The 70,484-nt window shown below is 49.3% G+C and overlaps 1 protein-coding gene across 3 annotated transcripts; it reads left to right on the forward strand.

Annotated features, from left to right (window-relative positions):
* The first annotated feature begins 22,496 nt into the window (after positions 1-22,496).
* Positions 22,497-44,850, forward strand: TRIM29 (tripartite motif containing 29). 3 transcript variants are annotated; one of them, XM_058857047.1, is made up of 9 exons: positions 22,497-23,351; positions 30,412-30,507; positions 31,678-31,911; positions 32,254-32,452; positions 33,584-33,586; positions 35,414-35,608; positions 38,352-38,442; positions 40,383-40,461; positions 42,840-44,850. In XM_058857047.1, exons 1-9 carry the CDS (start codon positions 22,497-22,499, stop codon positions 42,900-42,902), a joined length of 1,815 nt encoding a protein of 604 aa, XP_058713030.1. In that variant the 3' UTR covers positions 42,903-44,850. The 3 variants fall into 3 exon arrangements, with proteins under 3 accessions (XP_058713030.1, XP_058713029.1, XP_058713031.1); XM_058857046.1 differs by lacking the exon at positions 33,584-33,586 and adding an exon at positions 39,373-39,474 and having other exon boundaries at positions 35,414-35,497; positions 38,352-38,411; positions 40,382-40,461; XM_058857048.1 differs by lacking the exons at positions 33,584-33,586; positions 38,352-38,442 and adding an exon at positions 39,373-39,474 and having other exon boundaries at positions 35,414-35,497; positions 40,382-40,461.
* Positions 44,851-70,484: the final 25,634 nt, after the last annotated feature.

Raw genomic sequence — 70,484 nt, forward strand, 5'->3', positions numbered from 1 at the left:
CTCAGAACACACCAGGAGCGCCCACAAACCTGGGAAGCATCAAAATCCTGGCCCTGCTGGAGCTGGGAAGCAGGATGGAGATGAATGGAAGGGTTTTGCCTGTGGATCACCACGGTTTTGTGTCCCCTGCCCTGGCCCCAGCAGGTTTATTTCCCTGCCCGCACTGAGGAGAGCTCAATTGCAGCACTCTGGGACCTGCTTGCACAGATGGAGCTCAGGGCAGGAATGTGAAGCCAAGGTGGAGAAAACCCAGACTTTTGGTTGTGCTCAGCCGTTGTCCAGAACAGCCTGAAAGATCCAAAGTCTCCCAAATGAAAATCCACCAAGGACAAGCTTGTACTGCCTGCTCAGTGCCCCAATTTCCCTTTTTGTTTACTCTGGTGCTAATCCCAACTCAAGTTGCTGTAACTGAGGTCAGGGGTCAGACCCAAACGTTCTGCCTCGAGCTCTTTAATCTCCCACCCTTCATTTTTGGTGCCAAGCCACTTTTAAAGCTACATGAAAGAACCATCAGTGCTTTCTGAAGGATTCAATCAGGGCAAGTATTTTGGGGAGCTGAACACACAAAACCCAGCTATTTGCTATTGTTCCCAGCACTACAGAACTAAAAGAGCTCAGGGAGAGTTAATTGGATTTTTTTTTCACTCTCCTGGTCCCCCAACTTGTAGACTAAATCCCAGCTATTATCAGGAATATTACTAGCAAGGACCTATGGCTTGATCTGAAGCCCTGGGAAAGGATTTGTGTTGTGGTTTTCGGTGGAGATCTTACTGTAGCAGAAAGGAATCAGGCTGCGAGTCACTCCTCATTAATTAAAAGCGATTCCGCATCCCTTCGGAGTGCTCCCTGCTGCCCCTCCTCAATGCCCTCCTTTCCTTGGCAATTACATAAACCAAGCTTCTGAATGGGGGTGAAAAACAGCTTTAGTGGCTTAGAACAATGCCCAGCATCTTCTGGCTCTGACCTGGTTACCACCCTATTCTCTGTCCTGGGCAATTAAGGGGTTGAGCGGTGCAGCAGCCTGGTGTAATTAAACGAGCAGGCCCCGGTGGCAGAGCACTGGGAAGTTGATTGAGGGCTTTAAAGCTGCTGCAGATGCTTGTCCAGAGATGCTGTCCTGATTAGACACACGTTAATTGGGATTCCACCCTCAGTGATGCAGCTGTGGGGAGGGTGGGAAGGGCAGGAGGGGATGGGCAGCAGTGGGGGAAGTTCTTGGGGTGAACAGGAGGAGTTCTGCCCCTTTTCTCCTGGATCAAGGAATGAGAAGGGGCTCAAGAGCACAAGCCTGGTATTACCTGGTTCAGGTGGAAGAGGGAAGTGCCACAAAGTAATAATTCTGAAGCCACACCACACAGTGCAGGTGAGGATCCCTCACAGGGCTCCCAGAGCCCCAAGAGAGAAATCTGAACTGCTGCCTTTTCTTAGGAAGGCCATGGGAGCTGGAAGGATCATGTGGAAGGGTCTGCCAGGAGACACTTCAGAATTCCCACTGATGGTGTGGATTTGGGAAGTACAAGGAAATGATTGGAAAAATCTCCCTCATGGTCAGCACTCCTCCTTACACGAGTAAAAGCTCCCCTGTGGATGCACTGGAGATTTGGGCAGGTGCCCCTTTTGCTCCCCTGTCCTCTGCTGAGGGCAGAATTTGTACCTGAAGAGCTGAATTCCCATTCCCTTTGTGTTTTATTTTCCTGCTCCCGCCCTTTTCTGTCCTGCTCACACAGCCCTGCTCCGTCCCTTAACATCTGGATCCAACTTCCAGCAGCAGGATCTCTGCAGCACATTCCTCCCCTCCCTCCTGCCTCTGTCCTGTTCACAGAGGGAGGAAACACAAAGAGGGGGAGGTCAGAGAGAGAAAAAGGAGGACAGGGCATGATGAAGACGTTGGGAGATGAAATAATTTTTTCTTTTCCTTTCCTGGGCTCGGCTCTTGGCCTGTGTGGCTCTCAAATGCTGCAGAAATACAGGAATGCCATTCAAACCCACTGAAAAAAGTCTTTCTGAAACTGCCCCCATCCCTGGAAGTGTTCAAAGCCAGGGTTTGGAGCAGCCTGATTTAGTGGAAATGTTCCTGCTCATGGGACAAAATGAGTTTTCATGTCCCTTGCAACCCAAACCGTTCTGGGATCCTACGAGAGCTGCGCTCAGGGGGCAGAGGGAAATCCTTCCAGCCATTTCCAGGGATGGAAAGGGTTTGGAATGCTCTGCAGGTGTCTCCCATAGCTCAGCCCCACAGCTGGGTGAGTGGAAACCCCTGGGCACACACAGAAAGCTCCGTGCTGTACTTTGGGAATGAAGCAATCAGGGAGGTCAGCGCTAATTAAAGTCCATCAGCTCGTGCCCTCAGCGTGTTTGGAGATAAAAACGAGCGAGGTCTGGGAGCAGCAGCTGCTCTGAGCCCTGGATCACATATTCCCATGAAAGGAACCAAATATCCTGCTGGGAACATCTGAAATAACAGCCCCCAGGGACAGGGGAAGGAGCTTTCGTGTCTCTTCCAACCCAAACCATTCCAGGAATAAAAGTGGTGCCTCTCCAAGTGTCCCTCCACTCCTGAGGAATCCAGGCTGGGAGATGCTCTCCAGCACATCCCTGCTGCTGCTGGCCTGGGAGAGGTTAATTTAAACCAGAATGATTCCTGTGGGAATTAAAAGGGGGAAAAAAAAAATCTCCAAGTGGTGAATTTTTAATTGGGAGGCTGACCAAAGAGCAGATAAAGTGATGCCAGTGTGGAGTTAATATCCTTTAAAACAAAAAGGATGTGAATTTTCTGTGCAAGGCAAGCCTGGTGTGAGAGATATTATAAATCTCAGTGAAGCCCTCAAATTCTAAAAGGATATAAATCTAATTAAAGTGATATAAATCTAACAGGAGAAATACACTGTAAATCCAGCCAAAATGATATCCATCTAAGGAAAGCAATGCAAATGCACCAGAAACACCATAAATAAAATCAAAGCAATATAGAAGATGTAACGGAAGCAATCTGAACCCTAAATCAAGTGCTATAAATACAGCAGGATGATCTAAAACTAATTAAAGTGATTTATAAAATGGACATTTGGAGAAGAATCACGGCCCACAGAAGAGGAGAGGAGCAGGAGAGGGGGATCAGGAGAGGTTTATGAGCAATAAAAACACAAAGAATCAACCAAGGTTAATGAGGTGCTGTGCTCCAGCTGCAGGAAGGGGCAGGGAAACTCCTCTTCCCCAAAACTCTGAATCCCATTTTATTGTGACCCACATTTCCCAGGACAAGGCAGCGAAATGGGGATGGTTTTGTGGGGTAAATGGTGAAAATAATGCCAGGGGAGCCACAGGATCTTCCAGCCCAAGGTCCTGGGAGCTTTGGGGGATCCTCAGCCAAGCAGGATTTTGTGGGAGCTCAGGAGAGCCCAGCCAGCACAGCCCTGACATTTCCCACCCAACCCATTCCCAAATTTTCTTGTCTGCAGTGAAACAAGAAAAAGAAAATGAAGGATTTGGGGATTTTCTCCACCTCCCTGTTTTTAAGGGCAGAACTGTTCCAAATCTGCTGTCAGAGACAGACAGACACAGTGGGGACTATTTTTGCCTTAAACTGGAAAAATCTCATTTGTAGTTTCCATTTTCCTCCACTCGTACATAAAATAAGTTCCTGAAGGTCTTTTCTTTTTCACGTAAGTGATGCAATAATTGACCCAATCCATCCACAATCCACATAATCATAATCAATAATGTTGTTTGTCTTTGAGGGGGAAAAAAAAATCAATTCCAGAAAATAACCAGGTTTGCTTAAAATTCTGGCTGCCTTTAGCGAAAAGAAAGTATTTTCATTCTGAATAATAAAACACCCCTCAGCTTTACAATTGTGCTTTTCCCTTCCCATCTTCCTCCGAAGTGCCATATGTTTTATTCTTGCAATTCCAACATTTTCTGGTGCTTGAAAATCATTTGGCATTTGAGCATCTGCAGTGGCCTGAATTTCAGGAAAAGATCTATTTTGTGGAAACTCACTGGGAAGCAGCAACCCCCTTCCCAAACCCCCATCCCCAATAATTTATGTTCGAAAATCAGCCTGGAGGAAAATGCAAATATTTTTCTGGCAGATTTAGCTGGAAATATTTCCCGTGCTTTCCTGAAACATTAAGGCAGGATTCAGCAGCCACTGAGTCAAACAGCTTTATTAAATAAAAACCAATTTTTTTTATTTAAAAAATAAAAAGAAAACAAACACAAGTTAACTAAAATGTCAATTTAGTTTCTTTATGAACAGATGGGCGCCTGGGGACAGCATTTGTGTCAATGAGGTCTTAAAACTTACTGGAAACAATTTTGTAAATTATATATTTGATTTTATTTTATATTTTATATTTTATATTTTATATTTTATATTTTATATTTTATATTTTATATTTTATATTTTATATTTTATATTTTATATTTTATATTTTATATTTTATATTTTATATTTTATTCTCATCAAATCATTGGGATCAGCTTGAAACAAAGAGCTGGAGATGACCAGGACAGAATCTCCACTTTTTCCATCCCATCTCTGATTTAAAGTTCCTCCAGCCAAACCTCCCAGAACCCATTTCCTGGAATCGAGGACATGGGCAGAGCATCAGCATCCCCTAAATCCCAGCCTGATTCAAGCTGGAAGGAATGAGATGGGAGCCTTGGAATGAATGAGTGAGCTGGAAATTGGGAAATAGCTGGAAATTGGGAAATAGCTGGGAATTGGGAAATAGCTGGGAATTGGGAAGTAGGTGACTGGGAGCTGTTACACACCAGACCCAGACTGCCACAGTGGCACAGCAGAGCCTCTGATTTAATGGAATAAATGGAATAAATTCTCCTGGATTGTCCTTCTGGGGCAGATTTTACACCAAAGGAGGGTTTGACGTCTGCAGCCCTGGAAGCAGATATGGGGAGATGTCCCTGTGGGCACAGGGGACGGGATGTGGCTCTGGCCATCCACACTGGGATCAGCCCGAGCAGGGATTCCCAGCCAGGCTGTGAGCACCCTGCAGACAGACAGACAGACAGACAGACAGACAGACAGCTGGACAGACGGACAGAGCCTGAGCTAACCGTGCTCTGCAGCAGGAGCCTGGGGCCCTGCTCGGCACTGTCACCTCGTTGGTGGCTGCATAAACATAAATCTAATATCTAAAATCTTAATCTAAATATAAATATAAAACACAGAGCCAGGGCAGGCGCAGCTTCTCCCAGGAACAGCTCCAACCCTCCATGGAAATCTTTGCTGGGTGATGCCAGGAGGCCATCACATTGAGATGAATAAAATCCCTCCTGTGCCCGTTCCTGAAGTGCCCTCTTCAGCTCCCAAACCCTGCTGTAAATCCCAAATCCTGCTGTAATTCCCAAACCCTGCTGTAATTCTCAAATCCTGCTACAGTTCCCAAACCCTTCTGCACCTTACAAACTCTGATCCTTCTCCCAAACTCTGCTGCTGCTCCCAAACCCCACTGTAATTCCCAAAACCTTCTGCAGCTTCCAAACCCTGCTGTAATCCCAAACCCTGCTCCCATTCCCAAATTCCCCCTGCAGCTCCCAGTGACGTTATCCCGACTCGTGGCTCCTGGAATCAGCCCAGAGTCCCTCATCTCTCCCCAGCTCAAGGCTGATGTCCCCACAGGCAGCGAGATGGAGGCAGGCCAAGGGACAATCTGTTCCTCATTGAGGTCATCCTGCAGTTTGCTGCTGATGTGGCGTTTGGGGGATGGAGCACAGCAGAATCAAATAAATAATCCCTTCCTCGCCTGGCCTCAGCTCCTCAGATAAAGCAGGAGAAGCACGAGGCCAGCAAAGGAAACACCAAACTCTTCCAGGTGACCCTTTACCCTGCTCCCACAGCACTGGGGGAAAAGCACAGCAGCTCCAGCTGGGCACAGTATCAGACTTTGCAGGAATATTTCTCGTATCTCCAGCCCGTCTTTCCAAAGATTTGTTTGTTGGATTTTTTGTCTCTCTTTCGGAGCAGGGGCTTCCCCCAGCCCTGCTCTCCAAGCTCTCCCTGCTCCCCTGCAGCCCTGCAGAGCTGCTGTGTCATTTTAATGAGCCACCTCAAAGCACAGCTGCCAAACTCAGGCATTTTGTCGGGTTCTGGTGAAAAATCACAGCTGTCTGAGAGTTTCCTGCTCCCCTCACTCGGCCTCCCCCCTTTAAGGAGGTGGGGAAAGCAGGAATGCAAAAGCTGAGAAGCCTCCAGAGCTGGGAATAGTTTTCTTCCTTCCAGCCCAGTTCTGCCTTCCCTTTCTGTGGCAGGTGAGAGAAATCAGCAGCACCTTTTGAGGAGCCACCCCAAAAAACAGAGACTCAAATCCCAGAGCTTCCAACCCTCCCTCGTGAAAGGCCTAAACTCGGAATGTCAAATATTCCAGAGGCTGGAGAGGTTTGGCTCGAGCCATGACTCTGGAGTTTTGGATGTGTCTCTCTGCAGAATAAAACCAGTGGGCTCCACCATCAGCTGGTGACTCAGGGAAGCAGAAAAAGCATGAAAGGAGACAGCAAAGAGGCTCAAGAGCTGGAATCAGACAGAGCTGCCAGTGGGAAACCTCCTTTGTTTGCCCAAAGCTCCGTGGCAGGAGCTCAGGGATTGATTAAGGACAAAACAGGATGCTCCTGCTCGTGGCTGCCCTGCCAAGCACTTCCAGGCCAGGCAGACTTGGAGCTGAAAGTGCCAGGCTGGAGAGAATCCCTCCTGCTGCTGGAGGGTGAGGAATTTCCTCTTAGCTCTGAGGAATTCTGCAGCCCAGGATTAATTGAGCGGCGCCTTGCGCTGCAGGAGAAATCACATCGAATTCCCTTCACAGCTCAGGGCCAGGAGCGCCAGAGAACACAAATTCCTGGCTGGGATGGAGCCAGGGAAGGGTCAGGGCAGTGCTGTCAAGGGAAGAGAGACCTTTTGCTGGAGATAAGAGGCATTAAACACAGCGGGGAGGCAGAGCCCGGGGCACTGGGCTTTGCTTGCTCAGAGCAGAGGCAGGAGGGAAAATGCTCCCCTTCCCTCCTTCCCAGGGACACTCCTGAATCTGCTTTTGGGTCCATCTGGGATTCCCTGGCCCTGCCCAAAAGCTGCTCCCCCCAAGCCCAGCGCTCCCAGGAGCTGAGGAAGGAATGGCCCCATTGTCCAGCTCTGGGACATCACCCCACAGTCCCTGAGCCAGGATTTTGGGAGCGTGGGGGCTGCTCCGTGCCTGCTGCGCCCATCACAGCAAGGATGGGGCTGGGGGAGGTGGGAAGGGGATGGATTCCCATTCCCTGGCACCGAGGGCTCCAGCCAGGCTCTGATTCCCTCAGCTCAGCCCTGGAACCACGTGTAGGACGGGAACCACTCCATCCCTTCTCCTCTCCCCTAACCTCAGCCAGAGCCAGAGCCCTTCCCCAGCACCACGTGGAGAACGTGGCTCTGTTTCAAGGGACAAAGTGCAGGAGTTTTTCATTAACAGGGAATGAAAAGTGCCTGCTGCGATCCAGCTGCGCCTTGGAGGAGGGAGGGAAAGCGCCCAGGGGGAAGAAAGAGGTGGAAAAGGAAATCAAAGCAGCAAAACTGCCTCGAACTCAGAGCTCTGAGCCTCGTGGTGCTGTCCCTGCACTCCTTTCCCTGTGGCCCCTGCTGGACCCACACTGACCCCAGCGTGTCCTGCTCCCCACATCTTTTGGGGGATCACAGCTTGACCTCAGTGTAACCCCCAGCAAAACTGCCCATGGAACAGAGCGCTCCCAGGATGCTGGCAGTGGGGAGCAGGAAGGGCACAGGGTGTTTAGGAGCAGAGAAGAGGATGAAGAGGAGCAGCCCTGAGCTGTTTACATCACCTCCAAAAACAAGAAGCCGAGCTGCGATTCCCCCAGGCAGCTCCCAAAGAATTTACCCGACATTCCAAGAAAAAGGCCTCTTTTTTTTCTTTTTTTCTTTTTTTTTTTTTTTTCCCCACCTACGGAGTTGGCTGCAAAAGCAGCCTCTCGCTGCACAAGAGGGAAAAAAACCCATATTGTTGAGGAGAGCCCACTCCTGCCAAACAGCCACGTGGGCCAGGGCTGGAGCAGGAGTGGGACAGGGAGGGAATAAAGTGGCTCTTTATGTGGTGGCCAGGCTGGACGGGGCTGGGGGTGATGCACAGGCAGCAGAACTGGAAAGATCAAGTCCAAAGAGGGGGATCTTCCTTCTGGGGGAGCTAGAGGGGGAGCAAGGAGGAGAATCTGAGCAGCAAACAGGCAGATGGTCCCCGGGAGCACGGGAGGATCTCCTTGGGAAGCAGCACATTTCCGAGCCCCAGAGGTGAAGGAGCAGAGATGGGGATGGCTGTGGGAGAGATCAGGGGAAAGAAGGGGGAAAGCTGAGTTTGGACAGAGCAGCAGCAGCTTTCCTTCCAGCGCACCAGAGAAACCCAGCCCCAGGAAAACTGTCTGGCATTCTTCATGGGAGAGGGAAACGCGCTTTGCTTCCAGCCCAGCGCACATCCAGCACTGCAGCTCCTGTGAGCTCAGCAGAGATCCCCCTGCCTCCTCTGCTCCCCCTGGGGAAGCTCCAGGCCCAGAACCACCCCTGCCTTGCCCTGTGCTCTCCCCCAGCAGGGGCTGGTGCTGCTGGCCAGGGTGCCCTGCCCATCCCTGCCCACCTCCCGTGCCCAGGGTGAAGGGCAGGTTGCGAAGAGACAAAGCCCTGATCCCATTGCCATGGAGATGTTAATTCAAGCCGAGTTCAAAGGAAATTGTTCCAGCTAAAGCTAACAAGCCTGGCAGGAAAGCCCTGCTGTCAGTTGAAAGGGGCCAGCTCCTCGTAAAAGGGGGAAAGGAGAGGGGCCCCTGCTCCAAACATGAGCTGCGAGGAGCCCCGAGCTGTTCCCTTGGAGCAGAACCTCCCCAGCAGCACAGGATGCCAGGGAACGCTCCCAGCACAGCTCTGCAATGCTGCCATGGGGCAGGACAGGGAAGGGCAGCACAGAGCAAGGCAGCACAGCCCTCCCCTGGCACTGCAGCCACCCGGGGGTTCGTGGAAATGTCGCATTTTGGTGTAATGATTAATCCTGGCCGGCCAGGCGCCTTGGCTGCTGGAAAAGGTTGGGTTCTGCTGTGCTGTTCGGGGACTGCTTCGTCTCTGAGCTGGGGAGGAGGTTCCCAGCCCCTCCGAGGATGGGTGGCACTGCCCTGGGCTCATCTGGCAGTGCTGGAGGGTGGGAAGGTCCACATGGAGCACCTGGAGGGAAGGCACAGAACCCCCTGAGTCTGGAGGGGTGCAGGGAGGTCTGGGGTGGACAGGAGAGAGTGCAGAAAACAGCTCTGAAAGGGATGGTGAAGCAAGCAGCTGCCAACCCCCTCCCCTGCCCTGCAGGAGCACTTTGAACACCTCCCCTGAGCCAGAGCAGGAGCAGACCTGCTCCGTGCAGGATCCGGGGGTTACGAGCAGCACAGCTTAGCGCTGGAGACGTGAACTGTGGTTTTAAATAAAAGAAGGAACAAAAACCCCAGAGTCAGGACAGGCTCTTCCAACTGAGCTAGGAGATCTTCCCATCTGCTCCTGCAGTGCCAAGAGGAGAATTGGTGCTGGAGTGGAGCTGCTGCCTGCCAGCCAGGGGCACTGAGAGGAGCTTTTATCTGGAGCAGAAAGTCCTGGCTGGCAAAGACTGACCCTGAGGGAGTCCTGGGCAGTCTCTGGCCACTGCTGGACACTGAGGTGCCTCTGGGCAGCACAGCTCCCCTTTCCCTCCTTTCCATCCCTATCCCTGCCTCCCTGCAGCCCCTTCCCGCTGTGCAGGCTCAGATGTGCTGCCAGGGCAGTGCTGGGGAGCAGCAGAAAGTGCTGACAGCCAAGGCACTGCTGCAGCTCCCACATCCCACATCCCGCTGCCTGAGCAAGGCTTGGGCCCTCTCCCACCTCTTCCTTTGCTTTCATCCTCCCCAGTTCCAGGCTGTAGCTCCGAGGCTGCAGCTGCTGCCGGAAAAAGGAGATTTTTGCTAAACAACGGGGAGATTTCGCACAAATTGGAGTAAAAAATGTTTTCTCTGTCCTTAACTTTTTTGCTCCCCTTCTTTCCCCTTTTCCTGCCACCTCTCCCAGAGTCATTCCCTTGCCAGCTGGCTCCTCTCCCCCTGTGTCACTTCAGGGGCTCCCTCCTGGAGCAGCCCTGACTTTTGGCCTCCTCAGGGACGTGTCTGAGCAGGAGGAGAGGAAAATAAGGAGAAGGGGAAGGCCAGGCCCAGGTTTCTGGCTGATTTGTGCAGGGAAGCAGAGCAGACCTGGATCTGCTGGGTTTGGGAATAAGAGCAGGACACTGGAATCTCTCTGTAATCTCAGAGCTGGAGTCACAGCTCACTCATGGCCACGTGGAAGGAGGACACAAAACCAGGGCTCGGATCTGCTGGAGTAATCTCAGGTTAAATCATATCACAGCTGTCTTCCTCAAAATAAAGAGGTTTTTCCTTCCCCCCACAAGGCTCTATCTACAAGCTGAATTCTTTTAGAAAACAAAAACAACCAGTCAGAAAAACAACCTAGGCGGCCACAGTTAAATTTGTTTTTCCATTTTTCTGTAAACTTGGCTCTATTCCCCTGAAAAATTTGCTCTGATTGTGAGGATGGGGAGGCCCAGGCACAGAGGAGCTCTGGCTGCCTCATCCCTGGAAGTGTCCAAGGCCAGGTTGGAGCAACCTGGGATAGTGGAAGGTGTTCCTGCCCATGGCAGGTGTGGAATGAGATGGTTTTGAAGGTCCCTTCCAACCCAAACCACTCCAGGATTCTGTGACATCCTGCTGAGGAGCGAAGCAGCATTTCTGTATAGATCTGCAATAATTTCTCCCAGCTCCATCCCCTTTTCAGTTGCAGATCCTGAATTAGGTGCCCCGACCCTGTGATATCCTGAGCTGCTGAAAACCCTGCTGAAGGAGCCCTGGTTTCCCCACTCCTTCAGGACCAGAGGGAAGGAGATTTTTTCCCTGAATCCTCCTCCCCAGAGAGCTCTGAGTTTTGCCTCTACCGGGAACTTGGCGATTTCCCTTCGGGACCTCTGCCTGCACTTGCCCCGCACTCAGCCCTTTTCCCACTGATGATTAAACTCTTTTGAGGCAATCCTGAGACTCATCCCTACCCCTTTCCAATTGCAAAACATCACCCATTCTCCCCTCCTCGTTGCCCTTTTTGTTCTGCATGCAAAGAACCCGGGGCCGGTTATTTTTGCGCCTCTTTCAAGGTTACTCAGCCTGGCCTTTGACAGCTGATTCCTGCACACACCGACCTCTGCTCTCCCTGCTGATCTGGCCTGTTTCTCCATCCCTTGCAGGCATTCCGATGACTCTTAGCATCCTTTTGAGGTGGTTATTCATCCAGCTGGAACTGGAAAACTCCTTTGGAAGGTGTCCTCTCAAACATTTTGAACTCTGCTTGGTTTTTTTGTTTTTTTGTTTTTTTTAAAGGAAGAAAAAAAAAGGTGGTTTTTGTTTTTTTTTTTAATAAGAAAAATTGCAATCGCTTCTCTGAGCTCCCGAGTCCAATTTTCATTCCTGTGGATTTCTCCCCACCAACGAGGATTTGCCTATTTGAAATGGAGGATCTCGTTTGCAGGCTTTGTTTGCCTTTCCATTTCATTTTCATTGAATCAGCAGTTAATCTCTGAATCAGAGGTTGCTTTCTTAGCGTGCTGCCCTCATTGCTGATCAAACCCCAGGACAGGGCAATGCTTTTCCTCACTGGTTGAGTGAACACTGCTGAGGAAATTCATCTCTATTCCATGCCAGAATACATTCCCTGCTGTTATCAATGTCATTGATTTTCAGGATAAGTAAGAGAAAATCTTCCAAAGAAGACATTTTCTCAGGCTGTGTCAGGTGAATAATTTTGCAGAATTCTCTTTCCACGTCCCAGTTTGACCCTGGGAATTCACAGAACACCCCCTAACAATGCCAGGACCAGCCCAGATTTCTTTCCCCACTGATCTTAAGCCTTATAGATTCTTTTTCCAGCATGTCAGGACTTGGAGGATTCTCACTCTAAAGCTCTGTATTGCCCCTTTTACTGTACATCCCTTTGGGGAATCGGAATTATTTCAGATCTGGTCTCAGAGTACTCCTGCACTTCATCAGAGAGGTGTAACCCATCCTCTGAGAGCAGGGCGGGCTGCAAATGGAGAGGAAATGCAATTCCCTGAACTAGGGAGCTGCTGAAACCAGGATTCAGCCCAGAATGGACACGGCTTTACCTTTTCTCTCACTTCTAATCTCTCCAGCTTCAAAAAAACAGAGTTAAACCCCAAGACTGTAGTTAAATTTTCCTCTCAGTCACCATTCAGCAACTGCTGAATAATACCAAGAGTTGGTGTGGACACAGAGCAAGAGTGCAAAGCATTCTCTGCACCAGCATCTCATTTTGGGGTGTTCCATGGCTTGTGGAGTGATGCAGAAATTATCTCAAAGCAATCAATGCACAACACCCAGGGGGATTTTCTCCCACATTCTATTTAAGCTGCTGTGTTAAACTCTTCCCTTTCTCCTCCTGGAGCTTGGGCAGGAGGTGAGGGGCTGCACCACAGCCTGGTGGTGGAGAAGGACTTGGACAGGCTCCTGGAATCGCTGCTACCAGCTGGGAGACTAATTTAGTTTCTGTTCTTCGCCCCTTTCTTCCCTTTCTCTCTCTCAATAAGGGAGGAAGGCGGCCAAGGGCTCTGCTCCAGCCGGGCTGGGTCACTCCGAGGAGGAGGAAACACCAGGGAGAGCTGGAAGGGCTTCCTGAGGCTGAGCTGAAGCGCTGAAGAAGAGCATTGGAAATCCCTGACAGGTCCTGGCCTGTCTCCAGCGTTACCTGGGGTGCAGTGGAGCAGCCCAGGGACTGCTCTGAATCCCACAGCAGTGGCAGGGAATGAATGAATGAATGAAAGAAAGAAAAAACAGGGGCTGAGGACGCTGAGTGTTCTGTCAGCTCCTCCTCTCCAGCTCTCTGGCTGGTGCCCAGCAGCAGCTCCACGATTTTGTGATCCCTGCACAAGCAGCCCCTTCCCCACTGAGCCCTGCTGTGCCCCTGGAGGTGCCATCCTCTGGAATAAGACATCAACCCGACTGCCTGACAGCCTGGAATGTAAAAAAAACCCTCCCTTGGCAGCTCCTGCCGGCTTATCTCCCTCCCTCAGCCAAATTCCAGGTTAGGAGCTGCACAAAGCAGCCGTGATGAGCTGCCAGGATTTTAATGAGCAGTTCCCACAGACACCTTCCAGTGATGAAACTCGGCCGAGCAGGTGCACGGTGAGCTCCCCGAAAAGGGAGCTCTGTTTGCTCCTCGCTTGTTCAAACAGCAGCGGGTACAGGAATCCTCCCTCTCCAGCATCACTCCAGCCGGGAAGTGGCTTTGTTTGGCAAGGAAATTGTCGTGGAGAGAGGTTTGCTGCGGGATGTTTACACGGTGCTTCTGAGGGGATGAGGAGCGCGCTGATAAGATAACGGGGTTTATTTCAAGCGGGAGGGAACATTATTTCAAGGGGACGGGGAAAGGAATTACCCTCCTGCACCCCGCACAGGCAGCCCCGCTCACTCCCGGCTCTTCTCGCAGGGATTTCCAGGATTTCACCCCCGGGATGGAACCTGGGGTGTTCCCTAACCCTTCCCAGCATGCGGGGCATTCCAGAAGGAAGGAGGAGAGGGAAGGGGATTACCACAGCCCCAGGGAGCCCTGCTTCTGCTGGGAAGGAATCCCGAGGAATCCCGGGGACCTGCAGGATGGAGAACCGGCTCCAGCACAGCCTCCCCAGGGCTGGCCGCAGAGCAATGCCAGTGCATTTCCCCTTTCCCAAAGCATGGAAAAGCCAGGAGGATTATACCAGTGTAATACACCAGGGATGGACCCAGGGATGGTCCAGGCATCCACCTTCCCACCAAAAGCACGGAATTGTGATAACACCCCCCGGCCCCGCTCAGCTCCAGGCACCCGCTCCGATCGCAAGGTAGAGAGGGACTGAGCTGCCGTGTTCTGGAGGGATTTTCCAGCACGCCCGGGTTTTTGGGGCCCCTGACACCCGTGTGTGGGCCACGGAGGACACCTAGTGGCTGGCAGCCCGTGCGGGGTGTCCTGCCCCACAGCACCTCCTCTGCTGGGCACAGATCCCCAGCCTCTCCCTCTGCATCCTCTCCACCCTCAGCTCCCCTCTCCATGTCCTTTCTCCATCTCCATCTCCACTTTCCATCCTCAGCTCCCCTCTCCATGCCCTTCCTCCATCTCCATTTCTCCTCTCCATCCTCATCTCCCTTCTCCATCTCCCTCTCCATCCTCATCTCCCATTTCCATCTTCATCTCCATCTCCACATCCCCTCTCCATCCCCCATCTCACCCAGAAACTCCAGGTCCCAGGAAGTCCACCATGCAGGGATAATGCCTGTCCTTGTTCCACACCTGAAAGTGGAAGCACCAGAGCCTCGGGGAGGAGATGTGAGACCCTTCCAGCACTGCCCAGCACTTCTGTGTCCCCTTGCCAGGGAACTGCCCCAGGGAGCCCCAAGAGCACGGGGAGCCCTGGAATGCAGGGCCAGGCCATTCCCTGCTCCAGGAGGGAGCTGCAACTTCCTCTCCCAACCTTCTCCACGCCTTGGCTCTCCTGCCTGGGTGCCAGCCAGCCCTGGGACGCCACACCAGGCTGAGCTGGGACTTGATGGAGCCTCCAACTCGAATGCAATTAATGTAATAAAGCGGGGCAGGAGAGCAGGCCGGGCTCCCTGCCGTGCCCCAGCTCCAGGTGTGCCCTGCCCGTGCACAGCAAGCAGCATCCCTTCCCTGCTCCCTGGTGTTCCTGGGAATCTCCCCCGTGATTTTCCCCTCTTTCACAACCGTCCCACCTACAGGGAGGTCGGGTGCTGCTGGAGGAGCAGGCTCTGCACCGTGGGGAGGCAGGAATGCAGGAGTTCCCGGGCCCTCTGGGCACTTCCCAAAGCTCCTGTGCAGCTGCACAGGGGCTCTGCAGCCTCAGGGGCCACCCTGGTGACAGGGTGACAGGGATGGGCAGGATGGGATGGACAGGGATGGACAGACAGGGATGGGCAGGATGGGATGGACAGGGATGGACAGACAGGGATGGACAGGGTGGGATGGACAGGATGGGATGGACAGGCTGGGATGGACAGGCGGGGATGCAGTGGGTGGTCACTGCTGTGCCACTCAGAACCTCATTGTCTGCCCTGACTCCAAGTCAGATCCTCCTGGGGATGTTCCTTGAGCTGGAGAACATTCAGAGGTTTGTTTAGCTGGGTGGGAAGAGCTTTTTCTGCCCCCAGAGCAGGTAGGAGCGAGGCAAAGAGGCCTCAAGAGCGTTGATGGGATGGTGGAGGCTGTTTGGGGTGCAGGAACTGTCCAGGATGGAGCCCCTGGAGAGAGGCAGGAGCAGGATGAGAGGTGCAGCCCCTGCCATGCCACAGTGGGGCTGGGAGCAGACACAAACAGGTGCTGAGGAAGGCCCATGAGCTCAGTGCCACTGACGTCAGAGCCGCCGTGCTCAGCCCGTCCCCAGCTCCTTTCCAAGGCAAACATCAGACATTTTCCATCCAGCTCTGCTTCCAAATCGCACTCCCATTCCTGCAAGCCAGGGCTGGTGTCCACATGCTCCTGCTGAATTACAGGTCCCTTCCCAAGCCTCCACCACGGAGCAGCCCTGGCAGGAGCAGATAAGGGAGCTGGGAAGAGCAGCTGTGTCAAGGACTACCTGAATCCCATTTCCATCCAAATTCCAGCCACCAGAACCCCCGCTCTGTGCTGCTGCCTGGACAAAAGCAGCCTCGCTGGCCTGGCTGATCCTGCTGGTTTTTCCTGGAAAAGGGGATGGCATGACACACACACAGACACACACAGAGCTGTTTCCCAGGCAGCTGCCACCACCCTAAAGCCAGAGGGTGGGATTGGGCTGCAGAGGGATAATGCTGACCCAGGACTGCAAGCCCAGACAAAGCAGCTCGGTGCTGCTGAGTAAGAGTGATGGATGCAAAACTCTCCTCGAGGTCTGGTCCTGACCCTCCACCTGCACGGCTCCTGTCACGTTATCCTGAATTTACTGCCATGAGTAAGGCAGCTTCAGGCCCCAGGTTCATGCTCTTATCTAGATTTTATATTTATATTTGTATTTATCTCCCAGAATTGCTCTGATTTTTTTCAATCCTTTTCCCAATGTTTTCCCATCTTCCTGCTGTCTCCCCCCTTGCCCCTGTCCTGTATTTCTCTTGCTGTCCTATTTTTTCGTTCTGTATTTACAGTGGGAAGGCAGAGGGGAGTAAATCAAGAGCCACACGTGCAGGCACACACATGGGCTGGATATTTGTCTTGCTCAGTCACAGGGTGAATAAGTGTCCCTGTTCCAACATGTTTTCCCATTTCACTTCCCAGGGGCTTTTCAGAGCGAGAATTCCTCCGCACAGCCACACGCCAGGGCTGAGCTCATTCTCCTCTGCTGTGTGTGGTGGCCTCGCTCCTCAGGATTTTCCCCTCCTTTTCCTGGTTTCCAGGAACCCAAAGCCCACCCAAAGCCTCCCTGCAGAGCAGCTGGAGCTGAGCTGGCTGCAAAGCAGAGCCAAAGCCACTGGTGGAGGTTTCTGTGCAGGGCAGGAGCCACGGGAGCGGGATTTTCTCTGCTGGGGTTCTCCCACATCCACGAGTGGGATTGCTCAGCCCTGCCGATGCCTCCTGTCCCCCTGAGCCTTCTCAGGAGTCAGATCCCACTGGAGGCTTCTCCAAGAGGTGAAGGAACATTCGGGGGACACCACACGTGCTCTGAGCAATGACGACACTGGCCAAAACCCCAGAGCTGACCCCAAAATCCACGACTTTGCCGACATCCCCAGCTCCTCACCAGCACTGGCAGGGGAGGAGGCACTGCCTCTTCCTCATCCTCAGCTGTCCTCTGTCCCTGCCACCGTGCCAGGCTGTGCAGTGACCCTGGCTGGCTCAGGACAGAGCCACAGCTTCTGTCCCCAGGGCAGGGCTCTGCTCTCTTGCTGGACCACGGCCTGCGGGGATGCTTGGCTTGGGATTGCCAAATCTGCAGGATTTCATAGGAGACTCTGGTAACATCTGGCTGCCCTTTTCCCTCTTTCCCTGCCTTGTTCTGCTGCTCCTTCTCCTGCTGTTTCCCCACGTTCTCTCCAGGCTGGGCTCTGTGAGTCACAAATCCCATCAGCTCCTCTCTCTCTTGCAGCTTGCTTTGTTCCCAAAGATCCCAGGGCACTTCAAACAGGCTGGAGCAGAATCTCCATCTCTGAGTTGGAATGGGGAGCCATCCATGAAATGCCAGCTCCAGAGTCACTGAGCCTGACAAACTACCCCAGGCCAACAAAGCCAAAGCAGATGGCGAGAAACCTGCAGGGGTCCTTTTCCAGTCCAGCTGAGGAATGTCCCGTCCTGGTCCCAGACTTGGAGCTGGTGTTTGGGTGCTGAGCAGACACCTGAGAGGTGCAGCCAGCTCCACCCAACCTCCCCCTCTCCACAGGGCCAATCTCCAGTGAAAAGAGGGTGGGAAAGAAAACAAAAACTCAAAACCAATGACACAGAAACCAAGTTAATCATCAAAGTGTCTGTGGGGGGATCCTTCCTGGCCTCAGCAGGCAACCAGCAGAAGCCTTGAAACGCAGCTTTAATTAATTAATTAGAAACAATATGAACATGGTGCAACAAGCCCTGTGAGCACGCAGGATCCTCTGCACAGTTGTGCAACGTGTTGATGGCTGCACAATCCCAAATTCTGGGGTCCAAGGCTGCTCCAAAGCCTGGCCTCTGCTCCTGTGGTGCTCCCCTAATTCCCAGCCTGTGCTTTTAATGAGTAAATTCACCCTTTTTGATCTGACATTGGCCTTTAACTCAGCCTCCCCTCTGTCTGTCCTCTAATTTAATGCTGAGCTGTGGTTTTGCCCTTCAGCCTGTCCAGACTCAGCAGAAGCCCTGGGAAGGGGTTGTCCCCCGGGCTGCACAAATCCTCTGTGCTGTCACTCCCCCGGCGCTGCTGCGGCGCCTCGCCCGGTATCGCTCTTACACAACGGGGCACTCGCCTCCTGCCTGCAACTTCTTCCAATAATTAACATTCCCCATGGTCCTGCTCATAGCCTGCAGGCCTGGTTTGAGTCCTGGAAGGGTGTTTGGCCTGTGTGGTACCCTGGAGGAGCTCCTTGGATGATCCCAGTACCCTAAAAGTCCAAGTCTTGCTGTAGGAAGCCAATTCCTGAGCAGGACTTGAGCAGAACTGAACCAAATTCATCCCCCAAATTACTGAGTCCTGCTGGTTCAGCTTTCCTTCCCTTCATCCCCCAATGTAAGACACACAGCTGATGATCGAATCACCACAAACATCTGAGCTTCAATTTATGCCCTATAAATTGAGCCTACCTCGTCTAAATTGAGTCCATCTCATCCAAATTGAGTCCATCTCACATCAGCTCTGCATGGGGAAGAGAAAGCTCCAGGGAAACCTCACTGTGGCTTCCCAGCATTAAGGAGGTTTATGAAAAGTGGAGAGAGGAACTTTTTAGATGGGTGATAACAACAGGACAGTGGTTTTACACTGAAAGGAGGCAGGGTTGGAACTGATGTTTGGAAGAAATTCTTTACTCAGAGGATGGGCAGGCCCTGGCACAGGAGCTGGGGCTGCCCCTGCATCCCTGGAAGTGCCCAAGGCCAGGCTGGAACAAGCTGGGATAGGGGAAGGTGTCCCTGAAAATGAGAGTGAGATGGGATTTAAGGGGATTTGGGGTCCCTTCCACCCCAAACCATGAAATCACAGCCCAGAGTCTCTGCAGAGCTGCGTCTCTTCCAGGAGAGCCCCACTGACCCACCTGGATGTGCTGCTGCCTGAATCCGATCCCCGTGGGAGCAGCACGGAGCCCTGAACTCGTTCTGCCAGCTCTGCTGTCACCCTGGGAGCTGCTGCTTTCCTGCCCTGCCATTGCCCAATGTCCCCACACAGCTGCTGGCTGCAGCTCCCAGCCCTCCTGCAGCACCAACACCCCGGCTGCACCTCGGCCTCGCGTTTTCTGGGCCGGGGATTTATTTCAGGTAAAGCTGGAAGAAATGAGAAAGGGCTGGAAATATTCAGGATGTGCAGGGCACGGTGGATTAGTGGGCAGAGCACGGAGCAGGCAATTACCAGGCAGGTTCCCTGCTTGGCTCAGAGTTGTTGTGAGAAGCAGGGCCAGTGAATCATGGGCTGGTTGAGCTAATTCTCCCTGACTCCCCATGACTTCATCACTCGCTGCTGTTTGAAAACCTGCTCTGGAGCCTGCCTAAAGGAGTGCCCCGGGGTTGCCTTAACTGTTTCTGTTCTATTGGGTTTGAAGTGGACCCAGTTTCTTTCACTTTTTCATCCCGGGGAGGTTGGTTTTCCAATGCCAACCGTGTGCAGCGATACTGCGGAGTGGAAATGTTTTGGTGGGAGCGATAAAACACCCAAACTTTCTGGTACAGTGACAAAAGAAATGAAATTCCAAACAGCAACAGCAGCATCATGAGGTATTCATAAAAAAAGAGCAAGGATTTAGAGGGGTCACAACCTTGAAGAATGAGAGGATGCAAAAGGTGAAAAATAAGAGGATGTGAAAGATGTAAGAGGAAGCAAAAAAGGCTGCACAGCGATTTCAGGTGGAAAAAACTTTCATTTTGCTGAAAAATTTGCCAGCTCCCCAGTGCATGCCTCAGTTTCCCTAATTGCTACGTGGGGTTACCAGCCCAGACCTATTTTGCAAAGGTGTTGTCAGATTTAATTTGCGAACCTTTGAAAAGCTGTGCCGAGTCCTGGAGATGAAAGGGCCTTGCAGATGCCACCCGTGGGTGTGTGCTCTGAGTCACAGCCAGGGACCTGTGTGCTGGGACAGCACCCGCCAGGGGACTCCTCCTCTGCAGGAACCAGAGCAAAAATCCCAGGGGATGCTCCTACAAACATGAACTCATGCTGGAGGCAGCAGGAGACACCTCTGGGAGGGGAAAAGATAAGGAGATGTCCAGGCTGGGCTGTGTTTTGGCTCTGAAATTGCCTGGAAAATGTGTGTGTGCACAAACTGGCACCTGGAATATGAGGCCCCCAACACAAGGAGGACGTGGAAGTGTTGCAGCAGGTCCAGAGGGGCTGGAGACAGGCTGAGAGCGGGGAATGTGCAGGCTGGAGAGGAGGAGGATGTGTGGAAAGCTCACAGCACCTCCCAGGATCTGCAGGGGCTCCAGGGAAGCTGGAGAGGGACTCTGGATCAGGAAGTGGAAGAGGGGAAATGGATTCAAACTGCAAGAGGGGAAGTTTGGGTTGGATGTTAGGAAGGAATTGTTCCCTGTGAGGGTGGGCAGGCCCTGGCACAGGGTGCCCAGAGCAGCTGGAGCTGCCCCTGGATCCCTGGAAGTGTCCAAGGCCAGGCTGGATGGGGCTGGGAGCAGCCTGGGACAGTGGGAGGTGTCCCTGCCATGGTGGGGTGGCACTGGATGGGCTTTAAGGGCCCTTCCAACCCATCCCAGTGATCCTGGGATTTACTCTGGATTTGCATCAGTAAAACCAAGATCTAAAAACTCAATCCTTCACCTTTTATCTGCCTCACCTGCACCAAAACCTTAACAAAGCACCAGGAAAACAAACAAATGCCACCTATGTCCAAGGCAGACCTTTTCCTCGGGATGTTTTCTGTTCCTCAAGGATTAACCTTGGCTGGAACAGCTCTGCTGAGCCTCCTCAGTACATGTGAGAACAGGAGCCTCCACCCTGCAGTATTTTTAATTACTTGGAGACTTACAGGACTGTTGATGTTCTAAAGAACAGCTCAGCCCAGCAAGCCAGGGGGAAAGAAATGCATTGATGTCAGTCAAATTTTTCCTTTATGAAATCGAGTCTTAAAAAACGGCATTGCCCTTTCCTGCACCGGGGAATGAATTCTGACTCATGAAAGGCCGTGGGACTATTAATAAAAAATTATTAATGAAAGAAATGCCCTTTCCCAACAATTATTATCCAAAAAATGCAGAATGCCGAGGCATTTTTCATAAAGAGAGAGTCATGAAGACATGCAGGCAGTGAGAGGGGCTGGATCTATGAGCCAGGGGCCCAGAAAAAGAATTTAATTTTATTTTTTCTTTCATTTTGCACCAACAAGACCTTTAGAAACCGCATTTTTAAGACAGGTTCTTTCTTTCTCCTTACATCCAGAATTTATACTGGTCCTGCTTTGCCTCTGTTTCCTCCACACCTCAAAAAAGGCTGGAAAATGCAGAGCTGGGTTTTCACTCAAATCCCTTCCTGGTGGATGTTTAGGGAGATTTTTTACAGGTAAAAAACACCTTCTCCAGCAGCACCACTGGGGCGTTCTGAGAAAACTCAATCAAGCACAAATCTCTGGCGTGGTTAATTTGCACCCTGGGCATTCATCTCAGAGAAATCTGGCTGAAATTCTGAGTGTAATCTGAAGGGATGTGAAAGGAAGATCAGCCTCATCCTTTAGAAATCGCTGGAATCCACCAGTGCCCATAAAGAGCTTTTTTTTTCTCCTAAAATCGTCTGTGATTCCAACAAGTGAACATTTCCCAGGAATTCAGCTGCTGGAGACAGATCATTTTTAACTTTTTCACTTCTTTTCCCTGGCAAGAGATATCTTAGCCATCTAAGCTGCAAAATGGTTCCTCTTCCAGATGTGTTCCAGTTCTGAGGACATTTATGGGAAGAGCTACATAGGATACACCTGAACCTCTATCTCCGAGCACACAATGGGGGTTTTATTTCACCACTCATCTTCTGGAGATTCTGTGGCCTGTGGGAAAAGCAGGGCCAGCCAATTTTTACCTCTTCTGATCTGTGGCTGGGTTATTTCCAGGTCTAGATGGACAGACCTTGCACAAACCCAAAATAAAATCAAAATAAAGATAATAGGGCCATTTAAACCCAGGATTAACCCTGAATTTCTCCTCCCTCCCAAATGCAGCAAGCCCTGGGGGGAGCCTGCTCGAAGAATGCTTTATTCTAGGCGTTCATTTTAATTACAACCCTAATTATTTTGGTGCATGGCTATGACCCAGTTAACAAACCCACCTTGGGCATCTCGTGGTCTCCCCAACCCTTCCCGTCTCTGCAAGGAGGGAACCTCAGCTGCTGGCCAAATTATTTTTGAAACAAGCGGTGGAACTGGTTGCTGCATCTTAATGAAAATGATTTTTTTTTTTTTTTTTTTTTTTAAGGAGACATTTCTATGTATATAAACAGCCCTTCCTCCCCAACCTGGTTAGACAAGAATGTTCCTGGGTGTGGACTGCCTTGTATAATTAACTGCACAGCTGGAGCTTCTGATCCCTCAACGTCTGCTCCTTCCTTTCCTCCTTTCCTTCCCCCTGCATCCACCCGGGCGCGATCCGGGCGCGCTGCGGGTGCGTCACCGCGGCAGAGAGGCTCCCTGAGCTCGGCATTCCGGAGCCATTCCTGGCTGAGACGAGGCCCAGGCAGAGCCTGCCTGCCTTGGAGGGCGCTGAGAGACGGGAGCTGGAGCAGAGAGCGAGCACAGACACCCCTGACCCCGTTTAGGCCATGGAAGCGGGCAGCGCAGCCAGGACAAATGGCACCACCAGCAAACCCGAGGACGTCAAGAGCCCAACTGCCCCCAAAAAAGAAGAGGAAGCCAAGAAAGCCACGAGCCCTGGCGGAGGCGAGAAAGAAGCTATAAAAGGCACGGGCGGTGCTGCGTTGGAGACAGGGCAAATCAAGAGCTCCCTCTTCTCTGGGAGTGACTGGAAGAGGCCCATCATTCAGTTTGTGGAGTCATCCGACGAGAAGAGGTCAACCTACTTCAGCATGGACTCGGCAGACTCCAAGAAGATGCAGTTCGCCAGCGGCCAGATCGGAGACATGCGGAGACCGGCCCTGAACTTCCCGGAGAAAGGGGACCTCAGGAAGTCCCTCTTCTCCTTGGATTCCAAAAAGAGCTTCCTGCCTGCTGATGGGGAAGGGAGGAAGTCTTTGTTCTCCTCAGGGCAGATGGGGGACCTGAAGAAATCTTCCCTGCCTCTGGTGGAGACGGGGGATCTGAGAAGACCCTTCAACAAGCCCGACAGAGCCGCGGGCTCCCGGCCCCGTGTCAAGCTCGAGGATGTTCTCTGCGACTCCTGCATCGACAACAAGCAGAAGGCTGTGAAGTCCTGCCTGGTGTGCCAGGCTTCCTTCTGCGAGCTGCACCTCAAGCCCCACCTGGAGGGAGCGGCGTTCCGGGACCACCAGCTGCTGGACCCCATCAGGGACTTCGAAGCCAGAAAATGCCCTGTGCATGGCAAGACCATGGAGCTGTTCTGCCAGACGGACCAGATGTGCATCTGCTACCTCTGCATGTTCCAGGAGCACAAGAACCACAGCACGGTGACGGTGGAGATCGAGAAGGCAGGGAAAGAGGTAATTTTATTCTCCTTTTACTCCTCTTTTTATTCCTCATATCAGCAGCAGCCTGCAGATCCCAATGCCACACCACAGCCTCTGCTCCCCAGCCTGCAATCCCTCCTCAGGTGGTGCCTGGGATGGAATCCCTGGATGCAGTGGTGGGAAGGGTTCTGTGGAGAACTGACATTGCCTGGGTGCTGTTCCCATGGGATTGTCGTTCTCCTGAGCCTGCTGGAGCAGCACGGCGCTGGAGTTGTGCCGCAGGCTGGATTTAGGGATGGAGATCCTAGTTGCCAGCACACCTGACTTCCAACAGAGGCTGAATCAAAGCCCCAGATTCTAAGTTTTTTAAAACATTCTTGAGTTTTGACAGTGTTTGTGTGGTGTTACCCACAGAAAGGTGCTCAGGGTCAGCACCTCCAGAATACAAATTGTCAAATCAGCGGCTGCTCAAGTTACTCATGGGCACTGATATTGAAAATTGCAATCTCAGCTCCTTACAGTGAGATTAGGTTTTAGTTTTGTTGGTTTTTTTTTTTTTTTTCTTTTCTGTTGTGCCACACCTATGGAAAGAGTCTTTTGAAGTTTAAATGGAAAAAAAAAAAACCCCAAACCTTGGTGCAAGCAGAAAAGCTGATCCTTTCCCCTGAGGTGTTGCTACAGCAGGTTCAGAGGATGGACATCCAGGAAGATTTCACTAATGTCTTTCACTTTTGTTTGCTCAAAGCCTCCTGTTGTTTGTTTTCTGGGTGGATGAGGAGGATTTCACTTGTTCTAGCAAAAAAATCAGGGTCTCACCACGTTTGCTGCTGCTCATCTCCATGGTAAAAGCAAGACCTGGCTTAGAAACTTTCTAAGCAGACAGGACAGGAGAGATGCCAAAAAAGAGACCTCTAAAATAATAATTATATTAAACAACGTGCCTGGAGTCACACAGTCAGAACCTGGAAGGGCACTAAGGTTTCCTAAACCCCAAACCAGTGCTGTGATGTGGTGACCAGGCAAACACAGGTTGTGAGAAATTTTTGAGTTCCCTTAATGGGAAGAACAATTTTACTCTTTCTAAGGAGCTGGGGAGATTTATCTCATCAGGCTGAAAGAGCATCTTGTGTAGAGCTTATCTCTGGCTTCTCTGGTCTTTCCTTGCCATGTCATCTCCAGCTTGCAGCCTCACTGAAACCAGACAAAGCCTTTTCCATGTCTCAGACAGCCTTTCCCAAATTCCTGCAGGGCTTGCCAGCCTGCTGTTTGTTCCATAATTGCCTGTCCTCGTGGTTTTGATGCCAGCCCTGAACGTTCGGAGCTCCAACATAAATTTATGGCTGGTGTTTGCTGGGGTGTCCAATTCCTGCCTGGAACAAGGTGAACAGCAGCTTCCCGAGGAAGCAAAGCTGCTCAGATCCTTCCTCCTGGGGCTGGAGACACCTCCAGCACCCTGGTTTTAAAGACACAACCTTGGGCAAGCAGAGAAGTGGGATTTAAATGCTGTTTGATTCCTTTCTCAGAGTCCTTGTGCCACCTTTAGCTCTGCTGCTACTCAGCCTAAAGGATTTAGGATTTATCAACATGAATCATGCACATGTGCGAGTTTGTCCTGACAACGAGTTTGATCATGCTGTAACTCGAGCGAGCATTCACTGAGACAAAAACAATTAGCACGAAAGCTGTTGCCTACAAGTGTTTGTTCCCACCCCTGATTTATTCACCAGAGGTGGAGCCTCAGCAAGAGCCACAAAGAGCAATGAATATTTCCAAGCCCCTGGTGTCTAACACCTCTTCTTATCAAATCAGCCCAGCTGGAATGTGACCACAAATTGGGAGAGTGGCTGCTGCTGCCCTTTTGGAAAGGATAAGCACCAACCTCACACCAGGTCACATCCCTGTTTTCCCAGCTTGGCATCCCAGCAGCTCCAGAGTAGCTTTAAATCCTCCAAATCCATCCTGCCACTGGAGCTGTGACCAGAATAAAGCTGTGTCTGGACAGAGCCTTTCACACAGTGCTGGATGTCCAGGATTTATCTGCAAGGATTTCCTCGTCCCTGGCTGTTGTGTGACTCCAGAACTGCAGAGCATTCCAGAGCTGGGCTTTGTTTTGCTGCACTGCCAACCTGGGAGCTCAGCGATTTGGTGGCACCAAAGTGTCACAGAATAAGCCTGGTTTGGGCACATCTGCCCTTCAGTTCTGCAGAATTAATTCAGATTCCAGCCTGTCCTTGCTGTGGGCCTGTAGGGAAGAGAGGAGTTGTGTTTAGAGCTGGGAAAGCTCCTTCTGTGGAATTAGGAAACCCTGCTTGTCTCAGGGAGCAGACAGAGAAGAGGAATGCAAACCAGCAGAACACAGACACCTATAGTTAGGGCAGTGCAAAGCCTGATATCTCTGTCTCAGACAGAGAACACATCTTCCACTTCTCAGGAGCCTGGGGTGAGAGTCACTCACCCCCTGTTCCTGCTGAGCAGACACAAGTGAAAGGCACAGAGACATTTGTCCTGACTTCCCACCCAGTGCTATTTGCGTATTTTACCCAGCAAACCTTTAATGCTCTCCCCAGATCCACTTTGCATTCGTTTCCTGCTGCAGCTTTAAAGTAAGAGTTTGCAGCAGAACCAGTACAGAAAAACAGCCAGGAGAAGGTCTGTGAGGCTGAGTAATAACCACTCACACTTGAAAAGTGAGAATTCTCCTCAGCAGCTTGTACAGTTCAATAAAACCCTTGATTTATCAGCAGAACCAGAGCCCCCCTTGGAGCCAGCATCCTTCATTCTGAAAGGGGATCCTTCATCCCAAACCTGTTTTACAAGGCTGCTCTCCAAGGGAGACAACTTCACCTCTGCCTGCCAGTCCCAGAGCTGTAAATAACCTGGCACTGCCTTCCAGCACCAGCCTTGGTGCTCAGCATGCCAGGGCAGCTCTGCTGAAAAACACTTTGATTTGGGGTTTTTTTTTTCTGTAATTCTTTATCCTTTAAAGCAAAGTTCACCGTGGGTACAGGGAGCTGCTGTGCTGGCTGTTCCTCCTTGCCACAGAGCAGCTTTGAAAAGGAGGGATTTCATAAAGGCTGAGCCAGGCTTTGAAGGAAACCATCCACAGAGATGGATCCAGAGGGATTCCCATCCCTGCATCACTTTCACTGAGCAGACAGCAAACAAAATTAAACCTTGGAAGGGTTTGGGGCCCTTTCTCACTGCTGCAGCGTGGCTGTGAGATTTTATCTGCACCAGCTGTGGTTGCTCTGTGGACACAGCTCCAAATAGATGCTCTTTCTCCAGAGTTTCCTACAGGAAGGACACTCTTCCCAGCTGGAAATTGGAATACATTTGTCTGTTTGCCCAAATTCTGCATTAATCCTCTACACTGAGGACAGAACCCAGGGAAAATCCACTTGCTTGCAAGCAAGGAATTCTCTCCAGGCTGTGCAGAGAGACTCAGCTTCTCCAGTGGCATTTTATAGGACGCTGGCAGAGTCCCCAGAGGTTACAGCCCTCTGACACCCAGCTTGCCTAACAGAAACCGAGATGGGAAACTGCTGTGAAGCCAGCAGAAATCACATCTCCAACAACTCCCTGACTTTTCAGGGGACAACGAGTTGGAGCAGCGCTTCTCCAGCTCGGTGATTTCCTCTGGGTTTAGTTAGCAGAGCTCTGCCAGGTTTGGGACACAGGAGTGTTCCCAGAGCTTTCAGGGCATGATGCTGCTTGTGCTGCTGCTGCCTTGCACAAAAGCACTTGCATCATCCTGCAGGGCTCTTAATCTGCCATCTGCAGCTCCTGCACAGCAGCAGAGCTGGGTGCAGCTCTGCAGGTCTGGATGCACACTCTGAACTTTCACTGGAGCCTCTTAACTGCCCTAATTAACTGAGGCTCTAATAGGGGATCCAATCTTAGCTTGAAGGTTCTCAGTGCCTTCATTTCTCAGCCTGCTCTGCTCCAAAATTGTCTAAATCTGGATTTCCTGGATTTTTCTACATATAATGCAGTATAATAGATGATATCTATAATATATAATATATATCTATATATAATTTAGATATATATAATATATAACATATAATATATAACATACAGAATATAAAATTTAAAATAAAATATATGATGTGTAATATATAACATAGTATATAATATATAGCATAATAGACAATAGATAATAGATAATAGATAATATATTAATATATTTATAGAATATAGAATATAGAATATAGAATATAGAATATAGAATATAGAATATATAACATATAATATATAATAACTGTTCCTGTTATTTCTGCTCTGGAGGGACCCCCACAATGGGGGTGTTGCTGTATTATCTCTCATGGGGGCCTTCTGAACCCCAAATCTTCCAATGGATTTGTTCTGGATGGTCCATCAAGGATTTTTGAATCTGGAAAATCTGAGAAATATGAGGACAGATGGGAGTTGTGTCTCAGGGAGTGAAGCTGAGGCACTGCCTGTCCCTAAGACCTGTGGCCCCCATGCTGTGACTGTATCTGTGATGTACATGGGCAGCCAAAGCAACCTTCCAGGCAATGAAAAAGGTCTTAGAACCATCAGGAAATCACCTCCTGAACCCTTGATGTTGTGCTCCACCTCCAGAGCATCCTTCCTGAACCCTTCTGCCCTTGCCACCAGTTTTTCCACTGTTCCAGAGTCTTCCTGCACCTCTCTTTAACATTTTTTCTTATGTTTAGGGTGTTTTTTGTAGCATTTATTTAATTTTTTTTTAGTATTTATTTAACTTTTTGCAGTATCCCCACAGTCACATCTCCCTTGGCCTTGCTGGAGCCTGTGCTGGTGTTTCCCCTTTCCCAGACCTGGCTGAGTGTGGGATTTGCATCCTGGCTGTTGGGACCATCTCTGTAATTTCCATTTGCAAGTCACAAATCTCGCTCCAAATTGTTGCATGCTCTTAAATGGTTGTTACATCCCACACCACCTTTCTGGGGGATGTTTGAACTGCTGAGAGTCAGGATCACTTTCACAAATAATAGCTCCCAAAATTCCTTGGAGACACATCTTAATTAAAAAGGACTATAAAAGCAGAATATTGTTATCACCACCTTCCAGCCATCACCTGGTATTTTATTTTCCTGTCATTTTCTCTGCAAATCCCTTGAGTTTGGGAGTGTCTATGTGGCTGTGAAAGTTCTGCTCTTCCCCAAAAATGCCTTCCAGTCTTTCTCTGTAGGATTTCACTCACATTCCTATAAGGATGTCCTGATTTTTGGGGATGAGGAGGGAAATAATTGCTCTGGAGATGAGCTTTTTACTTTACAAACAATTAATGCCACCTGGATGCAGCTCTGTGGCTCAAGGAAACAACTGAAATTTGGGTGTAATTTCTCACGTTGGTTAATGCAGTGGATAAATGGATCTAAAATATTTTCCTCTCATTGCATTTCCCTGCTGTGCAGAGTCTTGATGAACAGGACATCTCCCACTGCACGTGGGAATGGAAACCAGCAGGAATTCCTCCAAGTCACTGTCTTGAAAATGTGAAAATTACAGGATCAAACTCCTGTCTTTGTTCTTTTGATCGGCAGCAGAGCGGATTTTCTCACCTGGAAGCCAGTGTGGCTTCCCTGGTGCCACAAAATCCTTTCCTGTGTGCCCTGAACCCCTGGAGAGGATGAGAATCAGCTCATGGCAGCGTTCAGGCCACTACTGAGGGTGTGTGGATAATATTTAGAAAGTCAGTGCTCTCCTAACTCCTAAAAACCATGTGAGGATGCAACTTTTGTGGCACTGAGACACCTCTGAGCACACTTCCCTTTTTCCTGCCCGCTTTTCTAGTGTTTTATAAGGCAACAAAACTGCCATCCAATAATTCTCCCTCCATAAACAGAGATTTTCCAAACTGGAACAGCTGGGGCTGATGGATCTCAGAGCAGCTGTGCTGGATTCCAGCTCCAGAGGGTGTTCAGACACTTGTCTGGCATCAGGACAAGGGCTCCTGCCTGGGCTGGTTCACAGCCTCTTCCCTGCTCTTCATTTTGAGTGGGGAACTGAAAACTTTTAAACTCTGATCAATAAAGACCCAGATTTTTGTGTTCCATTAAGTTCTTGGATGGACAGCTGGAGTGTGAGAGCGGATTTATCCATCCACGCCTCTAATTGCTGGCCTGAATTTCAGTGGTTTGGGTTAATCCAGCCATTTTCCAGAAGATCCCACATGAGCAGCAGGTTCTCAGGACTCTGCTAACATGACAGAACACAGGGAATTTCTGCCAGCTCTCAAATTCCTCAGCAGCTCTGGGCTGGGTGTCCCACAGCCAGATTGCCTCCAGCCATGGCTGAGAGCAACCTGCACCCACATGAAATGCAGAAATGCAGAAAGGCTGGGGCAGGATCTGTGGGGCAGGGATGGAGGATGGGAATGACCCAAGGAGGGGCTGCTGGAGTTAACAGGGCAAGGCTTTGCCAACATCCAGGTGCTGGGCTGACCCAGGGAAACAGTGTGTGGTGTCCACAGCTCCACTGCCACGAATTCCTGTGCCAGTCTCAGCTCTGAGCTTCTCTGGGAAGCCACTGCACAATGAAATGCAAATGAATCCCAGCGAAGTTGCTGATCTCAGCCAAGCACGTTGACTACACCTCTTCCCTCCTCCTTTTGTGGCTTTTATTTTTTTTTTCTTTTTAATTTTTTTTTTCCAAGCATTCCCCAGCTCCATCGCTACATGAAAGCTCTCAATTCAGAGCAAATTAATCCACAATCCTGTCTAAACAGAATTCCTGCCGGAGGCATCATCCTCTTGTTGCAACACTCGTCAAACGTCATTCCGTAATTACATGAAAACTGTTATTGCTGCACAGGCACACCCTGGGCTGGGCCCTGCTCTGCACACACAGCTGAATTTTGAAACAGCTCCCTTCCCCTGCAGCTCATGACTCCCATGTGATTAAAAGCAGCACCCTGACAGCCTGGGAGGTGGGTGCTGCTGCTTTGCTGAGGGAGCTGAATCTGCTGGGCCGGTGCCCGTTGCAGCCCGGACCTCCCCGCTGCTGCCTTCAGCACACCAGGGCTGCTTCAAGTGGGCCACCCTCAGCCCCAGCTCACCACCTCCCTCTCCTCTCCTCCCCACAGGCCGAGCTGTCGCTGCAGAAGGAGCAGCTGCAGCTGAAGATCATCGAGGTGGAAGATGAGGTGGACAAGTGGCAGAAGGAGAGGGACCGCATCAAGGTGCGTTTGAGATGTCCAGTTCGCCTCTTCCTCCTGTAATCACCAATTTCTTCTCCCCTTCTCCCACATCCCTCTCCTTTCCTTTCCTGCAGTTCTTCCTCACTGCATCCCCTCCCCGGCCTCTATCTCATCCCTGTCCCAAACTCCAAGCCAAATCTTGGAAACAACAACTCCCACTGAAGTCATCTTGCGACATTCCCTGCGGGGAGATCAAGCCCTGATACAGAACCAAGGCACCTCCCTGCTCTGGCTCCTTTTTTTAGGTCCTTTATGGCACTTCCATCATCAGTAGCCAGGCAGATTTAGAAACAAAAAATCCACAAATAACCTGCAAAAGGGCTCTGGGTTGCCCAAACTGAGATAAGACAGCAGGAGCAGGAGAATTTACCCAACAAACATCTCATTTATGGTGGAACAGCTTATTTCCATGCTGAGAGAGGACTCCTTTATAATTCTTGCACTGTGGTAAGGGTTGGAATAGAGTCACGGTGTTATTTTTTTCATTTATAGCCTAACTGAATAAAGCAGTGAAAGCACAAGTTGGAGACACCCCAGAAAATTTGCATAATATTAACAGGCAAAGCCATTCTTCTTCCTTTTATGTGGTGCAAGCACATTGGCTCACCAGCTCTGCTTTTCATCTGCTTTATTATTACTATTATTATTATTATTATTATTATTATTATTATTGGAAACCTGACCTAGAAATTTTGACTCTCAATATAGTTACATCTTCTTCTTCTGAGGAATATTTCAGAGGCACCTCGAGGTCAGGCTTGTAAAAATTGTTTCAGCACCTTTCATCCTTTGAAATGGTGGGAATTTGGTCCTCAAATTGTCCAGGAGCCAGAACCCTGATTTAGAAGGTTACAGAGTGTTTTTAAGTATCACCTGTGAGTGCAGGAATTGAAACAGGGACAGAATTGAAGCAGGGAAGGCAGTGGCCCTTTTGGATTGCATCCATGTGATTATTGCAGGAACAGGTATTGCTTCTCTTGGCACAACTTTCCTGCAGCTGAGACTTGCATGGCTGGAGTTTCCATACTCTAAATGCTGAATCCTTGGATTTACCCCTCTCTGTGTCTCTCTCTTAGCAAATAACTCTGAAATTTTAATATTTTCTTGCTCCTCTTTGCTGCTGCCTCCTCTCTCTGCCCCTTCCCCATCCAGAATTACACCACCAACGAGAAAGCCACGGTGGACCAGCACTTCAAGGAGCTGATCCGTGACCTGGAGAGGCAGAGGGATGAGGTGAAGGCTGCCCTGGATCAGAGGGAAAAGATCGCCTCAGAGAACGTGAAAGAAATCGTGGATGAGCTGGAGGAGAGGGCGAAGCTGCTGCGGGAGGACAAGGAGAACAGGGAGCAGATCCACCAGATCAGCGACTCCGTGCTCTTCCTGCAGGTGACAGAGACCTCATTTCCCTTTCCTTTATCCCTGTGAGGACGGGATTTGTCCCAAAGACAATCCCAGAGAAGTGTGAGATGGGTGAACCTTCCCCAGTTCACTCCACACCCACGGCAGGGATTCAGCTGGAAATTTGGAGCTGTCTCTGCTCTGGGAGGTGAGGAGTGGACTTGGACATGGTTTTTATGGGTGGCTGCAAACCATGGACAGAACATTTCCCTGCCCATCTTCACTGCTTTCCTTTGCACTCTCAGACTCCAACATCAACCAGCTCCCCCAGATTCAGCCTCCACATCTTTATGCTCCTCATTAACCGTGATCCCTTTTTTTTTTTGGCAGGAATTTGGGGCTCTGATGAGGAATTACGTGCCACCTCCATCCCTCCCAACCTACAGCGTGCTCCTGGAAGGGGAGAGCATGAGCCCATCCATGGGGCTGCTCAGGGACGACCTCCTCAACGTCTGCATGAGGCACGTGGAGAAGATCTGCAAGGCAGACCTGGGCCGCAACTTCATCGAGAGGAACCACATGGAGAACGGTAAAATAGCCCAAATATCCCCCTCCCCTCCCTCCCTGCTTCCCTGGAGTGCAGGGTCAGGGGTGATGAGGATGATGAGCACTCCTGATGAAGAAGAAAGTAAGCAAAGACCTGGGGGGGAAAGTGGGAGCAGCGACTCCTATAGCTGGAATTAATCCTGGAATATGAGAGTTATCAGAGCATGAATTCTGGAATATCAGAGTTATTCTAGCACTCCTATGTGAGGATGAATCAGCTGAGCTGTCAGGGATTTAGGGTGTCTCAGGCAGGACACCAAACTGGCCCCACTCCCCTGATTCTTGGTTCATTCCAGGTTCATTTTAGGGTTTCATGTTTAGGATTTAATGGGTTTAGCCACCTCCTGTGTGCAGCCAAGAACAGCCACCCTTCCCTCCTGCCCTGTGCCAGGCTCCAGCAAGCCCCTGGAAGTTTAGCAGAGCATTTTCCAGGAGGGGAAACTCCACAGATCTGCTGAGGGCCAAGGCAGCGGCACAAAGGTGATGTGGGATGGCAAGTGTGAAATCTTATTTGTACAATCATGGGGTGCTGGTGTGACATCAAACATTACAAGTGCAGGGTTTCAGCCTCTGCTTGCCTGGCTGGAGCATGAAATACCCTGCAAGCACCTGTCACTGAAAAGGAAATATTTGAAAATCTAATTTTCCAAGTAAAGAGGGCTCTGTTTGGGTGTTCAGCTACAACTTGAGCTGGAATTACTCTGATCATTCTCCCTGCTCCCCTTGGGAGAGCTTTCCTGCCTGCCCTGATCCAGGGTGTTCCCCACATTTCAGTGATGTTTAAGGTGATCTTTAAGGTGAACAGAGAGGTCACAGCCGACACCACAGCGCCAAAATTAATCTTGTAAGTTTATAACCCACTTCCTCACAATTAGCTGGGAATAAAGGGCTTGTCTCACATCAGGCTCACACCTAAGATTGGGACAGGGCACCACAACGGGGCTGTGCTGCCTGAGCTGCCCAGCTCTGCCACAGGCAGCCTCTGTAACCCTGGGCACGTTGCCTAATCCCAGGGAATGACCTCTTGCAGGAGCAGCAGGGATGGCAATGAGCGGTTATCTCACCTGGATGTAATCTCCCAGTCATTGAGGAACCCCAGACACCAGGACAGCAGGGGGTGATGTGAGGATAATGGCACCCTGCCCTTCCAGGAGGATGTGGGAGTCCAAAAGGTGCAGGAATAACCTCAGGGACAGCTCATGCAACACAGGCAGCTGAGGAACTCTGCTGCAAATCTGCAAAATCACTGATAATTCACTGAAATTCACAGCCTTTACTGGACACCCACCCTATATTAATCATTACACTGTCCAGAGCCATCATTCTCCATCAGACATTAATTAAATGGACCTTCAGGTCCTTCTGGACCAACCTTTCAGGGATCCCAGCGTGCTCAGGATGCACAGCAGGTTTTAAAACTCTCCCTGCCTTTGAAGTAGCACCAGAAATTGAACACTACTTATCTTTCAACACTGCAAACATTCCTATTTAAATTCTCAACACTCCACGTGCTCCAGAATCACCGAGAAATTTGACAATAACTCAATATCAGTAGATGACAAACAGACCCAAAAATCACTTTCTGTGCATTTTTCTGTCTTTGTTCACCTGAAGCTGTGCAGAATTTCCGTCTGCTCGGATGCGTTTTGCCAGTCCTGGATCATTTTCCTTGGACATTTTTAAAACCCAACAAGGTTCTGCAGCTACTCAGTTCTGGTAGCTCAGGATAAAGCCTGATTACTTCTTGATTATTTTAATTGGGGTCTCCTCCATGACGCCAGAAGCCCTCACTGTTATTTGAAACCCATGGAACTCAAGTGCCAAAACCATTTTTAACTCCTTCCAGAAACCTGGGTGCTTCCAGGAGCTTTCCCAGGGACACAGCTTGGATTCTGCCGGAATGACAAGCTGGGAACAGGTGGGAAATGTTATTTATGGCGAGTCCCAGGAGCTTCAGAGCTCTCCTTTCTCCAAGCCATGGTTACAGATGAAAGAGGGCAGCACTCTGCATCCAGTGGCTGCGAGGGAATTAAATCCATTAAGGAACTGTGGAGTTATTAACTCGGACTCCCCCTGAGTCACTGCAACAAATTCATTTGCAGCTGGCTTGATCTTCTACTGTAAAAAACTTCCCAGGAAGAAATATTATATTAATGGAATGAAAGCTGCTTAATAGCAGACTCCAAAGGGAATCCAGGTCCTTTTAGTTGTCATAACAGGTACCTACGTGGCGAGGAGACAAATAATCAGGGAGCTTAAATAGCACAGAAATAAATGGGAGAAATAAAAGGAAAGTTTGTTCAGTGACATGAGAATCAAGGAATGGAGCTATTTAAACATCAAAACCGAATTTACTTCCTTGCAGAGAACAATAGGTTTATAGAGGCCTTCAAAGAATGTTTTTTATGAGCAAGTGTAGTGATAAAACCTCATTTCCTGTGAATCAGTGTCAGAAATCCAAACCCAGGCTGTGTAGGAGTAAGTTTGATCCATGAAACCTGAACCAACCACCCTTGTCCAAGACTTTTGAGCTGTTTGCAACTCAGCTTTAGCACCTCTTCCTAAAAAGTGGAGCAGCCAAGCCATTTAACCCTCCCAGAACTGATTTCTGGAGCTTTAAAGAGTGGCAGTTCTCCATCAGCCAGCCCTGTGCTCAGGTTGAACACAAAAAGGAGCCAAACTCAAACCTCTGGAGTCATTTTTAGCCACACTGCAGTATTTGGGCAAGAAAATGCCTCAACCCTCAGGTGTCCCTGTGGATTTTAGAGGATCCTGTGTCTGCTGCAAGGCTGAATGCTTCAGCTGGGCTCTGCCTCTCAGGGAACATTTTATTTTACACTCTGGGCAGCTCCAGAGCTGCTTCAGCTCCCAGGCAAAGATCCCACAGGGGGATTAAAGACCACCAAAGTGCACCCCCAGCTCATGCCCTGCTCTGCCTCTCCAGGGGACCACCGGTTCATGATGAACAACTACGAGTGGAACCAGCCTGACAACCTGAAGAGATTTTCCATGTTCCTGTCTCCCAAAGGTACGGCATCCCAGAGGTGGGCAGGCTCCCTTCCAGCTCAGGAAAGGAGCTTCACTCATGATGTATCCCAAAATTTGCTCTCCCTCACTTTTCAGATCCATCCCTCTGCACGTTTCCTCTCCAGCTTACAGAATTCTGACAAGGTTTTGCCTTAAACCAGGCAGAAAAGGTTCTCAGTTTGATGGGGAAGAGCTGGAGTGACTGAACTCTATCCCAGAGTGAATATAGTGGAGTTTTAACACAGGTTACCAGGATAAAATCTGTGTTTTTCTCCACCCAAAGCTTATCTCTCTGTTCTATCAAGTGAAAGCTGCACTAAGCATTAAGATTTTACTTTCACCACCAAACATAATTTTTCCTTACAGGGAAAAGACAGAAGAAGTGAGGAATATGTCCTAAAAAAAAAAAGAAAAGCAGGAGTCTGGAGTTCCTCTCTGAGCTCTGACGAGCCCTGGTGATTTATTTATGTCCCACTTGTTGTGTGGCCGCTGCAGGATGAATTTTTGGAGTGAACCAATGTTTCCAACACCTCCAGCTCTAAAATCACACTTAGCATTCCTGAATTGGCATCCAGAGCAGGGAGCTGGGAGTGCTGAAATCCCAGGCAAGGCGAGGAACAAAAGAACAGGAAGGGTGGCACCAAACAAGTAACCAAATTTCAGCCCTGTCCTTGAGCTGTCAGGGAAATTCTGCTGAGACCACAGACCTGCACCCAAAACTTTCCAAGCCTGAGGGAAGTTTGAAAATCAATTCTAGCATTGCACAAGCTGAGCTTATCTCAGCTTATCTCTACCCAAAATGTGGAGCTTTCAGGTGGAAACAGCCTCAAAGGCATTTAAGGAGTGTGGCAGGGAGGAACACTGGGCAGTGTCATCCCACCTCTGTCTGGGACTGGGATAATGCCCAGCCTGGCAAAAAGGAAGGGAAAAAAGAAGGAAAAAGCCATTTTGGCTGTGGCACAGCATGGCCAGTGCTGTCATGAGTGCCTGAGCTTCCCTCTGCTGCTCTCTGGAGCTGCTGACACCTGGGAGAAGAGGTTCCAGCTGGGATCCAGCATTCCAGCTTCCTGAAAATCCAGGAGGGATCTCCAGGCACTGCCAGATCCACGTGGTGGTTTGTGTCCAGAGCAGAGTGAGGGCTGCACAGCAATTCCCCTCTTCCTGCACTGGGCTGCTGCTTTATTCCACCTCCACATCCGTGTTTTCCTGGAAACACCGGCACTACTGCCTTCCAAATTACTCATTCTGTGTTTTCTATCGACCAAGTGACTGTGGCCAAAACAAGCAGTGATTGCACACAGAGCCTGTGTGGAACAGGGATTGGAACAGGGATTGAAACAGGGATTGGAACATGGATTGGACCCCAGCAGGGTCAGGGCTCAGGGGTGGCAGGGAGGATCCAGCTTCTGGAATCACGCTGGGAGGGATTTGGGGAGCAGGATGAATCAGTAGGCAAAGCAGGAGATGTGAGAGCCACTTGGCCTGCAGGCTGGCTAGCCAAGGATTGCCTGGTGAATAACACAGCATCCCCAGCATCATTTAACTCTCTGTGCCCCGTGCACCAAAGCCCAGCAGTGCAGCTGATTGCATCTTTCCTAAAGAATCCCAAAAAGGGGAGGGAAAAAAACCTGAGGACCACCCTTTGCGTTGTGCAACACTCCTGGAATCCTTCAATATCTCATGGCAGCTTTGCTACACACCCTGTTTCTGGCTAGGCTGGGTCACTGCAGGTTCTGCCCCAGGCCACAGTGCAAAGTCTGTTTGCTGGACTGAGGAATGCTCTCTGCTAATTACAGCAGCCCAAACTGAGGAGCTGCTTGGATTCCAGCTGAACTTATGGGGTTTAAGCCCTGCTTAAATTCAAGGAGACTTCCACAGTTCTTGAGTTTCTTAATAAATGGCTTCAAACTGAAAGAGAGGAGGTTTAGGTGGGATATTATGAAGAAATTTTCCCAGTGAGGGTGGTGAGGCCTTGGCACAGAGAAGCTGTGGCTGCCCCTGGATGCCTGGAAGTGCCCAAGGCCAGGTTGGATGGGGCTGGGAGCACCCTGGGATAGTGGAAGGTGTCCCTGTCCACGGCAGGGGCTGGAACAAGATGATTTTTAAGGTCTCTTTGAACCCAAACCATTCTGTGAGCCAATATTTGCTTGCAGGGATGACAGGATGAGGCAGAGGGACATAAAACATTTCCAGCACTGCCTCAAAGACAGAGGAACAAGCTGCTCCATGCTCCTTTCTATCCTCTCCCACTAAACTTTCTTCTCCTGATGTGTCAAAGACTTTGGCCAAAGCCAGGAGATTGGAAAAATCATCTTGAAAGTCTTTGAATGAAAAGTAGAAGGGACTCAGGCACACAGAGAGAGAATTGTGTGAACAGAAACACATCGAAAACAGAGAAGCAGCCCACAGGATGGCAGCAGAGCAGCTCCAAGAATCCATCTTCTTTTGCTTTCCTGGGAGCCCGCCGCCTCCCCAGAGGGCTGCAGCAGCACCAGTCTGTCCTGGTGGAATCCTGGGGCACACACCTGGCACAGGGCTGGGAAATGTTCCTGTCCTGGTGTCTTTGGAGCTCAGAACCCAAACCTCTGCCTGCAGAGCTCTCATGTTGAGTACTCAAACCTGAGTTGGCAATTCACTGCGGCTCTGAGAGCTCTGCTCACTGCAGGAGAAGCCTGTTCCCTGTTCCCTCATAGCCAGGGATAAAACCCGGCTCCTCCTCTGCTGCCTGGGCCCAGGTTTCTGTTTTGGGGCTGCTCCCAGCTCGGTGGGGACCTTTTCTAGAGCAATGCCAGGTACAGGCCTCTGAGGCAGCTCATCAGGAGCCGACTGCTGAACTGGATGCTCTTGTTTTACAGCCAATTTCAACCCACGGTCATGGGAATTTTCCTCCTTCCAAGCGACTGAGGAAACACTTGGTACGGGTAATTCCGCCTTCAGTGTGAGAGGATCTAACCCCCCGTGCCACAGCTTTCTGCCTCACTAACCCACCTTTCCTGCTGCCCCTCTCGGCTGCCTGGCACCTGAAAATCCCAGCTCCTGCCGGGCTGCCAGCACTGCCTGAGCCCAGGCTCTCGGTGCTGTGCTCAGAGGAGGGAAAGGCATCCCTGCTTCTCCTTGTTCACGCAGAGAAAGGAGGTGGAAAGCACAGGAGGCAGTTTGCAAAGATCCCCGGATCCCAAACGTTCAGAGCGCTCTGGGGAGGTCGTGGCAGAACCAGGAGGAGGCTCCAAATACCCTCAGCCAGTCTCAGAAGCACAAGGTGCTTCTTCCTACCACACCTTTCATTCCTAAGTTCTCAAAGACACAGCCAGGCCCACGTTCATGCCTTTTCTTCCCAGATCCCCATCTTCCTTTTCCAACATTTTCCTCCTTTGCTTTATTCCTACAAGGTCCAGCCTTTCCCTTGGTGCTGGAAGCAGCCAGGGCCACCCTGCCTGGGGAGCTCTGGTGACTCAGAGCCACACCTCAGCCCCTCCTGCTTTCCAGGCAGGGCTGTGTCCCTCTCATCTCCCCGCTCAGATCCCTCCTGGCAGCCAGAGCCCGAGCCCGAGGAGGCCAGGAGGGGAAGCTTTAATGGCAGTGGGGTTTGAATGAAGCACTGCTGGGAGGCAAGGGCAGTGCTGGAGTCATCCCTCCTGCCTCTGGAGGTGCAAGAGCTGCTGCTCCAGCCACACCTGCGCTCTGGGGCTCTGGGGAGCAGAGCTCTCCCCGCCGGCAGCGCTGGCATCACCTCACACCCACACACTGCTCCATCTGTCCCTGGGACAAAAGGGACAGGCTGTCCCTGCCCGTGCCCCCCCAGCCAGGTGCCACAGGTGTGTTTGGAAATGCCCCCCTGGAGCCCCGTGGAATAACACAACCTCTTCTGTCTTCCAGTAGGCAATGGCACTAAGCTGCCTTTTCAGTTCTCCTCGGTGGGACAGAATCCGCCCGGTGACTTCAGCAAACAGTCTGATGGGAGCCTCTTCACTAAGACCGGTACTAGGAGCTGAGTATTCCCTTCCTCCTGCCCCTTTCGAGGTGACAAAGCCCTGAATCCTGCTCTGGCTTCCTGGAGCAGTCCCACACCTTGGCCTGACTGCCAAGCTCTCTGCACGGGAGCGACTCTGCTGAAGCAGAGCAACAAGGAGTGTTAAAAAATATTAAAGTTTTATCTAGGAAACAGCTGGAGGGATTTTAAATTTTGTTCGTAATGGGTAGGGGATAAATTTTAGATGATTTTCGAGGAAGACACCGTGACCATTTGCCCCTCTGGTTTCATCACTGAAAAATAACACAAACAGCACAACCTTAAAAAAACACCCAGTGTGAGCTGCCTGGCCTCCTTCACCAGAACCAAACCTCTCCACCACCTCATCACCCACCCAAGGTGGAATCCAAGAGCACCAGAAGCTGCTGAGCAGAGTCAGGGCTGGTTAACTGGAGATGGTGGGGCCGTGGTGTGATGCCCTGAGCGTGGTGCTGCAGCCAGGGCCAGGGCAGGGCTGGGGGGCTGCTGGGGTTTGGGGCTTGCCAAGCTGCCAGAGGAGCTGCAGGAAAGTCAGGCTCAGCTCTTGCCACCAATGAAACAGCCTGCAGTGCTCCAGAGAGCCAGAACGCTGACTTGGGGACTCGAATGGAATCGGTCTGATTGCATTCCACCTCCCTGCATTCCTCAGACATTTTAATTAGCCAGGCTTTCTTCCCTGCCTTTTCCTGCCTGATTGGGTGGTGGATGAAGCATCTGTCTGACGGCTGTCTGTCCTGTCCCACCCCGGGGATGGATGCATTTCCATGTTGAGCAATGCAATACTAATGAGGTGGCACTTCCAGTCCTGCTGCTGGTGCTGGGGACAGGGGGTGGCAGTGGCAGGGGCTGACCCAGCTGTGTTTTGTGTTGTCACAGCCTACCCTTCCATCGTGAGGCACCAGTCTGCAAAGGTGACGCCACAGACGTGGAAATCCTCCTCCAAGCAGTCGGTATTGGTAAGAAAAATAATGATTTTTCCTTGGGAGAGCTTCAGCCTGTTCCAGGGGGGGCTTCAGGAATAAGGATGGGTCCTTTGGAAATGTGGAAATAAAAGCCCCACTGCTCCTGCTCAGGATACAGATTAACCCCCTTCACAACCTTCACAGCTCTAATCAGTGCTGCAAAAATGATGTTCTGAAAAGGTTTTGGCCTCAGATTTGACGCAGAAGATAGGAACTGTGCAAATCCTGTAAAACGATCCTGACAGGACTTTTCCTTCCTGGAGGGGTGACACCCACAATGTGGAAATGACACCAGAAAGAACCACATCACAGTGCCTTGCTGGTCATGTCCTGCAGTGCCAATGCAGGATCAGGGGTGAGGGGTCAGAAATCACCACAACATCTCCCAGCCACTCGTTTGACACCCATCATGGTAACAGGCACAGGGCAGTGATGTTTTAGGGCTTGTAGTCCCAAATACACAAATGCACTCCCTCAGCAGCACCAGCTTCATCTGGTTTTATTCACACTGTGCTGCATTAAGGCCTTGCATGATCTGATTTAAGATTCTCGAGCTTCAGCCACCACAAATGAAACATTTATTATTATTATTATTATTTTCTTTGTAATTTCTGAGTGCACATTTGAGAGAGGTGATTTACTGTTCTGGGGAAATGAGGCCTGCAAGGAGCAGAGGGTCAGGAATGAGAGCATTCCCACACTGAGGGAAACTCTCCACAGGTAGAAAGTGGCTGCCTGAGGATTGCAGCTGGATCTGCTCCGTTTTCAAGACTCCCCAGGAGGTGAATTCCTGTGGAAGGGATGTCCCTTGGCAGACTCTTCCAGGAAATCCAGCCTTGAGCCTCTAAAGGTGCTGCAGCAAAGTTCTGCCATCCCTTCTGCCTTGGGTTTGACCCTCTAACACATCATCACCCACATCCATTGTGTTCCCAGTGATTTTTCCTTTATCCCCACAGAGAAAATCTGGGTAACCTCTCCCACCCTCCCTGCCCTGTCTCCCTTCCTCTCCCGTGCACGCATTTGCAATGACCATTTCCTTTTTATAGCCAATTTTCACCACACAGGCCTGAACCCAACAATTGAGCTGATAAATACAAGCATTTAAAAGCACCAAAATAGAAATACATACTCCAGGCTGCAGTATCTCTGCAGGAGCTTTTATGGTCTATTGGGCCAATAATCTGGCTTTTAAAATAGCCTTAAATGTGTATTTAAGTAATATACATTCTAAAAGGTCTGTAAATATGAATTCTCACAAAGGACTGCGCTGTTTAAGGAGGAAGGTCTTTTTCACGCCCAGGGAGCTCTTTTAAATGAAGACCCCCCTCTTTCATATCTTAATTCTGTTGGAAATTAAAGCCATAAAATGAAAAGAGTCTTGACAAAAGATTGAGCAGGAGGTGCTGAGCACTGACCAGGGAATGGGCTGGGGTTGCTCTGCCCTGCTGTTCCTGATATTAAAAAGGGCTGCACTAAAAGGGGCCTGTGGGGTCTCTCCCACCTTCTATACGTGAGAACAAACCTAAGACAGACTGGGCATTAAACCCCCCCCATTTTTTTCCTGAATTCCATGGCTGTTCCTTCAGTGGTGGGAGGATATTCCCACCCAGGCTGGAGATTGTGCCTCTGTGATCCCAGCAAATAAATCAGCTGCTGTTTTTGCAGCGTGAGGCTGCACAGCTCTGCCTGGTGCTGCTGGCTGAAATGGGGCAGATCAGAGTGAAATCCCTGGGACAGGTCCTGATGGCATGAGATCCACTCAGGGACTGCTGCAAACAGAGCTGGAGAGGCAGAAAATGCCAATTCCTGTTGGTTCTGCCCCATCTCTCCACTCGTGTTTGTGTTTACACAAACACCGGGTGCTGCAGCAGTGCCCCGTTGTGTGAGAACTCCCAAGCACAAGAGTTTGGGGTTTGCCAGCCAGAGAGCAGAAATAAACCCCACACAACTTGCATAACTGTGCGTGGCTCCGAGTGTGACAGCTCCCCTGAGCTGTCAGGTTAGTGAGCAATTAAAGCACACTGACAGAGGCATAAAAATAAAGGTGACATTCCCCTTCTCCCCCCCAAAACAAAACCCTCTCATCAAGCCGTGAGTCACAGTCTGAGGTTTTTGCATGAGGCATCATTTGGCTCGGCAGTGAGGGCCATGCAAAGCACGTGTGTAAATCAAACAGAAAAATAAAAGCCAAGTTATTTGCATTTGATGTCTCCAGCACCTCCAGGAAGGGAAGGAGGCAGTGCTGCTGTCCAGGAGGAAAAGCTGGAGGCGTTGAGGCAGGGATTTGTAAGGTGTGGATGGACGGGTGAGGTGCAGGGGGTCAGGAAAAGGAGGGGGGGTCAAACTGACGTGCCCCAAATTCTCCCTTGCAGTCACATTACCGCCCCTTCTACGTCAACAAAGGCAACGGAGCCACCTCCAACGAGGCCCCCTGAGCTCCTGAGGATGTCGGGGAGAGCCGGCAGCGCTCGGAGTGAAGGCTCAGCTGCGGATTTTCATGGATGTACCTGCTACTCTTTTAACCCTACTGCTCTAATCTCTGCCAGGGCCAGGGGAGGTGCAGGAGGGAATCGCCTTTCCCTGAGCAAACCAGGACTTTTCCCCAAATCACCCGCTGGCCTTGAGAGCTCGGCAGGCCTTAACACCCTCTGCTGTCCCCTCCTTGTCCCCTCGCTGTCCCCAGCTGCTCTGCCCCTCCCGGGATTGCGGATGCTTGGGTGGCACCCCCTGCTAGGCAGCTGTCCCCCTGTCCCCAGAGCTGCTAAATCCTGGTGGAGGCCCCAGCTGGCTGTTCCCAAAGCTCTTCTGAGCTGGGTGTTCCCAAAGCTCTTCCCAGCATGGAGAGATCCCAGCTTTTCCATGGAGAGATCCATGGAGCTTTTCCCGTGCCTCTCCACGCTGGGGACACCCAGCTCCCTCTGGGATCAGATCCCCTGGTGGCATCACACGTCCCCAGGGTCCTCCATCAGCTCAGCTCTGCTCCTCACCTGCCAAAAAACCCCAGCAGGATTTTTCCAGAGCTGCTGGAGGAGGGCAGGGAGGCTTTCCAGCCCATTAAAGTGCCCCTCCAGCCACCGTTTCAAATTAAGAAATAAAAAGCAAATCCATCCTAGTAATACAAGATTGATTAGATGCCATAGGTGCTGGGTGCTTTTCTGGTTTGTGGTGGTTTTTTCTTGATTCCCCTAAACCAAAATTGATTTATATACTGTAGTTCAGGTATTTTATATTTTATTTTTTCCCTGCAGTGGGCAATGAGAATTACTGCCACAGCTTTTTGCTCAGGATAATATTTTTGTATTTGTCCCCTGGACAGATGAATCACATCAAGGGCTGGAGAACCATTCCATGATCTCCCTGAGGGGATTTTCCTTCTCCATGGACAAGCTGAGGGGTTCAGTCCATGCCAGGCAGGGGGAGAAATGGGAATAAGAGCCCTGAAATGGTGAAAACCAAGAGCTAACAGCTCCTTTTCATGGTTTGCTCTATTCAAGCAGCTTTGAAATGGCTTCCCCCTACTTTTTCCTGCTTGCAGCACCTTGCTGAGGGAGGTCCCACCTGAAAATTCCTTCCTGGCTCATCCTTTCACAAAGATACTCACGGCTTTTTAACACAACACCTCACCCAAAACTCCTGGGGCTGGATGTTGGTCGCTCCAGAGCACTTGAAATGTCACTTTATGATGATTTTCTTCCTCCCCCCCAATAAAGACCAGAGTGGGGAAGGGGCTGGCGTGGCAGGGCAGGATGTGACAAAAGGGATGTGAAAAAAGGGATGTGAAAAAAGGGATGGAATCACTGGGTTTGGCACTGAGGGGTTTGAGGATGTGCATGAAAGGATAAAATCAGCCCACTCCAGCTCTGTTTGCTCTTGAGCAGGTCCAGTAAAACCTTCCACCACCTCCTTCTTAAGCTCCAAAACATGGACACGACCCTTCCTGCTGCTCCTCCTCCTCAGTTTGGATGTTAAAATCCCCTGTCCCCCTGCCCTGAGGACACCACTGTCCCTTCCTCCCGCTGTCCCCTGCCCTCTCTGAGCCCCCACAGCCCCTTTGCTCCCCTTCCCCTCCCCAGGGGCCTCCCCCAGCCCTTGCAGACCCAAATTCCCCCCAGGAATGGAGCTGCTCCCTGTTTGTGCCAGCCCTGGAGGACGCCAGGACCCTGCTGGGGTGCCCCAGCCCCTTTTCCCCCCGGGATGGGGCACATCCCAGCCCTGTGGTACCTCTGCTTCCCAGGGCTTTCCAGCGAGGCTCTGAGGTGGGCAGGAACTGTTTGGATGGTGTTTTGGTCAGCAAAGCCAGAGGGATTCCTCCTCCTCCTCCTCAGACAGGACGTGGCTGCGCTGGTGATAAACGAGATGTAAACGAGGCCCCTCAAACGCTGCAGAAATAAAGGAGAAAGCTCCATGTCTGACCAAAACCAGCCTGCTGAGCTCTGTCTGTGGCGTTTTTGTGCTCTCAGCGAGGCTGAGTCTCTCCAAATCATCCTTTCTGTGAGCTTGGGGAACCCGTTTTCACTGCTTTTTGGATGTTTAAGGTCAGAGGAAATTCCCACACCCTTGAGGGTCAAAAGCTGATGGATTTTCTAGCACAACACCCCAAAAATGCCCAGCTAGGTCAGCTCCCAAAACCCTTCCCAAGGGCATTTCTGGAAAACCCCTCAGCCAGTGCCAGTTAAACCATCCTGTATTCACTGGCCAAAATAAGAGTATTTTGCCCCAGCCTGGGTCTGGATCTCCCCAGGAGGTTGGTTCTGGGCACCTCTGGGACCCATTTGAGCCCTTCTGGGACCTCTGGTTCTGTTCAGCTCGAAGGTCTTGTGTCCATCACAGCTTCTCCTTCCCCTGAGGGAGAGAAAAGCCCCTGTGGGGTGCCAAAAATGCAGATTCAAGGCCAAAACCAAGTGGATGTAGCACTGACAGCTGCTTAAAGGAGCGATTGTACATCCCTCTGTGAGGACAAAGGTTATTCACAGGAAGATTTCCAGAGGATTCCTGGCATATTTCTACTCCCAGGCACTAAATACCAGCTATTTTCCCCCAGACACCAGCACCACTCATCCTGAGGAGTGAGAATGCCACCAATTCACTGGAGGAGCCGGTAAATCCTTGTTTACCCCACAAGGGAGTTAGCAGAGGAGAGAGCTCAGCTCTTTCCCATCAATTCCACTCATTGCCTCCATTACTGTTATTACTGTGATTAAAAAGCAATCAAAGAGAAATCTTCTTCCTGTCCTGGAATTGCTGCAGAACGTCTCAGTTCCACCACTGGAGCAGGAGAAGAGAGAATTTTGGGCACCTCCTGGGCTCAGTGACACCAGGAAATGATGATGGAGCTCCTGGCCTGAGCAGGGAGCAGGGCTGGAATGGAAGGTTTTTAATGCAGGGGGGTTGGATTAAATGAGCTTTTTTTGATCCCTTCCCACCCAAGTTATTCCATGATTCCCTAAGGAATAGGGGTGATGGGTTTCCCTGGCCCAGCCAGCAGCTGTGGGGGTGCAGGGGACACTTGGACACCCGAAGGGGCTGTCAGAGCAAGGCTCAGTGACATCCACAGGGTGCCTCCGAGTGAAACCAGCAGCTGGGACAGCTCTTTGGCCAGCCTGGATCACGGAATCACGGCATGGGGTGGCTTGGAATGGACCTGAAAGCTCATCCCATTCCAAAGGACAGGGATGCCACTGCCAGGTCAGGTTACTTGGGGCAGGAGGTGGCTGCAGGGACAGTGCCAGGGTGGATCCTGGGGACAGGAGGTGGCTCTGAGGCTGGTCCTGGGGCAGGAGGTGGCTCCATGGACAATTCCAGGGTGGATGCCAGAGGCAGGTGGCAGCTCTGGGGTCGTTCCTGGGTGCAGTCCAGGGCAGGAGGTGGCTTGGGACCAGTCCCAGGATGGACCCCATGGACAAGAAGTGGCTCAAGGCCACTCCATGGGTCATGCCAGGGGCAGGAGGGTCTTGGGGCTGATCCCAGGGTGGATCCCAGTGCACCAGTCCTGATGATGATGATCCCGGGGGGATGTGCTGGGTCCCTGGCCAAACCCAGGGACAATCCCAGGGATGTGCTGGGTCCCTGGCCAAACCCAGGGACAATCCGGGGCAGGTGTGTGTCCCTGGCCACTCCCAGGTGGCTCCTGCAGGTGTCAGCGCTCCTCCGTGCTGTATCCATCCCTACCGGCACTGCCGGCTCCGGCCCTGGCCCCGCATCCATCGCTTTTTACCCTCGGAACCAGCAAAACCCGGCTGTGACACCACCACAGCTCCATCCTGCTCCCGTGTTCATCTCCCCACCCTTCCTCATCGGGACAATGCCAAGGGAAATGTCCCTAACCCGGCCACAGACCCTCTGCTGGGGTGTAAATTCCCCAAAATATCCAGGGAATACATTTATCTCTCATAATCCATTCAGCTCACTTGACTTCAGCCACCAGAGCAATGCAGGCCACTGTTTTATCTTTGTACATATTAACTATAAAGTTTTAAAATGAACAATCCTTCAGAGGCGTAAACAAGAATTACAAAATCTAATTGCTTGTGAACCTTTAAATTCTCGCAATATTTTATAATGACATAAATTTGCCACTCTCTTGCACAAAGATAACACGGAGATAAAGTGTTTGAATTTGCTAATTAGCAAACATAAAACGCAGGGACGAGATCTTAATGAAACTATTGGGATGTTCAATCAAAGGCTATGATAGCTCCTGAATTTTCATTGCCAGGACTCAGATCTTTGGGTTTTTAGCTCTTCAGGCTACAGACCCAGATAGAGCTCCTTACAGGTTAATTTTCCCCTTAACCTGGAGAAAACAGCCCAGCATTTAAGCCATTAACGCACGGCTAGTTGTGGTAATTAATTTGCACATTTTAGTGCTTTTAAACTCATAATCTTACACTCTGCCATCAGGCACGTATCTAGACCTGGAGCAGTAAAGCTTCTTATATATGAGAGCAATGAAGGATGAATATTTTGTCCTTTCTGTTTGTTATTACCAGTTCTTCAGTGTTTTGTAAATAAGAGTTTTCATGTTCTTGTGAATGTGGGCTGTCAACATTTTCTCCCTGAAAAGTCAGGCAGCATCAGGGCACAGATGGACCAACAGGAGCAGCTTCCCTGGCACTGCTGATCCTGAACCTCGTGCTCTGGGATGTTTTGGGGAGGATTTACAGCAAATTCTGTCAAGCTCTGCCCACAGTGTTTGTTTTCCCTGATAGAACCCCATCCCAGCCAATCTTGGGAGCCCCAAACCTGGTTCAGCCTGGCTTTGATGAGCTCTAGGAGGAACTTGACGAGTCCTAGATGCCCTCAAATCCTGCTGAAGCTGGGCTAAACTCATCCCAAGGCTTGCTTGGGTTTGCTTTTCTGCCCTCAGGAGCTGCTCATCACCCCTTGCATCAGCTCAGGGGGGTTTTATCCAACATCTCAGGGCCAGAGTTGCTTGTAGGGTCTGTGCACCTCAGGTCCCACAGCACAGCTGTCTGGGTTTGCAGGGACATCCCCAGAAAGGTGTTTTTGTGGGCTCCTTGTCCCCAACCCCCCGGCAGGAGCTCTGGCACCACAGAGCCAGCCCTGCTCCACAGTCTGACAAAAGCTTTCCCAGCCATTTGGAGCAGGAAATCTCCTTAGCAGGGGAACCTTTAAAGGCCACAGCCTGCCCATGTGTGCTCTTGGCGTGGAGCTCCCTACAAAGGCAAGATTTACTTCCCATTTTCTCCTCCTGCTCAGGTCCTCCAGGGGACGACAGCTCCACAGCCGTGCTCTCCTTCCTGCTTATGGATTCTGTGAGTACTTTGCCATTGCAAATCCTGGAGGATTTAATATCCACTCTGTAATCTACTGGCACCAACAGGCATTATCTAACTAAACCTTAAATTGAAAATGCTCGTCTTTTCATTCTCCCCAAGCCCCACTGAAAAGGACGAGCTCGCCGAGTCCCATGTAATTTAGTCTGACTCTAATTAAAATCCAGCAGGCAGCTCTGCCTGGTGTGACACTGGCTGGTGCCACGAGTGTCACAGACGTGCCAGGACCTGTGTGGAGCTGGGACAGGAACCTCCAGCCTGCCTCTGCTTTACCAGCCCTGCCCCAGAAGCTCATGCTGAATTCTGTTCTTTATTTTGCTCTGCTCAGTTGGTTTGGGCTCTGTTCGGGCCGGTTTGTCACTGAGGGTGTCCAACTCCTTGTCCCAAGCCATTACCAGAATTTAGTGATCAGCAAGGAAACTTTTCAGAGTCCTGTTTGGTTCCATAAAAAATGGGAATTGAGCAGCACCCTCAGAACCTCCCTCCACCCAGCCCTCAGGTGGCAACAAGCTGGCTGGGCTAGCAAAATTCACAGCTGGGCTTGCAGAGGTGAGCAGCCAGCAATATTTATGATTTCTGGTTTGATCAGGGGGGAAAAGGGGTGAGTCCCAAGCTCAGTTGTTGTGTTTATCAGGTGTGGATCTGCTCTGCAGAGGGAAAAGGGAAGATTTTGGGGGCTGAGAATCGGTCAGGAGGTGCAAGAACAGAACCAGAGGGAAGGCAGAGCAAGGCCAGCTGTTTGAGGAGCACATCTGGCAGGAGCAGCTGCTCTGTGGGATGCCCCAGATGTGGGGGAGCTGCTTTTGGGGACAGCTCTTTGCTCACGGTGTCATCAGTGAGCTTATGGCCCTCATTAATGCCATTTTTAGCACTTTTAAATCGTTTTAACCCATACCTGAGGCGCTGCCCATTAGCAGGACATCAGCATTCCTGTTGAACTGATTTTCCCAGCCAATGTGAATCCCCCTTTTACAACCAAAGGGATCAGGAAGAGAGGAAATGAGGTTTTCTTAAAGAAAAGGAGTTTGGAGCAAGGCAGGATCAGGAGGAGGGGAATATTTTCCAGCTTCTCTGGGAAACCTGTGCCAGGGCCTCACCACCCTCACAGGAAAGATTTCTTTTTTCCTAATATCTAGTCTAAAAACTTCTCTCTATTCTGGCAACCTTGGCCTATGCAAAGTAGAGTTAATAATTCTAATATTTTATTTGTGGATGCTTCAGAGAGGAGATGGAACAACACACACGATGAAAGAAGCAGAGGAAGCTAAACAGAATAATGCATTTTCCAAAAAAAAAAAAAGTATGATAAAAATGAAAATTTTCCCTTTTGAAACACTTATTATTTGATACACTTAGAAGAAAAATAATTTCAGGGAGAAGTAATGACTGAATATTCCCAAATCCATTTGTTTCTGCTAAAAGAACAGCTGTACTTGAAGGAGAGGGAAATAATCAAGAGCAAAAATCTCATCCCAGCATCCTCTCATGTTCAGCAGGCATGAGGGACTCCTGCCCTTCACAACTTACACTTTGTATTTTCATCACCCAGAGAAATTATTAATCCTTGTTTGAACCTCCCCACATGCCCCAGTTCCATCACTTCAGAGGCAGTGAGTTTGACTGGAATATAGAGAATTAACTGAAGGACAGAGGGCTGCCTTGGACTGATGGGATAGAGGAACAATGCTGGAGATCTGGAGGTGTCCAAGGCCAGCATGGTCCTGGCTTAGTGGGAGATTTCTCATTTATCTGAGCCAGGACAGCAATTCTTGGTTACCCCAATAAAAAACTCCATTACCTCAAGATCAAACTCCTCAGCCTGCAGGAAAAATCCAAGATTTTCTATCCTGAACCAGCCAGGTGGGAGTTCAAAGCTGTGTTGTGATGCATTATTATTGTTAATTGTGATTTTTATTATTTTTATAGCTGTCAGCAGCACAGGGCATCACTTTTTGTCAGCTGCAGACAGATAAAAGTGGCCAGGCAGCTCAGCTGTGCCGATTACCAGGAGGGTTTTAAAGGGAATATCTTTGCATTCTGTGGATCAGAGTGTGCACAGCCACAGTGGCTTGGCTAATGAGGGGTAATTTGTTAAAGGAGCAATTATTTCATTAAATAGCCCATACTGAAAGGAAGGAAAAGCCCTCAACTCCTGCCACTTGTAGGCAGGGGAAGAATTCCTCCTTTTCTGCTCTTTGCAAGCACCTAAGAACACTGGGAGAAGTCAGGGAGAAACACAAAGTAATGCACAAAAAGTGGGCAGTTTTACCTTGAAAAAATGTGGTGGCCACACGTTTGGGTGAGACTTTCCAGAACCTTTCTCAAGGAAAGCATCAGCAGCAAATTGCTGACTCCCAGAGAGGTGTGAGAGCCCAGGCACAGGAGAAAAGCAGTGAGCAGATGTTGAGGGACTCTGGAGGGCACAGAACCCCAAAAGAGGAGTTCCTGCATTTCCTGCTCTTCTGCCAGCACTACAGGACATTAAATTTGATGAGATTAATTAAACAAGAACTGGTAAACAAAAGCCAGGCATCGTAATCACACCCAGTTCATGGCTTCTGCATGGAATCCCCTTTCAATTCCATGAATATTCCCTGGGAGGAATTACACCACAGAGAAAACACGATCATGGGGCAAAAGTTTCCAGCTGAAAGGATGTTTTTTCTGGGGTTGTTTTTTTGGGTTTTTTTATTTATTTCTCTTCACTGGCAGTTGTGCTTGAGGGATGCAGTTCAGCTGCTGAGCATTTGGCTGGCTGGATGCAAGTCCCTGGTGGGCTGCAAAGAGAACTGAAGCTCCAGCAGAGGAGAAACGCTTTGGTGCAAGGGTCTGCTTCCTCTGTGACGATAATTTCAAGTCTGTGTTTCACAGAAGAAGGGAAAGATGCTTTTATTTAAAGCAGATGGGCTCAGAGTTCAAGGAAGGGGGATGAAAAGAGAGTGGCAGGGAAGGTTCTGGGAGGTGTTGGGATTTGAGAGTGGAGATGGGCCGGCACTTGGCAGACAAGAAATTACAGAGGGCAATTTGGGCTGAGAACTTCTCTGACCCATCTTAAATCAGTTCTTCAGAGCCTTCCCTGAGGGCCCACAGCAATTTCCTCCAGCTTTTACTCGGAGGCCAGGCTCTCCTCCCGGCAGCTGAATTTCCACAGGTTGTTCTGCGGATCTGAGACGGCAATTGCATTTCCAGGAAACCCAGCTGCATTTTCTTCTGCCAATCTGGGCACCACAAACTCTGTTCCCTGCCACACAACACAAATTCCTGCCTGGGGCTGTGGTTTCAGCAGCTTTCAAAGCCCTGAGTCCCACATGAACCTGATGCAGTGTCCAAATCCCCACACAGAAAGGACATTTATCCCTCGAGCCTCATCCCTTGCTCCATTTTCTGCAGGCAGCACTCAATAAACTCTTCTTGCCAGGCATTTATAGTTCTACTTATTAAAAAAAAACACCAAAAGAAGCACAGCTTGTCTCACTTGATTCCTTCAGCGTGGATCCTTGGTGGATCTCTGCACATTTCACACATTACCCACATATTGATATCCAGGTGCTCAGAGCATCTCTGACACCTTTTCTTCATTCCCCCCTCACATTCCCCTTAACTGAGTGATGCTCACCTGCCCTCCCCCCTTTAAAGCACATTAAAACAAAGCCACTGCTTTGATTTGCATGGCAATTCCCCCTCATTTCCTAAGAGACCACGCGGAGAAACCTCCCAATCCCAGCAGCAAACCAAGAAATCCTGCAGTACAAATAACTGAAAATATTTTTTACAATAGTCATCCTGGTATTTACATATTTGCTCCCAGTCTCCCCATCTAATTAGGCTCTGAATCCCATCCTCACTTTTGCTGGCAGGGAGCTCCATTGTTTCCCTGATTTGGGGCTGTGGCTGACTGGAAGGCTCTGGAATAATCCCATTTATGCCTTTGGTGGAGGATGAGGCAAAAAAAACCCTGAATTCTCCAGAGAGTGTTTGTAAAAGCAGAGGATGGCCCAGGTAATTTTAATTCAGTTGGTACCACAGAGCATCCATGGGTTCAAATAGGGGGAAAAACCAAAAACCTGAGTGAAATAATTTTTGAATTTGAGATTGGAGATCTTTGGAGATCTTTTGCAAAAGAGCCAGGAACTAGGGAACAACAATGGTTCAACAGGAGAAATCCTTGGGCACTGAAATCAAACCCACCACTGGCAAGAGCCTGGGGATGTAAGAGGAAAACATCAGGAAAATGCCAACCAGAGGGGCAGGAGGAGCTTTTCCAGCAGGTTCTGCAGGGACATGGATTATCCAGTGAGAGCTGGAGTTTGCTGCTGCTCCATGTGTGGGACAGAGCCAAGGGGAGGAGGCTCTGATCTCTCCACATCTCTCCTGAATTTGTGCAGTTTCGGCCAAACTGGAGCAAACAGGGCTGGGATAAAGGATGGGCTGGAACAGGAGCCAGACCTTCCCAGGAGAAGCAGCCTTGGAATACCCATCCCAGAATTGCTGTCAGGCTTAGTGCTGTGGCACCTGGGCAGGGAAATTAATTAAAACACATTTTTTTCATTTAAACAACTTAGGTTTGACTAAGGACAAAGGGGAAGGGGAGGGAAGAAGCTGTGAGAAGACAGCAGGAAAAGCAAACCGTCTGAAAAAAAGGGAATTGGGAATTTGATCCTCATTGCCTCTGTTTCCCCGGCACGTGGGAGGAGGATAACATCTCCTGGTTCAGCAGGGTGTGCAAAATCCCTCTGCCATTCTTACCTTGGCACCTGTGGGATTAACTGAGCCTTTATCAGGTACTCTGCCACCTTCTGAAATTCTCTTTTTACCCACAGAAGGATCAGGAGCTGCCAGTGGGGCTCAGATTTGTGCTGCTGGCACAAAGATCCCATCCTGGCATTTTGCTGTTCCAGAAATAAACTTCAGCTTAGGATTTATCTGCTCTTGGTTCATGCCTCAGAAAAGCAGCCAAGAAAGAGCCCTGATGTGCTGTGGACTACCCCAAGGGGAGCTGATAGCTAAAGACAGCTAAAAGCCAAAGAAATTCTGGCTCCTGAGCCTTGCCCTATTTGTTTTGTGAAATTTGGAACCCAAATCACTTTGATTTTTGAAGTAAGAGACGCTCCAGGGATGTGCATTGGCTCAAGAGACCACAAAGCATTTCCACCTTGGAATCACACGGAGTTTGGGCTGCACTGACCCAAACCTGGAATTTGGCTGGAATTTCTGCCAAAAGAATTGGTCAGAAAACTCTCAGCACTGGGGAGATGGTGGTGGGCAGAGAAATCCTCTCTGTTTCTGCTTTTCCTACCAATTTAAAGTTCACTTTCTGCTCCACAAGTCTGTCTGAATTATTCTGGCCCTGAGCAGGGAGGGATGGGATGATCCTTGCTCAATCTTTGCTACCTTTCCTCTGTGCTGGGAATTCCATTCCAAATTATCCACCTTGTCCCTGTAAATTGGGATCTTGCTGACCCCTAAACAAGTGGGAAAAAAATGTTTCATAATATCCTTACAAAATAACACAATAACACAAAATCCTTGTGTATTTTGGGATGGTGAGGAACACAAAGCCATGAAATCCTGACCTCCTCTCCCACCAAGGCGGATTGCAAAGGAGACAGCAGCATTAATTATTGATCCCAAATGGAATTAATAAAGAAAGAACATTTACCACAGCTGATAAAATGTTCTGTGCCAGATCCTTATCCCCAGGTCAGCGCCAGGAACAAGACAACAGCGACAAACAAGATGTGAATCCTTGTTTTTCCCAAAGGACAAAAACATCCAGGAGCTGCTGAGGACACAGAGAGAGTTTCCATGGGGAAATCCAAGCTGGGATCAGGAAAGGCTGTGCAGGCCCTGTTACTGCTGGGACAATCATCCCCATATCCCGTGGGAATTTGGGATTCCAAATCCTTCATGCCCTGCTGGGGTGATCCTGTGCCAGCTCCCAACTTTCTGAATCTCATTCCAGATAATTCCCAGCTCCCAAAAACTGCCCACCCTACCTGTCCTTACTTCACTTTTCTTCTGGAGCTGCTCTTCCCTCCCTTCTCCAGCACAGAAACCATGGAGAGCACCACTGGAGGGCCCACAAGTTGTTTGAAGGAGTCTATCCTATATTTGCCACCCCCTGGAGTTAAAATATAATGAGCTCTATAAATAATAAATAAATCAGCAATTCTTTTTCATGTCTTTGGAAAGGCTATTCTCTAAGGCTACACAGCTTTTAGAATTTTTAATGGCAAGGAGGGGGGAGCCAGAGATCTTTTCTTTTTGATTTTAAAGATAAACACATGATTCATGGAGGTGAAGCTTTAAGAAAAGTCAAAAAAAAAAAAAAAGAAAAAAAAAATCAAGGAAATCTGATGAAATCATCTTTTTTAATTTCAGTTCAGTGGAAAGACAGTGGGGAAATGTGGACTAAGTTTTGCTTGGAACCTCCTAAGAGAAAACATTCCCTCCCACCAGACAAACAGATCAAGCTTTTTTAATGCATCTACACATGGTAATTTGAACAACTCCTCTACATGAGCACAGTGCTTGAAAGGATGATCTCAGTGTCTGACACATCCCCAGAAAGGGAGACACTAAATGGGGAAGAGGAGCTTGAGCTCTGCTTATTTATTTGGGATTTTTTTTTTTAGTGCTGGGACAACAGTTCATATTATCTTTAGAGTATTAATAATAGAAATCCCCCCAAATCAAATATAAAATTATATTAGGAAAATTCAATACAAACATCTTTGATGAAAACCACCACAGCTGAGTTGAGGGAGAGTGAAAAAATAATCCAATATCACCCCTCAAGGTCCTGTCTCAGCAAAGCCTTCCTAATGAGGCATTTTCCAAAGCTGAGGAGAGATTTCCCTGTGGAATGGGAGCACCAGAATGAGGATGTGCTAAAATTTATACCCAGCAGGGACTCAGCAAAGGGGGAAAAGGGATGGGAATCAAAGTAACTCACACAGACCTCGATATTTCCACTGTCTCTGCTTCCATCTCTCCCCTGGAGAAAATCCCAAAACCTGGGGTGGGTGTGTAGGAAAATATCCCCAAACTCTTCAGCTACCCCTGGTCCAGCAGAGTTTTATTTTGCTTCTGTTTTCCCAAGAACAAGCCCTAGAGAGCAATATCAATGTAATCAATATGATTAAACACCCTCGAGAGGATGTCAGCACGGCCAAAGGGAGCCGGTGACGGAACAAAAGCAAGGGCAGGGGATTATTTTTGGATTTGTTTTGTTCTTCTGTCATTCCCTATCCATTTCCCCCCATGTGAAATAGAAGTGGAACAGAATTCTTGGGCATTGCCAAGATAAAAAAACAGGTTTTAGTTGAGCCTAAATAAGAGAGATACACTGAATAAAATCTCTTTTCTTGAGGCAATGGGAAATACATCCTGAAGCTTTGACCACAGGAAGGGGTGCCCAAGTTTCCTGTCAGTCAGATTTTGCCTGCTTAATTACCTGTCTAATTACCTGGACATTGTCTAATTACCTGTGTAATTATCTGTACCAATCTGGCAAGAGAGTTGCTGCTGGGCTGGATGCTGTGGGCAACAATTTTGCTGTCCCAGGAAAAGCCTTTCCACATGGAAATCCCAGCCCAGAGGCTTCCCTTGCATCTCTTTGCATTTGTAGAGGCTCAAAACCAACCCAGCAGAGCACCTGGGACCTCCAAAACACTTCCCCATAAAACCCTAATTAAGGGATTTTTTTTCCCAGTGTTTTCTCCTACCTGGATGAGAACTTGAATTCCGAGTCTGTATTTGTGGGATGAGTCATTTCCTGCCAATTTGGGAAAACCTGGGCTTTGCTTTGAAGGCGGGGAAGTTTTCTTTCCGCAGAGTTCGGAGCTGGCAGGGGGGGATTTGTCTCAAATCGAGCTGTGTCTGCATTTTGGGTTGCCAGGCAGGTTCTTCCAGAGCGATCACAGCTCAGAGCAGCTGAGCACGGCTGCAGAGCTGAGCAAAATTTGGGGAAAATCCCATTTTTGGGGGTCAGCATCTCCTACCCTGCACCAGCAGCGCCCTCCTTTCACTTTAAGTCTCCCATCGCTGTTCTAAAAGCTCCGAGATGGTCCCCAGAGGCCAGACAAGAAAATAGGAATTGAAGGAAGATTAAAATGCTGATCTAGAGCTGCTAATGCCCCTCAGGAATTACACAAACATCCACTTGGAACGGGGCCCATCTGGATAACAGCAAGAATTGCTCAGGAACAAACCCTGAAGGTTAGTGAGCACAGCAGCTTCCTCTGGATCTCGGATTTTCTTTACTTTCACCCATTCCCTGGCCTGGAGACCACTTCAGATCTCTGGCAGTGCTCACAGGGCCTCAGGAAGGTGAAAGGAACCCCAGATTTGGGGTTTTTTTGAGCCACTGATGGGGTGGGAAAGCTCTGGATGCTCTTGTGTGACTGGTGCAGTCCCCTCACCTCCCTGAATCCCTCACTGAAGGATGAAATGAGGAATTCAGGGCCATTTGGAAGAAGGGTTGAATCAAAACCGTGCAGAAACAGGGAGAGCTCATCAGGAGCACGGGAGAATTTGGCTTTCACCTTAAAAAGCATCAAAACTAAAGGGCAGGGTTCAGCTGGGGTTTATTTACCCTGGCTGGCCCTGAATTCATTGTTCCTGTTTCTTCAGCCTCCCTTTCAAGGAAGAGGGGGCTGGGAGCTGAAGGAAGCCTCAGATGCCTCGGCAACCTGTTTTATCTCCCCTTTGATCCCTTCCTGCCCTGTTGCAGCATCAATACCCACTTTGATCCTCGCCTTTCTTGCCTCTCCCCATTATCTGTCCCTCCCTCTGCAGGAACACGCTGATTTCCCACTAATTCCACCTCCCCACATCCTCCGGAATTTTTCCTTCTCTCCTTGGCCTGCCACGCTCACCCTCCTCAGTTCCCACAGCACTTTTTGCTTCACATCCTTCTGTATTCCTGGATCAGCCTTGGGTACCAAGGTACACACAATCCCCAGCCTCCAAAATTTGGGTTTGCACACAACCTTGGGTTTAATCCAGAGAAGTTCTGGATCCTTAAATCTTCTCAGTTGTCCATTACTGCCAGGAGCATCACCTACCCTTCCAAAGACGCAGGGCTGCCAAGCCCTCAGATGATTTATTTTATCATTTGTGTGGCATTTTGGAGCTTTTTTAGAGTTCAGAGGAGCAACCTACAAATGTGCACGAAGGCAAATCCTTGTTCCCCTTCACGGCTCTCCTGAAAACTCCTTTGCAGAGGAAAGCAGTGAAGCAGCAGCTTTCCCTGGGGCTGCATCTGCGGCCCATCATGATAAACTACCCCTGCTCCTCGCCTCATTTCTGTCTGTGCTCACTCTCTGTCTCCTGGAACATTTAATTTCGGCTGTCTGAGGGGAAAGACCATCCTTCTACCGAGTCCTTATTCCTCTCAGCACCGCAGGGATTAAATACACCTGAAGCTCCTAAACAAAAAGTGAAATGATTGTCTCATTTACAGCAGCAATCCCATTATAAAATATCAGCAGCTCTGGCGGTGCTGGGCTGTAAAAGGGTCCCAAATCTCTGGATTCAGATTTTTCCCCCTCTCTTCTTTCTCTTTTTTTTTAATTCCCTGCCTCATCAGAGCTGGGAGTGCACTTTGGGGGCTGCTCTGCGTTTCAAGGCTGCTTTAGCACTTTAACTGCTGGTGACAAGGGGAAAGAAAAGGACATGTGAGCAAGGAAGGGAGAAGTTCCTAACGAGCACGGGATACTCACATATCCCTGATGTGAATAACTGAGGAATCCGGGAGGATTTCCTGGGCATGGAACAGGAACAGAGCTGTAAAGAGGGGAGGAGGAGGAGATCTGGGGCATCCTTGGTGATTCAGGAAACCTCTCCACCTTCAGCTTTGTGCTGACAGAGCGGCTGGCACCCCTAAATCCCTTTCCTCTGGGATGATAAAGGAGGGCTGGGCTGGGAATTTCCCGGGATTCAGGGAACGGAGACCTCTCCCCTGGACCTGATGCCAGGTGAAGGAGCTGTCACATCCCCCCGGGATCAGTGCTGGAAGGGCCAGAACGCTTCACTCGGGTGACACTGTGACATTCGCTCTCTGAAATATCTGATTGCTGCTGTCACCTCCTGCCCAGCTCCCGGATTTTCCTGCATCATTCCAAGCACCAATTCCTCCTTCCCTCCCTCTCCATCCCGCGGTGCTGCCGGCTCAGGAAAACACCAAACAAGGAGAGAGTCAAGGTCAGGGCAGCCAGGGCTGCAGGAATCCCTAAATTCCTTCTGCATTCCTGGATAACCACAGATATCCAAGCGCCGCTGGATTCACGCTGCGTTCTGACAAATGTCTGCTAATAAATGCAGGATTCATAGGACTGCCCAACAATTTTCCTGCTCTTCCTGTGGCTTAGAAAAATTTTTTGCATATCCTTGATGGGTTTTGCTCGCTCTCCTCAGGCTGGAATTGCAGAGGGAATTTCCAATTTTCTTTTTAAACCATGTTATAATTCTGTCCTTGGGACTTATATATAATTCTCTTCTTTATTCTGTCCTTTGGGAGCACAAAAGGGACCTCAAAACATTTCAGAATCCAGTTCCAGGACTCAGAGAGGCTGAGGAAGCAGCTTTGAGACCCCAAAATTGATGAGGAAAAGACCCTTGAAGTGGATTCAGGGAATGAGACATTATGGGATCAGCAATAAAATCTATCTTTTAATGTAATTGCATCCCTTTATTATGGGAATATCAGAATATCAGAATATCAATATCAGAACAAAGCCTCCTGGAGACTCTGATGACATGAGCAGGGTTTTATTGGTGGTTTGTGGCAATAAAAAAATCAGATTCTTGGTTGGCCTCAAGTTTAAGGCGAATGTAAGATCAGGCTTCTGCACTGAGTAGCTCTAATACATATTTTCTATATGCAGGATACATATATTTATGTGTTTATAGCATATAAATAAATAACAATATAAATAATATTATAAATACATAATATATATAATAATATAAATAATATTAATTTATTTGTATTATATTTACATCTTTATGTATTTATATTTATGTATATATATTTATGTATATATATTTATGTATATGCAATACATATGTTTATATATATTTTATTAACTATATGTTTCTATTAAATATGTATTATATTAAATCTATATTCTATTAAATATGTATTCTATTAAATATATGTTCTACAAAAGCCTGGCAGCCTGGGTTTGCTCACACATCAGTGGCCACTGGGAAGGGGACAAGTGACATTATTACAGCCAAAATTCTGCCATTAACCCTTTTGGCTCCGTGCAGGAAACAAAATTAAACTAAATCTGTGATTTCAGAGGAATTCCTGGAAAACTGGAGCAGATCCCAGGTGCCTGTGTGAGGTTTGATCCCAGGTTTTGACTGGGCATGGATTGGTTGGTGTGAGCAAGGACAGGGTCATGGGGAGGATGTGGATCAGGCACATTCCAGAGCTGTGGAATCACCGATGGAACAGGCACAGGAGCCAATCCCAGCCTTTCCCAGTGAAATATTCCCTTTTCTTCCCCCCTTCTCCACTGGGTGCTCTGGGAGCTGATGGCTGCAATCAACTGGTGTGTAATTAGTGACCAAAGCGATCTAATAACCACCCATGGATCAAATCCAGAATTTTCCCACCCTGTGTTGATAGTTCAGAGCCATGAATGATCCTCCAAGCTGGGTTCTGCTGCTCTCTGAGGCCTTTTGAGCCGATTGCTCTCTGCCCTGCTTGGCTCACAGAGGCCACACAAAAATGGAGCAACTGTTCCTCAAATCCACCCTGCAATTCCCACTCTTATCATTTATCCCACTTTGCTTTATTTTTTTTCATGATGTGGACAAGAGTTTCATTTGCTGACGCCATGGGAATCAATACATAATGATAAATTCTCTGTGGCTCAGCAGCTGATTCCCAATCTTTTATCTGAATTACTGCATCGATCCGTGGGAAAAATGAATTGCAAATAAAAATACAAGACAATTAAATGCTGGGCAATTAGCACTAAGCCTCAAGGAAAAAATGACTTTAATATAAAGGGGAGAGCTCAGTAATCTGCTTTTATTTCTGTTTCTTTTTTTTTTTTTTTTGGAGGATATAAATCCTGATGTTAGGGAGAAGAAATATTTTTCTTAGATGTTTTCCCCAGGAGGAAACACTTGCAGTTATCCACTGGTGACCTCTTCTCCATGGTCTGGAGCCATTTATTTTGGGATTAAATACATTGTTCTGGTGGCTGGATCCTCTGTGGTTGTTTCTCTGGGAAGATCCCCAGGCTTGAACACAAATTATCTCATCAAAAATCTGGAATAACCCCACTGACTTCAATGGGAATGGTGAGATTTGGGATAAATTCCTGCAGGGGGTCCCTCCAGCCTGGGATGTGCATCCGGGACAGGATGTTTTAGTTTAAATTAAAAGGATCTCTAAAATAAAACCTGCTGGGAGCAGCACAAGAGAACAGGGAGCACTTGGAATTCTGTTTGGAGTTAGAGTGACAAGAACACCCCTGCCAAAAAAAAAAAATCCCAAAACAGTTCAAATTATTCCATAAATTTCTTATCATTAAAGATTTATGGATGTGGACAGGGAAGAGAAGGGAAATTTGATTTAATACTTAGAAATAAGAGCAAGGCATCCACCAAAGGTGGAGATGGTTTGGGATAGGTGAGGATTAACCCTTAGGCTGTGCCCTGGGAACACACTGAGCTGCTGTTATCCATGGAAAACCCTGGAGCAGAGCTGTTTCTAGGGATTTATTCCCCATCTCTGAGCCGCTGTGAGGGTGACAGTGACCTCCCAAATCTCCATGTGAGACAGAGAATCCAGCACATCACCGATCCCAGTCCAGGAGATGCTCATTAACAAGATTTCCAGAGCCATCCAGGAGGCTGGAATCACTCATCCCATCACTCCTTAAATGTTCCTTACAGGTTTCAAAGCTCAAACCCTGCTCAGGACAGGGCTTTGCTGCAGCCCTGAGGATGGGAATGATGTGGACATTGCAAAGGCTTCTGTGTTAGGAGAGATTAAAGATATTAAGAGCAGATTAGTTCAGGGAGGAGAGGAAGAAAAGGTGGAGGTAGAGGAGTGTGAGGTGATAAATGGCACAGGGAACATCAGCTGGAGGCTCCAGCGTTTACTTTCCATAATAAAGGGATGCAATTACATTAGAAGAGGATTTACTTGGAGCTGATAAAAGGAAATATTCTTTTCACATGCAGAGCAAATCTAGCACAGGTAGAGAGAATTGTCCCAAAAAAGAAACATTCCCAGGGGCAGAACATCTCCACCTCTTTAGGATAAAGGATTTGAAGGGAATTCGGATTCCTTGGAGAGAGATGCTCAGGAAAGTTGCCCCAAAGATTCACTTTCATTCCAGAGGGATTTTTCCCTGTCCACAGCAGCTTTTGGATGGAAGGGAATGACCTGGAGTAATTTATTGTGTGTCCACAGTGGCACTGACACCCTCAAACTGAAGCCTTGGGTGACAGTAACAGAGGGAAAAATGTCCTCAGCTCTGCTCTAGAATGAAAAGATCCAGCCTTAGAGCTCAGAGAACCTCTGCCAGGAAAAGAAATTAAAAAAGAGGAAATACAATAAATTAAAGACCATTTAAAGACCATTTAAAGCATTTTTACCTTCTTCAAGTTCAGTACCAGCCTCAGTTTGGGGTGTCAGGTGAGCCTTCCCCAACACATCCACTGCAAAAATGGGCAATATCATTTCATAAAGTCCCAGGATGGTTTGAGGTGGAAGAAACCTTAAAGTTCATCCAATTCCAACCCTTCCACTATCCCAGGTTGCTCCAACCTGGCCTTGGGCACTTCCAGGGATGGAGCAGCCACAGCTTCTCTGGGCACCCTGTGCCAGTCCCACTCCACCATTATACTGAAATATTTCTCCCCAATATCTCACCTAAATCTAATTTCTCCAGTGCTATTTATTAGCAGAACAGGCTCCTTTTATGCTGGAAATTGTGTGTTCACACGGGGAGATAAATGCTGCTGAAAAGTCCCTGTGATCTCAACTGGAATTAAGCACAATTGGGATGAGTAGCAAACAAATGTAGGCAATGAAAGAAAATGGATAAAAGCTCTTGAGATAAGAAGTGTCCAGAGGCTCTTCATGTTGGTTTGGGGTTTTTTTTGGTTTTTTTTTAAAGAATCACAGTAAACTGATTGCTTAAAAAAAGTGTCTTTGACACCATTTTAAGCAGAAAACAAAATCTGAGCTTGATAATCACGAAAATTTATACAGGAAATGATTTATGCTCATCCAATCAGGGATTTAAAACATGCCACAGACAAGAATCAAAGCTGCTCCAAATACTCTTCCCAGACACCCATAAGTGACAAGCTTTAGGCCAAGATTTATCAGGAGAAACTCTTTTTTGGAATCTGTTGTTGCCAACACACACGTCTGAGAAAGTTGCAATCACAGAGTATTCACAGAAAGCAAAGTGTGTGAAACTGCCACTAAAAAATTCATTTCCAATCAAATGAATGAGCAGCTGAATGGGGCCTGTTTTCCATTTGAAAATGTCATTCATCCCCAAGCAAATTATGTTGTGAAATTGTGCTAATTTTGACCAGAGGGGGATAAAAGAATATTGACAATGATGAGGTGTTCTGCTTTGGCAGTTTTGGAATAATTTCACTGCTGTGGCTTTGGGAGATGATTTCAACTGCAATTTATCATGTGAGAGGTTACAAACACCAGCGCTGAAGCAAACCTGTTCCCTTTTGAAAGCTGACCAAGTTTCACCTAAAAACAGTCGAGGGTTTTTGGATTTTTTTTTTTTTTTTAATCTGCTCCTGTTAAATCACTGCTTATAAAAACCTCCTCGTGTCTGAGCTAAATGTATGCATGAACCCATCTGTTGGGTCCTTTTTTAGCTGAAAGGAGCTGACATGGGCTGGGACCTGCAAAAAAAGTCATGGGCAGGATGAGCAGCACCTCACCAGAGCTGGTTGCAGGGGGGAATCCACCCCAGGAAAGGCTCTCAGAGGGATTTTGCTTTGAAAATCCAAATATTCTGGGACACATCTCCCTTCCTCCGCTTTGAAACACTGAGACAAAATTCAAGGGATGCTTTACGTGTTTGCCTTGCTTGTGCTGGGCTGTTCCTCCTTTCCACAGCCTTTAGCCTACAAAATGTGATATTTACACTAAAAAACATGATATTTTCCCTGACCTAAATAGCCAAATGCTTCAGTAAAATGGGAAGAGACTGACTTGGCTCAGTCTTTTAGTATTAAATAACTGCTCTTTGGGAATCCCACTCTCCCAATTTTCCCTTTTTGCCCCCTTTATTTCTCAGCTTCTCCTTCCCCTCCTCCTGCGCTGGGGATGCACAGCCCCTTCAAAGGTACAGAGGGAGGTTTTGACAGAGGTCCCTGAGAAAAAAAACCTTCGAAAAGTGGCAAAAATGCTGAGCTAAATGGGATGTGAAAAGGGCAGAGCTGGGGCAGAACCAGCTCGGAACAGATTACCCCAGCAGAGATTGGGGCTGGTCCCTCCCAGGTCCCTGAATTCATCCCCTGGGGGGAGGGAGAAGGGAAAAGTCCGTGCCCGGTGACAATTCCTGTCCCTGATGCCATCTGTGGAGTGTCTGGGAGCTGTCACAGTGCCAGGAAATATTCCCAAGGGGGTTTGCAGGGCCATAAACCCCAAAAGGAAAAGCTCTGGATGTCCAGAAGGAAAGGTGGAGAGATGGATGTCCCTCTCTTTGTGACAGCACCCTCAGCCTTGCAGGGATAAGGGAACTGGATCATTTCTAGGAAAGGGAGTAGAAAATCTCAGTTCTGCAGCACAGTGGGATTGGGAGAAGGAGGAAACAAAAAAAAAATGGAGCTGAATTTGGCAGAAGTAAGGCAAAACTCGGGCATTTATCGAGCAAATGATGTGCTGGGAGGGTTTGGAGTGCCCGAATGCCTGTGAGGGGATCCTGGAGAGGGATTGGGATGGTTGGGATGAGCGGCAGCAGCCGCCCCAAGGCACAGCCAAGGGACAGGAGGGAAGAGCCACAGCAAGGTGTGAATTCAGCCCCCACAGCCAGTCCTGCTCATTTCCTCCCAAAATAGGCTCTGAACGCTGTGAATCACCCAATTCCCAATTTAATTCACAAAGTTATTCAAGGGAGGGAGAACAACAGAGGAACGTCTGTGCTGCTGAGATACACCAGGACCCAGATATTGAACACGGGTTCAGAGCAAATTAAACTTTTTTTCCCCTTTCCTCATTGACAAGGATCTCCAAACAACAGAGTGCCAGGAAATAAAAGCATTTAGCAACACCTCAGTGGTTGTTTTTTTCCCAGCCAGCTGCTCAAGCAGGGTTTTGATCTGCCCAGAGGTTACAGCTGAGTGGTTGTGCTAATGTCATCTCCAAAAAAAACCATCAGAGCAGCTCTTCTGGAAAACACAAACATCCATTTATCCCCCTCATGGAATGGCCTGGCTTGGAAAGGACCGTAGGATTTCCTTGTTCCTTGTTGAAGGGACCTTCCACTATCCCAGGTTGCTCCAAACCCCGTCCAAGCTGGCCCTGGACACTTCCAGGAATGGAGCATCCTTTGGGAAATCCATTCTGGGATCCCCACCCTCACAGGGAAGGGTTCCTCCCCAGTATCCCGTCTAAAAAACTCCAGTTTGGATGGTGGGGAGCTGAGGATGGCTGGGGGAGGTTTCCTCCCTCCATGAGGAAAGGCTGGCTGCAGCTTCAGGGATTCTCCTGGATTCCAATCCCATCCTGGCAGCTCCTCAGGGCTGGGATGAGGCACAACGAGGATCCCTGTGCTAAAGAATGACAAACTCCCTGACAAAAGCCAGGAGCTCTCATCCAGCAGCTGGATTTCCACAGGCTTTCCCGGGATTCGACTCAGACAAAGTGCTGGGGAGGCCACTTGGAGTTGCTGCTTCTCTGCGTGGGCTCATTAATTAAGGGCTCATCTGAAAGCATCCCACGGCTCTCTCCCGTGGTGCCCGGGCTGTTCAGAGCTGCTGCTGCTCTTCCAGGGCTCTTCCTGAACTCCCAGAGCCGGGAGCAGCTGCTCCAAACGGGGCTGGGCTGTGGGAGAGCAGCTCCAGCGCATCCCAGCTCACGGTGCTGCAGCAAATCCGCTTTGTTCGCTGCCATCGCTCCCCTCTGACTGATCCAACAGCAGCAGCTCGGAGCACTGCCGGGCTTTTTTGGGAATGTTTGGTTCATTCAGTGGCTGAGTCACGCTGGGGAGAGGCAGCTCTGCTGCTGGGCATGAAGGAGGTGGGGAGGAATAAGGGGGAGGCAGAAATATCCCCTTAAAAAGAGCATTTCAGGCCGAAAAAGCGTAATTTTCCGTGATTGTGTTCCACTTGGGATTATATATCGAGGTAAAAATAAGTCCCTAAATACCAGGCTGGGGCATTTACAGCCCAGGTTTGGAGCTATAGATCCCCAGAGCAAGGCAAATCTTCATCTGCCAGAATTCCAAGCACAAAATCTGCACACTCCTAGATTTTCCTCTCAGTGCTGCTCTTTTTTCCCAAGCTCTCTCACACAGTGCCACAAAAATCAGAACTTTTGATGCAATTCTGGGCTAGTCAGGGATCTCTCCCTTCTCTCCTACAGCAGGGATGTAATTTTTTTTGCAGTTTCCCCCCCTTTTCTGCAGTAAAATTGGCTGCAAACCCAAAATCAGCCATGGTGTCACCTGGGTGGGACTTTCAGGCATCAGGGGCTTGGACATTCCTGCTCTCAACTTCTTTCCCTCCTGTCCTCAGCAAGAAATTTCCACTTATCCAGCATTTCCCACCTCTCTCCCCTTCAAAGCTATCAGACAAATGCTGCTGGGAGTGAATTCCTAAAAAAAACCCAACCCGGCTCCTTCATTTTTCTGAAGTTTTGAGCTTAATTAGGCTCATTCTGCACCTGTCTTGATGACACGTGAAGGAAATTAATGGGACCAGCAGCCATTCCAGACTTCCCTGTGGCCTGTGGGAGCTTCCAATTACTTCCAGGATTGGGTTATGTCAGGGAGAAGAAGAAAGGACTTTAATTATTGACCCTTCTGTGCTGGGGGATGGCTGGGAAATGGAGATTTGGCTGCATCACATGGTCAGCACTTGGAGAGGGACATGGCAAAGGAGCAGAGAAATTCTGAGCGTGGAGCCTTCCAAAAAAATCCCAGGTGGAAAATGAGCCAAAGCAGAGCTGCAGAAGTTCAGGGGAGAGCTGGTGATGCAAAACCCAGCCCTAAAATTGAGCAGCCACACCTGTCCAGGTAAAACTCCTGGACTCCCTCCCCTTGGCTTTAATCCCACACAACTCCACTGCATGCATGACCTTGAGGGTGAGAGAGAAGAGGGATGATGTGCAAGAAAGAGCACAGAAGTCGATATTTTTTTCATCAAAGATGCTTTCCTCCTGTAAAACCCTTTTTCATCAACCCAGGAAAAGAATGAGATGAAAAATAAAAGAGAGATTTTTTTTTTTTACTCTGTTTTTTTTATGGATATCTGGGGAAGTTTTATGGGAAGTGTTTGGCTGCTGATGACTGGAGCCCAGAAAAGAGGGGATGTGTCAGATCTGGGTGCAGGCAGGGCTGTGTTCCCAGCACACAGGTTCCCTGGAGCTGTTCCCCTGCAGGGCAGCAGCTCGGGGAGGGGGCCCTGGCTCTGTCGTGCCTCACATTCCCCAGGGCTGTCACAGCTCCCAGCCAGGCTGCGTGGGCTGGGCCAGATGGAGCCAGGAGAGAGATACCAAACATCCACTCGGGGCTGTGTTTAGCAGGACTCAGCCTTCCCCTTCTCCTCCCCGCCCCAGCTATTTCCCTGGGCCAGCTCCTGGTGTCACAGCCATTCTCAGAACACAGGACAGTTTAAACCAAGACTAAAGCTCTGTGGTCATGACCCATCTGCACCAGGAAGGCAACTCCATCCTGCACACCCAAAGCTCCACAGGTCCGAGCCTTGTACCTTCAATTATTGTTATTTTCTCCAAATGTGGCCACCAGCTTCTCTCAAAGCCCTGGAGGAAGATGGAGATGAGACCATTTCCCATGTTCCCAGATCCCAGAATGGTTTGTGCTGGAAGGAACCTGAAAGTTCATCTCATTCCAAACCCCCTGCCATGATCAGGGACACCTAAACCAGGATTCTCCACACCCTATCCATGAACACTTCCAGGGATGGGGCAGATTCCTCATGGCAATAATAAATCCCACTTCTGCATATCCCAGGTCTCAGTTTCTCCCTTCCCTCCTGGAATAGATATAAAATAACTCAATTTTTTTCGTGCTGGTTTTGGCTGGAATGGAGTTGATTTTCTCTCAGCACATAGAGCTGGAGGAGGAGGAAGAAGAAGAAAGAAGAAAGAAAGAAGAAGAAGGAGAAGGAAGAAGAAAGGAGAAGGAAGAAGGAGAAAGAAGAAGGAGAAAGAAGAAGGAAGAAGAGGAAGGAAGAAGAAGGAAGAAGAAGGAAGAAGAAGCCGACACAGGGGATGTTCAGAGCCCATCGTGGGGATGGCTGAACACCTGATGATGGAAGGTGCAGAATGAATTCCTTGTTTTCCTTTGCTTTCCTGGCTTTTGCTTTACCTATTAAACCATCTTCATCTCATCCCACGAGTTTTCTCACCTCTCCTCCTCCACTTCTCTCCCCCATCCCACCCTGGGGGCCGAGCTGAGTTTCTGCCTGGGGTTAAACCACGAGGTGTTTTTGGAGCCGCACAAAAACAATGAGGGCTGGGAGGATTTGTAGGTGGATGTGACATGTGAAGGACAATTTCACTCAATCCTCCAGCTGAATGATGGCTGCAGCTCTCTGGGTAATTAGCAGCAGATATTTTTAAACAGATTGGTCCCTCTGGCTGAGGGCAACTCTGAGGTTGAAATCAATCCTGTACAAGCGTTATATTAATTTCAGAGATCTTTGTCTCTGTGGACAAAAGCCCCACTGTCTTCCTGTGAGCGTTGTGATGATGAGAACATTAATATTAGATAATTATGGCTCTGAAAGATTAAATGAAAAACGGTGGTGAGGAGGAAAAGGCACGGTGTTAAATAAAACTGCTGCCCGTGTAGGCTGCTAACGCTCCTCTGTTGACAGAATCAAACTGAAACAATCAAAGCAAGGTGCAGGGAGAGGTGGATTCTGTGTCTGTCCAAAGAGGCAGAGGTGCAGCTCTGAGGCAGGGAAAACAGAGTTAATCACACAGAGGAGGTGTTTCATTGATCCCCAGCAGAAATTCAGCCCTTTTTTCCAATGCTGCTCATCCTCAGAGCCTTTTGTCATGGCAGGGCATGCCCAGGGTTTTGATTTGCACAAAACAGAATCTTCCTCTGAAGGATCACGGGGGGAACTTCTGTGGTGGGGACAACTGCAGGGAATCAGAATATCCTGAGAGATCACCAGTGCAGCTCCTGGCCCTGCACAGACACCCCCAAATCCCACCCCGTGCCTGGGGGTGGTGTCCACACCCTCCTGGAGCTCTGGCAGCCTTGGGGTTGTGACCATTCCCTGGGGAAAGAAACTTCTCCTGATTTCCAACCCAATCCTCCCCTGACACAGCTCCCTTGAGCCCTGTCCCTGGTCACAGCACGGGGGAGCAGCCTGGAAACCAGAGCCCAGCACTGAATTTAGGACAAAGCACCTGAAACTCCAAACAAGAGCCCAAAGCATCCCCAGAGCTGTGGGGATGAGGGAAGGATGGGTGAGGGAAGGGTGGCACTGGATGAGGCTGAGGAGCAGGAAGGAGAAATATCACAGCAAGGAGCAGGAGCCCAGCCCACAGCTCCTCTCCACACCCAGAGCTTGGCAAAGGGAGAGAAGAGCTTCAAAAATAAAAAAAGAAGGCCAGGAAGCAAATCCCAAATCATTCTAGGAGTGTCCCCTCCTTGGTTTAAATATCCTAAATATCTAAATATCCCTTTCTCTCCTGACCAAGCTGGCACTGCTGCCTTGGATGGCTCCAAACCCCAGGGTGAGGCCCCAGCACCCCCAAATATCCCTGATATTGCCACCTTCCTTCCCCAGCATTCCAGAATTGTCCAAGATTGTTGCCTGGCACCCCCTGGATATGCCCAAACCTGGTAGAAACATCACTTCAAAGAGGCACAGGCCAACCTGTCCACGCCTGTGTCATTTGCCAGCACAGGGCAGGATTTTAATTGCCAGCCCAGCCCCATTCCAGAGGCAGGTTTTCCTCTTCCTCCCTCTTTTTCTTTGGCTTGATTCGATGGAATTTTATGAATATAAAAACCTTACCAGTGTGTAATAAGCAGAATCCTCTTAGAGCAAATCTGACAGGCACTGAAGGTGTCTTAATGGATGTATTATTTCAAATGTTGCCTTCTGTTTGAGAGCTGGCAAGCAGAGGGAAGCAGAATTTCAGGGTGCAGCTGCCCTTCCTTCCCACCTCTCCTATCCAGATTATTTCCCCTCTGTGACCTTTAGAATCTTGCTCTGATCTGGATCTGAGTGAAAATTTGTGACTCTTTGATGAGCGAGGTAAAAGAGTTTGTGCGCTAAATTCATTTTCTTCTCCTTTAAAAAAAAAGTTCTTAAATAAGGCTCAACCAAATCCTTTAAGCCAGTTGCTTTTATCTATTTTTATATGGAATTTAAGGATTTGTGTCTTTTTTTTCCCCACCTCCCTGTCGGTTCCTTTTTGATTGAATTACATCAGGAGCTGGGAGTTGCGGCATTCGCTGGAGCTCTAGTAAAACTCCAAAATCACAGAAGCAGCGACGATTTCAGTGGGTGAGGCTGCAAAATTCTCCTTCACCCTCCTCATCATTAATATTTCAATGCACATTTGGCTTCCAGGCTGGTGAGAGGCTGCGTTTTTCCAGCCAGGAATGCCCAGGCTGCCAGGCTGTCCATGGCCAGTCATTCCTTCTGCCCTGGATGGAGAAAATTGTGTTTGTAACAGATTTTGGAGCTTCATGGCTTGGGCGAAGCTCCTCCCTTGAGGAACATTATGTCAACAGATTCTCATCAAGCTCCTAATTATAATAATTAGAGCAGGATGATCTGGAGTTAACAAGCATGGTGTCTGTGCTGGAGAAGCCACTTCCTCCTTCGTTCTCCTCACTCTGCTCCCCACAGCAGCCCCCAGACAGCTCCCTCTGTTCTCTGTGGGGTTCAGGCAGCTGGGATGATTCCCAAGGGGAGGGGGATTCCCAAGTTCCTAAATGGAAATAAACCAGGGGCTGTCAGAGGAAAAACTGGGAAATACATAATTAGAAGGAA

Source organism: Poecile atricapillus, chromosome 25 (genome assembly GCF_030490865.1).
Source record: "Poecile atricapillus isolate bPoeAtr1 chromosome 25, bPoeAtr1.hap1, whole genome shotgun sequence".
NCBI lineage: Eukaryota > Metazoa > Chordata > Aves > Passeriformes > Paridae > Poecile > Poecile atricapillus.

Coding starts and splice junctions, on each gene's coding strand:
- TRIM29 (XM_058857047.1), top strand. CDS start 22,497: ATGGAAGCGGGCAGCGCAGCCAGGACAAATGGCACCACCAGCAAACCC. Junction 31,912..32,253: donor ACTCCGTGCTCTTCCTGCAG/GTGACAGAGACC, acceptor TTTTTTTGGCAG/GAATTTGGGGCTCTGATGAG. Junction 35,609..38,351: donor TCAGATCCATCCCTCTGCAC/GTTTCCTCTCCA, acceptor CTTGTTTTACAG/CCAATTTCAACCCACGGTCA.